At 36.2% G+C, this 72,089-nt stretch overlaps 1 protein-coding gene and 2 long non-coding RNA genes across 7 annotated transcripts; 1 reads left to right on the top strand and 2 right to left on the bottom strand.

Annotated features, from left to right (window-relative positions):
• Window positions 1-34,064: 34,064 nt before the first annotated feature.
• LOC104219661 (uncharacterized) lies at window positions 34,065-40,824 on the top strand. 5 transcript variants are annotated; one of them, XR_011403619.1, is made up of 5 exons: window positions 34,065-34,241; window positions 34,348-34,425; window positions 35,395-37,050; window positions 38,467-38,535; window positions 40,377-40,824. It is a non-coding gene; the product is annotated as an uncharacterized lncRNA (long non-coding RNA). The 5 variants fall into 5 exon arrangements; XR_709340.2 differs by lacking the exons at window positions 38,467-38,535; window positions 40,377-40,824 and adding an exon at window positions 37,515-37,801; XR_709341.2 differs by lacking the exons at window positions 38,467-38,535; window positions 40,377-40,824 and having other exon boundaries at window positions 34,066-34,241; window positions 35,395-36,633; window positions 36,930-37,801.
• Window positions 40,825-41,318: 494 nt separating this feature from the next.
• LOC138868186 (uncharacterized) lies at window positions 41,319-42,594 on the bottom strand. Its single transcript, XM_070161166.1, has 2 exons — window positions 42,537-42,594; window positions 41,319-42,419 (listed from the first exon to the last, which is right to left on the bottom strand). The coding sequence occupies exons 1-2, from the start codon at window positions 42,592-42,594 to the stop codon at window positions 41,476-41,478; spliced, it is 1,002 nt and encodes a 333-aa protein (XP_070017267.1). The 3' UTR covers window positions 41,319-41,475.
• Window positions 42,595-42,774: 180 nt separating this feature from the next.
• On the bottom strand, window positions 42,775-50,008 carry LOC104219662 (uncharacterized). Its single transcript, XR_011403910.1, has 3 exons — window positions 49,451-50,008; window positions 43,008-43,083; window positions 42,775-42,863 (listed from the first exon to the last, which is right to left on the bottom strand). It is a non-coding gene; the product is annotated as an uncharacterized lncRNA (long non-coding RNA).
• Between the last annotated feature and the right edge of the window lie 22,081 nt (window positions 50,009-72,089).

Genomic DNA, 72,089 nt, shown 5'->3' with positions numbered 1-72,089 from the left:
GGTGGTGGGTCGACGAGGAAAGCAACAACAGCTGTTGCTTGATAGCAGCTGAGGCGTGGGGTCGGTTACGGGTTCAGCTAGTGAGGAAGGGGCGGCTACGGAGGGTTTTAACAGTAGGGTTGCGGGTGGTTGACGGAGGTGGAAGGGTCACGATGGTCGCTGGATTCTGCTGGTTCAGCAGGTGGTCGTGGGGGTGTGACTGGTTTCAGTTGACGACGGAGGCGAAGTAACAGTGCTCGTCGGATTTAATGGAGGAAGAAAGTGATGGTTGTTCGGACGTAAGGGGGGCGCGGCTTGTTTTGGGTAGGTGTTTGGACGTGGTGTTTGGGTGGTGGAGTTTGGACAAGATGGTGATGGAGTTGGGCTGGTAGGTTTTTTACAGTAGGGTTTTGGTCTTCTTCCAAAAGAGGAAGAAGATGAACAGTGATTGTTCAAAAAATTTCCAAGTCCCGTTCGTTGGTTGTTTGGTCGTCGACTGGACAGTGATGACGAGGGGGGGAGCTGGTGGTTGACGGTGGTCGTGAGGGTGTGGGACTGGTTGGTTTGGGTCGGGTTCCGACTGGTTTTGGGTGAGGGTTCGTTAGGTTTTTTTGTTCTTCTCCTTTTGGAGAAGATGAATCAACAGTGGTGCCCTTCAAAAAATTTCAAAAAGTCTGTCCATTTTCCCTCTTTCGAAAAGTCCTCCTTTCCAAATGTTTTTGCCTGTGCATTTGTAAACTTCTGCCAAGAAAAATGAGCCCCACGCGTGGTGGGGTTCGAGACTTGTGTCCCCCACGTGTGGTGGGGTTCCCCGTGTATCGTGTTTCGTCCGTGTTCCCCACGTGTGTCCCCTCACGTGTGGTGGACTCGGATTATTATGGGCTAGGTCCGAAATTAGGCCTAAAACCGGGTAGTTTGAACCCGAATATTATTCTTTTGCCCGAACCCGAGAAATAGGAACACGACGTTGCTCAACTGATTATGTAAGCAAAATAGCTACTAAAATAAGACTAATTATTTAAAACAAAACTATATTATTATTTTCTTAATATTTTTTCGAGATTAAAATAGCTACAAAAATATTAACAAAACTATTTTTTGTAATTTTCGTTTTTTTAATATAAAGATAAAATATGAAGTAATATTTTTTGTATTTTTCAAAATTAAAATGACTATAAAACATTAATAGAACTATATTTTTTGGTAATTTTCGAAATTATATAAAGTACAAAATAAAGTACAATTTTTGTATTTTTTCAAGTTTATGAGAAATACATAAACTAAAATTTTTATATATTGTTTTTTGTAATTTTTTTCTTTCGCGACGAAATAAAGTAAAAATGGTTAAAATGGCTATATTAGCCCCAATTATTCACGCTAAAAATGTGAAAATTCTCGGGGAGGGTCAAAAATCAGGTGTCTACAGCTGCCCCTCTTTGACTGGAAACACGAAGAGTTTTCCGACAAAGAACGACTAGACATGTTTTTGACCCGACCATTACTTGGACGGACTACACTAAGGAAAGGAAGGGAATGTGACCGAGCCCTGGTATCTGAGCTGCCTACATATCCTTGGTTATACAGGAATCAGGCCACGTGTAGTTCGGAAATGAGAGAGATGGTAAAGTGTACCGAGGTGAAGAGCCGATCGAGGTGCCGTTCCGTTGAGGTTCCGGTCCGTGGTCCTGTCATTACAACAAAATGAAAACTGCAAAAGACTAACTAAGCCTATCAGCTACTAGTTACAAGGATTCCTAATCTTTAAGTCTTCTGAAACTTGATCTTGAGTCTTGAATGGTGCTTCATACAGACTTTGGATTTGAACCTTGATACTTGCGAGTTGTAGGTGCTAGTTCTTGAGCAGACCACATATGTTCTCCACTTCCGCACTTTGGGTTATTTTTCTCTTTTTTTCTTTTTTCTTTTTTTTTTGTTTTTGTTTTTTTTTTTTTGTTTTTGTGACTAGCTTTTGTTGACTATCTCAGACTGTTGACTCGCATTCTTGAGGCGAGCTTCTTGTTGTTTCTAACTTGGATTGAATGCTGGGGATTTTTGTTGTAGCCTTCTGCCTCCCAATGGGTTACGGCTTGACCTTGAACGATGTACCTCTGTTCTACAGGCGGACCCCTAACTTCTTCAATCTTTGACATATAACAACCTCCGCTCTACAGGCAGGCTCCTGAAAACCAAAATAAACAACACAAGTGATATTTCCTAACCCAGTTTGCACTGGGAAGGTTTGTGAGTCGTTAGCAAAATCGTAACCCACCGACACTACTGATGCAATGCTGAGAGTGAACTAAAGACTAGACTAGGATGTGCATCTCCTACGAGTAGAATCTCAATTTAGGAAGTGAGTCTCCTAAAATAATATATAACCTGAAAAAGCCAAGCTAGGAAACGCGCCTCCTATTGGTAAAACATGGAACGTATTCCCTTGTTATACAGGTGGGCGCCTGGCTTCAACACTTGAAATGAAAAGACTGAAATGTATGCCTCTGTTATATGGGCGGGCTCCCAACTTCAACACTTGAAATAAAAAGACTGAAATGTATTCCACTCGTTATGTAGGTGGGCGCCTGACAAGAAATTTAAAGGCTGAAAGTATTCCTCCCGTTATACAGGTGGGCGCCTAGTTTTAGGAAAACTAAACATTGATAATTTTAAGAAAACTAAAAATGACTCTTTTTTTCCCTTTTTTCAAATGTTTTTTTTTTTCAAATTCAGACGTTGTTTTCTTGTTTTTTTTTTTGGTATCTTAGGTGAAAGATTCATCAGACTAAGATTTTGATCCTAGGAGAAGGTTCATCAGACTAGGTCTCTATCTTAGGAGAAAAATTCGTCAGACTAAGATTTTGATCCTAGGAGAAGGTTCATCAGACTAGGTCTTTTCTTTTTGGTATCTTAGGAGAAAGATTCATCAGACTAAGATTTTGATCCTAGGAGAAGGTTCATCAGACTAGGTCTCTATCTTAGGAGAAAAATTCGTCAGACTAAGATTTGGATCCTAGGAGAAGGTTCATCAGACTAGGTCTTTTTTTTTGGTATCTTAGGAGAAAGATTCATCAGACTAAGATTTTGATCCTAGGAGAAGGTTCATCAGACTAGGTCTCTATCTTAGGAGAAAAATTCATCAGACTAAGATTTTGATCCTAGGAGAAGGTTCATCAGACTAGGTCTTTTCTTTTTTGGTATCTTAGGAGAAAGATTCATCAGACTAAGATTTTGATCCTAGGAGAAGGTTCATCAGACTAGGTCTCTATCTTAGGAGAAAAATTCGTCAGACTAAGATTTGGATTCTAGGAGAAGGTTCATCAGACTAGGTCTTTTTTTTGGTATCTTAGGAGAAAGATTCATCAGACTAAGATTTTGATCCTAGGAGAAGGTTCATCAGACTAGGTCTCTATCTTAGGAGAAAAATTCATCAGACTAAGATTTTGATCCTAGGAGAAGGTTCATCAGACTAGGTCATTTTCTTTTTTGGTATCTTAGGAGAAAGATTCATCAGACTAAGATTTTGATCCTAGGAGAAGGTTCGTCAGACTAGGTCTCTATCTTAGGAGAAAAATTCGTCAGACTAAGATTTTGATCCTAGGAGAAGGTTCATCGGACTAGGTCTTTTCTTTTTTGGTATCTTAGGAGAAAGATTCATCAGACTAATATTTGGATCCTAGGAGAAGGTTCGTCAGACTAGGTCTCTATCTTAGGAGAAAAATTCATCGGACTAAGATTTTGATCCTAGGAGAGGGTTCATCAGACTAGGTCTTGTTTTTTTTGGGTATCTTAGGAGAAAGATTCATCAGACTAAGATTTTGATCCTAGGAGAAGGTTCGTCAGGATAGGTCTCTATCTTAGGAGAAAAATTCATCAGACTAAGATTTTGATCCTGGAAGAAGGTTCATCAGACTAGGTCTTTTTGTTTTTTTTTTAACAACTTAGGAGGAAATGCATCTCCTATGGGTAAAATAAACTTAGGAGGAAAGGCATCTCCTTTGGGTGAAACTAAAACCAACTTAGGAGGAAATGCATCTCCTATGGGTAAAAACAAACTTAGGAGGAAATGCATCTCCTATGGGTAAAACTAAACTTAGGAGGAAATGCATCTCCTATGGGTGAAACTAAAACAAACTTAGGAGGAAATGCATCTCCTATGGGTAAAAACTAAACTTAGGAGGAAATGCATCTCCTATGGGTAAAAACTAAACTTAGGAGGAAATGCATCTCCTATGGGTAAAAACTCTAATGATTTCAAACTAGGAAGTGCGTCTCCTTTTAATGAAATCTTTGCTTAGGAAGTGTGTCTCCTATGCGTGAACTATTTCCTTCTTCCTGAATTATTTACTTACCTGTGTTGTCTTCCCTCGAAACTGTTGGGGGATTATTTTGAAGGGGATGACTTTCCTTTTCTTTTCTTTTTTCATTATTATCTTTTTATTCTTTTTTTATTATTATTATTTTTCTTTTTGTTTTGTTTTTGCATAACTTCTTCCTTCGAAGACTACCTCCCTTGAGAGTCGTTTTGCCTTTCCCCGAAAGGAACCGCTGAGGATACCGGTTTTCCAACCTTGTGTTGGACTCCTCGAAACTGCTAGGGATAACACTGTTGGGGAATTATTTACTTACCTGTTGGGGGGTAAAATGTTATCAACTGGGGATAACGCTGTTGAGGATAACACTGCCGGGGGATTTTGATTCCTTCAGAACTAGTGCTTCACTCCTCGGAAGGCTGTTTGGAATGATGTTGGCCTCTTGCTTTTTCTGAGCTCAAGTTTCATCCCTTTGCTGGGGAACAACTTCCTCCATTGAGACTTATTATGTTGGGGGCAACACTGGTTCTGAGACCACTTCCCTTGAGACTGGCGTTATCTTTATTCTTCCCCGAATGGGTACCTGACTTCCAGAAAATTTTCTAAATGAAAGGAAAATTTTCTGCCCCAGTTTGATAATATCCCTTGTGGCATGCCATTTCCTTTACCTGTTTCAAATCAAACAAAATTCGTTAGTTTAAAACGCGGTGGTTGGTTCTGATGGAGTTCCCTTTCTCCTTCCTTGCTCTGTGCTCCACAACTTGTTGGGGATGATATTATTTGATGGGGATAATCCCTTTCTGCTGGGGATATCCCTCTTCTTTTGTGGCATAGCTCAGAAACTAGCATTTCCCCGACCTTCTAGTCTAGTATGGATTTCGCCAAATCATGCTCACTGCTTTCCTTGCTTTGTTTACGGGCCTTGGCCTTGAGGTTTATAACCTTGGCAAGGATATCCCTCTTGACACTCGTCAATCCTTTTGTCAATTCCCTTTTGCTGGGGATATCTTTTTGACACTGGCCTCGCGCTTGTTCCTTGCTGACTATACCACTTGGATGTACTAGTCAGATCTCATCTTGCATAATTGGAAAGCTGATGGCATATTTTGAAGTCAAAAAAAATGACTCTTTAACAAAAGAAACTATAAATAAAAACCTATCAAATGTAGATACCGACTCTAATGGTCATGACATGCACATGTGACCTATCCTCTACCGCCAATCATCTTTCAAGATCTTCAATTGGCAATTCCCCATCTGATTCTCAATCTTATTCGACTTGCAGTGCCCAAAGGGTTTTCACTATCAAGTCTCTCTCATTTTGGCTTGTCTCTCAGCTTTCATCGCCTTATGGTGCCTGTGAAGGTTTTCACCGATAAGACTCTCTCATTTGTATCACTTTCCAGCTGGGGATTTGGAGTGTTGCCGGTATGACTCTTTCTGCTGGAGATTAGAGTCCTTTCTGCTGTGGAACAGAATGTTAGGTTCGCCGGTAAGACTCTCATTTGTCTGACTTGGCATCTTTTGAAGACTGATCAGAAGGCCTTTCTTTGGACTGTAATGTGGGTTTTGGATAGGGCTAGAAAGAAAGGGTATTAAAGGCTCAAAAGTGCATCGATTTTGGGTTATTAATTACAACCTTCGGAACCAGATTTATTTACAACGAACGCAACCTCTGCCCCAGTTTCTTGCTTGGGGATATCTTAATTGATTGATTTTTTTTTCATTTTCCAAAACTATGACCGAGCCGTGAAGCGCCTACGTATCCTCTTTAAGGAATCAGGTCAAACGTAGTTCCCAATTCCTCTTTTTCATTCTAATTTTCTTTTGTTTTTTTTTTTCTTTTTCTCTTTTTTTTCCTTCGTTTTGCTGTTTTCTTTTTTTTTTTCTTTTCTTTCTTTTCTTTCTTTTTTTTCTTTTTGTTTACCTGTCATGTTTGCGTTTTCTAGTCGTTTCTAATGATTCCGAAAGAGGGGTATGAAAGAAAAAAACAATAAGGCTCAAAAGGGGTTAACGAAGGATAAAGTGTTTAGGTAGCAGAACAAAATGCCGTCATTCCAGTCTTCAAAACATGCCAAGTGCAAACAACACAATTGAACATAGATTTATAGTCTCTTCCGATGGTGCTGGTCTTGACAATTATGTTAAACATTTTATTTTCCCTTGTCATTTCAAAAGCACCGTTGGATGACACTCTCACCCTCATTATCTTGAACGGCTCTCATGTCAATTTGGCGAATCTTGCTTTTAACGGTTTTTCTTTGTGTTTCACTTGCCCCAGTTCCACATGACTCGGACTCTGAATAATCTCAAACCGTTCTTATTTCTTTAAATGGTCTGATCACCTTTTCGGGGTTTTATGATTAACTTTAAATGCTAGGCCCAAACTGTACGCGCATGTCATGTCACTAGAATCGGCATTGAACCAAAATGATAAAAGGGCTAAACAAAAAAGATGACTGGAAATAACAAAAGACCGGCTTTGTATTAGACTACTGGCGAAATGGTTTGAATAATAAAATAAACAAAACAACCAGAATAAAATCCTAACACAACCTCGACAAAACTTAAACAAACTGATGTGACAAAATGGAAAGATAGGAAGGTTTGACACAAGAAAATATTCGGATTACAACCCTAAGAATAATCCGGACAATAGAAATGACAACAAAATAAGCCACCACCAGCTTCTCTTTTGCTAACCAAGGAACGGAGCGTCCTCCCATTTTATCAAACTTGGCATCGTAGCCACTGAGCTTCACATCAGTATTTCCTAGACCATTACCAACTTCAATATCATCAATCTTAGTTAACAAGTTCCCAATAAGATTCAAGTGCTTCTGCTATCAGGCCTGATCCCCCCAAAGTGTGCATCATGATGTGCGAGTAAAGGATTCTGCGCGATGTTTTGGGTGTCATTGTCCGGCTTACCACAAACCAACCACCTTCTTTCTTTGTGATTCAAAACAAAACAGGTTAGAATGGACTCAGTCGGTCCTCATTATTGACAACATCTTTTTTTCTTTTTTCTTTTTTTTTCGATTTTTTCATTTTTCCCTTTTTCATTTCTTTCTATTTTCTTTTTCATTCTCTCTTTTTCATTCTCTTTTTTTTTTTTTTTGCTTTTTTTTGTTGTGGTCGAATCTTATGGAGATTGCCTACGTATCATGACCCCGCATGAATCAGACCTTGCGTAGTTCGGACCAATAAGAGATAAACAATAACAAACAATTTTTTCAATTTTCATATTAAAACAAACTGGGTTTCAAAGGTTTGAAGATGACCTACAAACTCGAAAATCAAATAACCCATATATTTTAATCAAGAGATTTATAAACTCAAAAACAAAAGGCTAACTCCCTTTCTCTGTTCGACAAATGCAACCAAATGGTTATTTTTGCAAATGTGGCCCCTTCCGAATTTCACATGAATTTTGAGGCCGGGGAGGATTATTTTATGACACTTTTACAAACTTGTCCGTTCTTTTACGAAAATAACCTTTCGACAACTGACAGATACTCTAAGGCTATTTTGGCAAGAACGGTTTAAGACGCGGCCGAAGCTGGCTCGGCTTATTATGACAAAATTTGAACGGTATTCACCTGACCGCCGAATCTTTTTTTCAAATTACAATAAAAACTTGGTGTTGCAAACACGGCCCTTCAGCGCCTCGGGGACGAAGATTTATAGGGCTGTGTGGGTCAACTAGACCAAAAATCTTAAACATGACCCAAAAAGTGGCTGTTTATGCAAAGTCAGCCTTCCGGCGTCCCTTTCGGGAACATTCGGCTATTTATGACAAATCAGCATCACCTGACTTATTTATAACTCTTTTTATCGTTTTTCAAATTAGAAAAGTCAATATTGCAAACACGGCCTTTCAACGTCTCGGGGACGAAGATTTTTAAGGCTGTGTGGGTCAACTGGACCAAATCTTAAAAATGACCCGAAGGTGGCTGTTTATGCAAAGTCAGCATTCCGGCGTCCCTTTCGGGAACATTCGGCTATTTATGACAAAACAGCATCACCCGACTTCTTTATGACAAAATTAAAATTTGACATATTATTTGTTTTTTTGTTTTATTATTACTTATTTGTTTTTGGCTTTTTAGCAAAAGGTGGGGTTGGACCCGATGAGGGTTGCCTACGTATCTCACATCCGGTGAGAATCAAACCCGCGTAGTTCGGGTAAATAAACTATTTTTGAGAAGACCCTTAATCATTTTCTACATTTTGTTTTTTATTACAGCAAATAAACAAACTATCATTTTTCATTCATAACAAACAAACAAACTAACTAACATAAAACATTCCTTCTTTTCTTTTTTTTCAAAATTTCGGCAGAGTTTCGTCACTACTTGGACATTTGTTTTTTTTTTCTCTTCTAACAATAAGTAGTTATATCTCTACACTGTTATTTTCTCCTCTTTTTCACTATTTTCTAATTTGTGGAAAATGATGACAACATACAAAATCTTTTCTTTCTTTTTTCGAATTTTCAAATGCTTTTTTTTTCTTTTTTATATATATATATCTATATATATTTTTATTTTTTATATTTATTATTATTTTTCAAAAATGTGGCATGGGAAACATAAGTATTTCCAAGACACCTTGGATTCCGCAAATGTTCCCCATGCGCTTTTCCCAACATGTGAAGCATGGGGGACATAGGGAATTCCAAGACTTCTTGGATTCCACAAATGTTCCCCATGTGTTTTTCCCAAAAATGAAGCATGGGGGACATAGGGAATTCCAAGACTTCTTGGATTCCACAAATGTTCCCCTTGTGCTCTTCCCCAAAAATGAAGCATGGGGGACATGTGGAATACCACGGCTTCTTGAATTCCACAATGTTCCGCATGTGCTTAATTAACATAATAGCATGCTTATCTAAAAAATCGTGCAACTTTCTTATTTAACGTGATTAGCATGATAAGGAGTGTCATTTGTCCGCAACTATCATTGGTCCGCCAAATGACCCGTTCACCCTTGAATAAATACAACATGTAGCACATAGGATGCCAAAGATGGTCTATTATTTTCAGGTTGCTTGTCCTAGACGGACCCAACCCCTGTGTTGAGTCCCCTAAGTCAAATGCACATGATGCAAATAAACGTTCCTACTAGGGATCCGGCATGTGGCTTTGTTATACTAAGTTCATAACCTGGGTATTTGTTCTAGACCTGGCTTACCCGAGCGGACAACTCGAGCCAAGGATGGGAGCTGTGTACCGGTAACCAAAAGGCCATCCGATTTTGCAACTCCTCCGAATCCTCGTTCTATTTTGGCATATGACACTAACAGAAAGAAGCCACGACCAGCGTGCGCTCCTCAAGAGAGAAGAGAAGGGTTTCGGCACAGTTTATATGTACAGTTCAAACAATATCAAAGCAGTAAAAGCAGCATTTAGCACATTAGGCTCAAAACATGTAATAAAATCAGATAATAAATAAAGCCAAATAATAACAATTATTTCAAGCTCGAATTCTTAACCCTGAACCAGTGGTTCTGGATTAAAATTTCCCCAGAAGAGTCGCCAGAGCTGTCACACCTCCTTTTTACATACCCGAGAGGGTACAAGGGAGTTTTTTCCAATTAAAGGACAATCGAAACGGGATTTATTTATTTATTTCAGAGTCGCCACTTGGGAGATTTAGGGTGTCCCAAGTCACCAATTTTAATCCCGAATCGAGGAAAAGAATGACTCCATATTACAGTCTGCGTACCAGAAATCTAGATAAGGAATTCTGTTAACCCGGGAGAAGGTGTTAGGCATTCCCGAGTTCCGTGGTTCTAGCACGGTCGCTCAACTGTTATATTCGGCTTGATTATCTGATTTTATACAAATGTGAACTTATGTGCCAATTTTATCTTTTAACCGCTTTTATCATTCACTGTTATTTTTATAGGACTTGCAACGTCGTGAAAACATATCTCGAACCACGTTACATCAATGCACCCGTGGTTATTGACATATCTCGACTCGGTTGAGATTTGGATTTGGGTCACATAAATGTACACCCGAGTTAAGGAAAATCATTTATTAAAGACGTGCCTAACGCAACTAGCGTATTGTTATTTTGGGGAAGGCCGTATTCGCTAAACGGCCTATCCCGAATTCTAAGTGTTTTAATATATACATTTAGAGGGCCCCGCAGCTTGTGCATTTTGTTTGTCGAGGCTCGTCTCATTTTTTATTAAAAGGAATTTACAACGTCATGGAAATGCATCTCGAGCCACGCCACAATCAATGTGCCCGTGACTAGAGACATTTCGACTCCGTTGAGATTTGGATTTGGGTCACATAAATGTGCACCCGAGTTTAAGAAAATAACGTTATTAAATACACGCCTAAAGCAACTAGCGTATTATTATTTTTCGGTGAGGGCCGTAAAATTCGCTAAACGGACCGTCCCGGAATCTAAATATTCATTATGATATATATATATCTATGAGGGCCTCGCAATTTGTCTCTTTTATTTGGCGAGGCTTGTCTCATTTTTATTTATTTATTTATTTGTTTTTTTTATAAAAAAAAGGACAAGGCTAAAATAACTACATTTTTGCTACTTTGCTAGGTCATGGGTTGTAGATTGAACTTATTTGATGAAACGAGTATTTTTTCGCGGAATTAAAATTACTACTATGATTTTAACATTACTACTGCATGTGTAAACAATTATTAAGACAAACTAAATAATTAACACCTTTCGGAATGTGTACAAACACTTATCGCAACAAATATTTGGATAACAATAATCTGAGCATGAGGAAACAAGATGCCGAACAACTACATAACATAACGAAACAAAGGGAAAGACATTCACGGCCAAATTTCAATGCCATACGGAGTTAATAAGCAAGAAATAGCAATTAGCAAACATCATATGTATATGTCTCGCTCAATTCGCGTATTATCCGCATGAACTAGGATGGTATTTCAAAACATCACATATACATATTACTAACAGCAAATATGAAGGACACGGACAGAGATGACCTACTTGAGATTAACGTCCGATGCGTTGGACCTGCGACGAAATCTCGGACAACAACCTTGACGTACCGGACCTCGATGAACCAAAGACGACCTCAACGGATTGCACGACGACAGTGAAGGAACAACGATAACATGGGCTGATTGGTTGTCGTGTTTGGACAGAACAACTGAAGCAGTGGTGGTGGGTCGATGAGGAAAGCAACAGCAGCTGCTGCTTGATAGAAGCTGAGGCGCGGGGTCGTTAACGGGTTCAGCTAGTGAGGAAGGAGCGGCTACGGAGGGTTTTAATAGTAGGGTTGCGGGTGGTTGACGGAGGTGGAAGGGTCACGATGGTCGCCGGATTCTGCTGGTTCAGCAGGTGGTCGTGGGGGTGTGACTGGTTTTAGTTGACGACGGAGGCGAAGTAATAGTGCTCGTCGGATTTAATGGAGGAAGAAAGCGATGGTCGTTCGGACGTGAGGGGGGCGTCGCGGCTGGTTTTGGGTAGGTGTTTGGACGTGGTGTTTGGGTGGTGGCGTTTGGACAAGATGGTGATGGAGTTGGGCTGGTAGGTTTTTTACAGTAGGGTTTTGGTCTTCTTCCAAAAGAGGAAGAAGATGAACAGTGATTGTTCAAAAATTTTCCAAGTCCCGTTCGTTGGTTGTTTGGTCGTCGACTGGACAGTGACGACGAGGGGGGGAGCTGGTGGTTGACGGTGGTCGTGAGGGTGTGGGACTGGTTGGTTTGGGTCGGGTTCCGACTGGTTTTGGGTGAGGGTTCGTTAGGTTTTTTGTTCTTCTCCTTTTGGAGAAGATGAATCAACAGTGGTGCCCTTCAAAAATTTTCAAAAAGTCTGTCCGTTTTCCCTCTTTCGAAAAGTCCTCCTTTCTAAATGTTTTTGCCCGTGCATTTGTAAACTTCTGCCAAGAAAAATGAGCCCCACGCGTGGTGGGGTACGAGACTTGTGTCCCCCACGCGTGGTGGGGTTTCCCGTGTATCGTGTTTCGTCCGTGTTCCCCACGCGTGTCCCCTCATGTGTGGTGGACTCGGATTATTATGGGCTAGGTCCGAAATTAGGCCTAAAACCGGGTAGTTTGAACCCGAATATTATTCTTTTGCCCGGACCCGAGAAATAGGAACACGACGTTGCTCAACTGATTATGTAAGCAAAATAGCTACTAAAATAAGACTAATTATTTAAAACAAAACTATATTATTATTTTCTTAATATTTTTTCGAGATTAAAATAGCTACAAAAATATTAACAAAACTATTTTTTGTAATTTTCGTTTTTTTAATATAAAGATAAAATATGAAGTAATATTTTTTGTATTTTTCAAAATTAAAATGACTATAAAACATTAATAGAACTATATTTTTTGGTAATTATCGAAATTATATAAAGTACAAAATAAAGTACAATTTTTGTATTTTTTCAAGTTTATGAGAAATACATAAACTAAAAATTTTATATATATTTTTTTGTAATTTTTTTCTTGCGCGACGAAATAAAGTTAAAATGGTTAAAATGGCTATATTAGCCCCAATTTCACATATTCACGCTAAAAATGTGAAAATTCTCGGGGAGGGTCAAAAATCAGGTGTCTACAATGGATAGTTTTGTCCTTCTCATTACGGGTTCCTACGGGGCATCGGCGCCCCCCATGATCATGTGGATGATGTGTTGTGGCTCGCTTGCATCATTTTTATTGGTTGCTTCCCTCTCTTGGAATTGGTTTTTGGCCCGATCGCTGAGAAATTCCCGGAGGTGCCCTTTGTTGAGCAGTCGCGCCACTTCCTCCCGTAGCTGATGGCAATCCTCGGTCCTGTGACCGTGCATGTTGTGGAACTCGCATTCTAAGTTCTAATTTCTCTGTAAAGGGTCTGACTGTATTTGTTTTGGCCACTTGGCATCTCTAATCTTACTGATAGCGAACACGATGTCTGAAATGTCGACGCAAAAGTTGTATTCAGATAAGTGGGTCGTGTTTGTTGGCGCTATGTTTTGATCAAACCTGGTTTTGTTGGTGAGCCCTCGAGGGTCCTGTCCTCGATCCATCCTTCGATCGTTGCGAGGTAGGTTGCGCCTTGGGGCGTTCCTTCTGTCTTCGAGGTAAGGTTGGTACCTTTCTTTGTTTGGTTTCGACTCTTTTACCAGGAGTCTGTTTGGGTACACTGAGCCCGAAGGGGATCCCAGTTGGTCGTCCTTGGCCCTGATCTTCGACTAGTACCGGTTGTGGACGTCTGACTAGGTCACGGCCGAATATTCGATCAGGTTCTACTTAAGTTGTTTCGAGGCCACCAAGCTTCGTTCGTTCAGGCCTTGGGTGAAGGCTTGTATCGCCCATTCGTCGGAGACTGGCGGCATCTCCATCCGTTCCATCTGGAAGCGAGACACAAATTCCCGCAGCATCTCATTCTCTCTCTACTTTATTTTGAAAACATCTGACTTCCTTGTTGCCACCTTGATGGCTCCATGTGCCTTTATGAAGGAGTCTGCCAACATGGCGAATGAATCTATGGAGTTGGGAGCCAAGTTGTGATACCACATCATGGCCCCCTTCGAAAGTGTTTCTCCGAATTTTTTCGGCAATACGGACTCGATCTCGTCATTTATTATATTGTTACCTTTTACTGTGCAGGTATAGGTAGTAACGTGTCCATTGGGGTCGGTGGTACCATTGTATTTAGGGAGTTCTAGCATTCTGAACTTTCTAGGAATGGGCTTCGGGGCCGCTTCCTCTAGGAACGGCCTCTGTATGAACTTTTTCGAATCCAAACCTTTCAGGACCGGGGGTTCTCCCGGGATTTTATCCACCCTAGAGTTGTAGGTCTCAACCTTTTATCATTGGCTACAATCATCTTCTCACCTGACTCGATCCTTTTGGTGAGGTCCTCGAGCATCTTCACTATGGCGGGGTCAGCTACTGACCCGTTATTGCTTGATCTTTCGGGTACTTGCTCGGCGGGGGGGAGCTATCCCCGGTGCTACTGTGCTGGGGGTTCTCGGATGGCTTTGAAACTGAGCAATGGCCAACTGCTATGCCTGCAACATTTCAAAAATAACATGAAGACTAAATTCCTGCTCTTTCCGGGCCGGGGTTTTTGAGCTTCCTGTCGGTCACTGTGCCGTATGCTCCTGTCAGTGTGAGAAGTTTTGTCGACTTGTTGTGCGTCTTGTGTGTCCGCGTCTGCTAGAATCGGTCCGAGCGCGTTATCTGGATTCTGTAGTAGTGCTCCGGCAGCCAGGTCAGCCACGCCATTTTCCCCGTGATTCTCGAGGTTGTCGTTCTCGACTTTGTTTACCGAGCCAGACATTTTGACCTGAAATCAAAGGATCTTGGACAAGAAAAAGTGTGATAGATAATGTGCGTTTGTGTAATGAAACTAGCAAGAAAATAATCACTATTATTTTTAGCCCCACGGTGGGCGCCAAACTGTTTACCATGAAAATGGTAACAACAATTAAATTTGTAAATGGGATTCAAAAAATACATGATATATTCCCGAGCTAGTTGTTAGAGCAGTTGATGCTAATAATATGGAATCTAATGATGAAAAGCAAGATAAAATGGTATAGTAATAGAACCGTAGGGCCCACTACCCGGGTATAGGTCTAATCGATGAAGGACCTCGGGGTTGATGTTGGGGTCGAGTTCGAGTATCGGGGATAGTCGGGGATGGGATAACTGTTGAAGATATAATTAAACAAGGCTCTTTATGGCCACTACTAAGGTATATGATGAAGAACCAGTAAGAAAGCGATAGATATCGAGGTGACTCTGGGTCAATACCACGTGACAAACAAAGAATAGACAAGAAGATAACAAATCTAAATAACTTCGAGCTAGTGAAGGCAAGCGAATTAGAGAGGAGAAAGAGAGAGAAGATATTATTGCACTTTTGTAGAATGGTTGGAGCTCTGCCTTTACAGGGTATTAGTGACTTCCCTTTTATAGAAAAGGGGAGAGTCCAATCTTAGTACAAGATACGTTGCGTGATGCAAGAAATAGGATGGGACAATCGTCTAACTCTGTGATGTGTGCGTGGGCCGATATCGAGCCACTTGAATAATCCTAATCTACCCCCGATACATTCCTTGAGAGATTCCTGCATTTGCTGAGGCTTTGGCTGACATTATTCTTGGCGGAGTGCCGCCCGATCTTGAGGGAAATGGCCGCCCTGAGATCACGGGCTTCCGGGATCACCCTTCGAGGTATTCAGTCGAGGAGAAATTGGTTTCCGAGATTTTACCGTGTACAAACTTCACTCACCAACCAAACAAATTAGGAAAATAAATATTTTCCTTGGTACCAAATACACCTAAGGTTAAAATGGAATGACCTCGCAGTGCATAAGAACTACTACTATATAGTGAGGTATCTCCTATTGCCACGTGTTAACATGTAAAAGGAAAAAAATCACTTTTTGAAAATTATTTCTTTCGGTCCACAATAAGTGATATTTTGATTCTTTTTTTGGTTCAAAATATTTAATTTATTCAGATTTTAAAAATGAATTAATTATTTTTTTCTACATTGATCTTGAAGTAAATAGTGTTGTAGCACGTGTTAGGAGTATTAATATGAAGAGATAATAAAGGTTAATATAATCAATTTTATTACTAATTATAATTAAAAGTTGAATTTCTTAATTTGTATAAAAACAACCAAAAAATCATTTATTGTGGACCAAAAAGAGTAATTACATGTAGATAAAGTTTCCACTATGTCCAACTCACAATGAAGGAAAATAAAGTGCAAACTATAGCTTTTTGTGAAGAGCTAATTCATACTTAAAGTAAGTTCCACGTGTTGTTGAGTGAATGTAAGATTTAGGAATGTAGTGGTAGTGATTCGTATTCTTAGAAAGCGAATAATAATAATTATACAAAGATTCATACTCTTTAACTAGGGTTATCTAAGTTTGAACTCCAGGAGTAAAGAATCTCTACAATCAAATTGATTCATTTTTGTCTATGAAAGTTTTTGTCTTTTCATCATGCAGAAGATAGAATGGTATCTAACTAGAAAAATAAATGTCTCAACTCTGTGAAGAAGCATCCTAGCTTATTCATCTGAACCAATGACCTATAATAAGCAAGTTTTATTCTTTGCAGAGCTTACATAGCCGAATTCGAAATAGTTAAATCAGTTAACTTCAAATATTGAATTTCTTTTAAAAAGAAGAGTCGTGTGTGAAAGACAAACCTAGTTAGATTTCAAAAAAAGAGCAAATTGTGAACCATTTTTATAACGGAAGAGGCAAAAGTTAGCCTAACTATTAACATACTACTTTTGTGATGGCGAGGACAAAAATTGTTCAACTATTAATGGAGGACAAACATGTTTCTAGGAGGATAGTACGAGAGTAATTTTTTCTTTTGTTTTGCCTCAACTTTCACTGCATCATTATAATATTTCACCTAACTAAAGACATCCTTCACATCGTAAAAATTGAGCAAACATCAACTTTGAACACCAAAAATTAAAAACCTCAAGGAATAAAGAACCTTTATGATCAAATGGAATCGTTTTCTTCTGATGAACTTTTACCTTGTTTTTAAATCACGTGGAGGTTAATATTAGTCTCAACAGGCAACGATCCAGTCTGTCATTTTGAGCATTTTAGCCTCGTTCTTTTATTTATTGCCTTCTCTATGTCATATTATGGTTATGTGACTTGTCGGGGGTACTTGGTTTTGGTTTCAGGTGAGTTTCGGAGTGAAATGGCACATTTAGTCCCTAAGTTAGAGGTTTAAGTTGAAAGAGTTGACCGTAGTTTGACTTTTGTATAGACGGCTCTAGAATGGAGCTTTGATTGTTCTAATAGCTCTGTATGGTGATTTTGGACTTTGGAGAATGTCCGGATATTGATTTGGAGGTCCATAAGTCATTTCGGCTTGAATAGCAAAAGTTAGAAAGTTGAAGGTTTGGAAGGTTGAGAAGATTGACTTTAATATCGGGGTCGTATTTTGATTTTGAAAGTTGCAATAGGCCAGTCATGTCATTTATGACTTGCGTGCAAAATTTGAGATCAATCGGAGTTGTTTTGGTATGATTCAGCATTAGTTTTGGAAGTCGGATATTCATAGTTACTATAGGCTTGAATTGGGTTAAGATCCGTAGAACCAATGTGGTTTGATGTGATTTTAGGCCTCGAGTAGGTCCGTTATGTATTTTGGAACTTATTGATATATTCGAATGGGACCCCGGGTGTGATTCGGATTGAATCCGGAACTATTTTGGACTTGGTTGATTGCTAAACCAGTGCTGAGTCTGGTGCAATCGCACCTGTGCACTTTGGGTCGCAGGTACGACACCGCAGAAGCGGCCCTCGAGCCGCAGAAGCGAAAATGGGTATGCCTAACTGGGACTGGAGATGCGGTCAGTGATGCGAAGAAGCAGACATGCAGGAGCAGCTGGTCTTCCGTAGAAGAACAAGCATATATGCTCTTAGGGGTCCGCGGGTGCAAAATTTTAGGGGCTTAGTGAGGGCCGCATCTATGGTGGAAATTTCGTAGGTCCGAAGCCGCAGATGCAGCCTAGGTCTCGCAGAACCGAGAATCGCTGGGCAGAAAAGGGAGTGTTCAGGGGTCTAATCCCATTTTTCATCTTTTGACCTAGAGAACTCGGTTTGTGGATACTTTTCGAGGGATTTTCAAGAAAATTACTGGGGTAAGTGATTACATAAATCCATCGTTATAGTGATTTGAGTTGAAAATTTTGGGAAAAATTATGAAACTTCTTAGACCACATTTTGGGGATTTGAAAGGCGATTTGAAGTCGGATTTGAGTAATTCTTGTATAGTTGGACTCGTTATCGAATGGGTATTCAGATTTTATAAGTTTGTTCCGGTTCCGAGATGCGGTCTCAGGGTTAACTTTTTGTTCTCTTTAAAGATTGCAACTTTATTGTTCGGAATAGCTTCCTATAGTTTGTATTTATGGTATGAAGTTATTTTGGTTAAATTCGAGCCGTTCGTAGTTAGATAATCATGGGAAAGGCTTACTAGTGGATTGAGTTAGCATGTTTTGAGGTAAGTGTCTTGCCTAACTTTGTGTGAGGTATATTACCCCTTAGGATTGGTGTTGTTTTGTGTTAATTGTGATACGTGGAAGCCGTGTACGCAAGGTGACGAGTATGTACACATGCGAAATATGGTAAATAACCGGTTTTAACTATGAAGATTCTTCCTATGCCTTTAATTTAGTTGCCATAACATATTATATTTATCACCATTAGTCTATGTTCACATGCATTGCTTGGCATCATTAATACTTGTCTTATTTCTTACTTGCTAATTGTCTTTACATGTTTAGTAGAAGTTATTGTTCTCTCAATTCCTTACTCATTATTTATCCGTTGAGTTCCTTTACTTGAAGTTGTTATTACTTGAAATATATTATTGTTGAATTTTAGTGTTGAATTTATAAAGGTTGTGATTACGTTGAGGCAAAGTTGTAAAGTTGTTGAAACACCATTTTGTTGAGTTATTCATTACCAATTGCTATTTTTGAGACTCTTGCACATATTGTGGTTGAGCCATGGGCTATTTATTAATAAAACACTGTTATTGTTGATTTTTTTTGGCAAGTTGTGGTATTGGGCACTTGATGTGCGATTTTGTGAAATGTTTTAATGTTGATACGCATGCAGTGGTATAAGGATTGGGGTTGAAATTCATGCGATGAGATAAGGTAGACTTGATATGTGTGTTTCTAGTAGGGAAACTACTTGAAGCCTGCGGTGTGATAAAGTGGGTAAAAAGCGAGTAGCTATTTCGGAAAATAATTTTTAAAAATAAATACAAGGCTCCCGATATGATATAAGGAAATATTGCGATTTGATTTGTGAAATGAGACTATGAGGCGATACCTTAGTTGTGATTCTTGTTGATACCTTTCAATTACATCACATGTGTTTTGTTTGCGTTGTTTACTTGGCATTTTATTCTTGTTTTCTTTCGTGATGTCTACAATAACTTAGTTCAGTGTATGTCCCCTGGTGGGTGATAAAAGTGGTTTTTTCTTGGTCCTCCTCCTCCATGAGGATCTGGTTGTAGCCCGAGTGGGCGTCCAATAAGCTTAGCAGCTCATGCCTGGCTGTTGCGTCGATGAGTTGGTCAATATGGGGCAGTTCCTGGCTTTGTTTTGATATGTGAAGTCTACGCACATCCACCACTTCCCATTCTTCTTTTTCACCATGACCACGTTGGTGACCCATTGACGGTACTTCAATTCTCTAATAGAACCATTTTCTAACAGTTTTCAACCTCCTCGTGGACCGCATCATTTATTGCGGAGTTGAATTTTAGTCTAACTTGCCTTACTAGGGGTAAAATGGGTGGACATTCAACTTGTGAGTCGCTACCTCCTTTGGAATACCTGGGATGTCTGCATGGGAAAAAGCAAATAGGTCTACGTTACTTTTTAAGAATTGACAGAATTTACCTGGATCTTGGAGCTTGTGGCTGATGAAAGCTTTTTGTTGTGATCATTATTATCGAGTTGGATGGGGTCAAGGTCTTCTACGGTAGATCTTGTAGCTTCTACGACTTCAGGATCTTTGATCACATCCTTCTTGTCCTTGCTCAACCTTGATCCTGTTGATTGCTATGCTTCTTTGACTTTACCATTTAACTGTTGAGCATGTGTGCAATCTTGGGCAATCTGATAGCATTCCCGGGTAGTGCGTTGTTCTCCTTGGATACTGAATACCCCCCAAGGGGTAGGAAATTTGACGACTTGATATAAGTTGGAGGGGATGGCTTTCTTAGCATGGATCCAAGGTCAACTTATGATGGCGTTGTATGCCGTATCCTGGTCCATGACATGGAACAAGGTCTCCAAAGTTACGCCACCGGCCAGGATGGGCAGCGTTATTTCTCTAGATGTCCGTTCAACTGCATTGTTAAACCCTGTCAGTGTGATGCAGCGTTGCACTATCCTATCCTCGAGCTTCATTTTTTCTGATAACTCAAGGGTGAATGATGCACGTGCCACTCTCATCATCAAACATAATACGTTTTACATCAGTGTCTAAGACGTGTAAAGTAATGACAAGAGTGACATAAAGAGGAAAAACCAAACCGTGGGTATCTGACTTGTCGAAGATGATACTCTCTTCGAGTTCGTCATATCGTTCATGAGTGATTAACCGTTTGAGTTTGTGGGTGGTGGTGAACTTTACGATGTTGATGGACATGTTGTTGCCTCCTCCAATGATCATTTGAATTTTTCAAGCCAGGGAAGGTTGTTTGGGCGGTCCCTGGTGCTGTTCACGTCCTTGGGCGAAGCTGGCCCTTCCCCGATCGCTCATCAGCTCTTTCAAGTGCCATTAGTGAAGCATGTTTACGACCTACTGTCTTAGGGTGATACTATCCTCAATTTTGTGACCCCGCTCTTGGTGAAACTCGCAGAGGGCATTTGACTTTCTGGTGCTTGGGGTGGATCTCATATTATGCGGACACTTCACTTTTGGGCCGAGCTTTTCCAGTGCATAGACTATTTCTTAGGGGGAAACATATGAATTGTGAGCGCATACTAAGAGGGGCATACCTATCTTACTTCGGTGAGTTCCTGTTCATGGCATAGATGGGCCTTCGTCGTGGCTAGGAGGCGGCATGAGCGTGCATCTGACGTAAGGCTGATGTCTCTTCTGATTAGGTCAGGGTCCTGCTAGATCCCTCATGTTTGCACTTCTTTTCTCTGTTACATCTCGCATTTTCGCATGTTAAAAGTTTGATCTTCAGTTAATTGACGTAGACTCGGGGGGTGAGATCATCTTGACATTAACGTACTTATGCTATTTATAACAAGCGATAAATAAGTATTATGAAGGATAAAGGGGTACACGGATTAAAGAAAATGAGTTTCGTTGAAAGTGGCCAAATTGGAATAAAATACGGGTCGAGCAATAATACTCAATAATTATGAGCTAGTACCATGAAAGGTACCACATGACCACGGTAATATAATATATAAAGTATATATGCAGTATTTTAAAAAAATAAATAGAATTTTAAGTAATTTGTGGTTATATTATGTGGGTAATTAATTAATTATCGAGTATCAGAACATTACCCGATTAACTAATAAGAGGATAAATAATTAATAATTAACCCCTCCCCCCACGTGGCAAAGAGCCACAAACCAAGAAGTGACTAAGTAGGCACTTATGCCTAGGTGGCAACCTACGCTTGAAGGGAACAAATGACTATCCAAAGTCTTGTTACATTTCCTTATGGAAATGAGAATAGTAACGTTGTAATTCAAACAAGCAAGAAAGCAATTCTTTCTTGATTTAGAAATTTCAAATAACAGAATGAACGAAATTTGCTCAATATCTCAACAAGCATGAAGCTTGACCTTTTGTTCAAGAAATTCGAAGAAGCAGAAGCTTAATCCGATTTGTGCGGATCTAACGAAGTATGTTGTAACCTTTTTCCAAGGATATCATACGGATTTTCCTTACTCCAGGTATGTTAAGGCTAATCCTTCTTTCTTTGAGCATGATCCAAGTAACGATACGTAAACGTAATGTTATTCTATAAATGGTTCTACTCTTAGCAGTTAAGGATTTATCTTTTCAAGTCGTTCTATCCTTCCAATAGATTTGTGGAAGTATAATTCTGTGTTTTAAACATCTTATGCTCCAGTTATCAAGAAGAGGTAATTAAGAAAATGAAGGAGATTTCCTTTTATAGGTTGCAGGTATTTAAGTATATGATTAGCATTTATGATCCATCACAAATGGAAGCTAAGAAATTTTTAAGTATAGGATATGGTTCTGGACAGTTTTGGCAAATTAAAACATGAATTATTAACAAACAAAGGAAGTGCAATATATTGATACTTGTTTTATCTTCGTAGAATGCCTTTATGCCACTTAGATAAATGGAGAAGTATGCAAAGATAATGTACGAATGTGTGTAGTATTGTCACTAAGGTAATAGGAAAAACAAATAGATCTTTGCACATAAACATCAAATAACCCTTTGTAAACTAAATTGTTCTGATTGACCTGTTATGTGTCCATATGTGTGTGTGTTTCGGGAAACATGACCACAACTTTATGACCCAGTGAATATTGAAATAATGTTTTTTGAATTATCAGAAGTAACTTGTATAGCTTTTAAGATAATGCAAATAAGCACGTTGGATTTCTGATATTCAAGCATGTCTAAGTATGTTCCTAAGTCTCGATCGAGGTATTTAATAAAGATGTTAATGTTCATAATATAGTAATACATGCATATGTATTTACCACCGAGCTATGGCCGGTGGGCAGTTACATATTTACCACTGTGCTACGCCTGGTTGGACAGACATGCATTTACCACTGGGCTATGGCCGGTCGGGCAGCTACCACCGGTTGGGCAGCTATGTATCATTATTTACCACCGGTTGGGTAGTTACATATTTACTTCCGAGCTACGGCTGGTCGGACGTCATATATTTACCACCGTGCTACGACCGATCGGACAGTTACCACTGATCAGTTGGGTAGTTAACGTCACGAAAGTGAGGTAACTAGAACTATTGTATTGTTGTTTTATTTATATATATGACATGGATTTTATTCTATATGTTATGGCCCTCAGCGGCAAGTCAGAAGTTATAAGTTGACTCTTATCTTTCCCCGAGATAATATCTTATTATCATTACGTTTTGTTGTTGCCTTACATACTCGGTACATTCTTCGTACTGACGCCCTTTTTTGGGGCGTTGTGTTTCATGCCACATAGGTGTAGATAGGCGAGGTGAGGATCATCCGTTGTAGGCTGCCTCCAGATATCAGCTTTTGGTTGGTGAGCTCCACATCATCCTGGAGTACCGAGTCACGTTCTATATATGTTACTTTGTTTTATAAGGATGTTAGGGACCCTGTCCCGACTTATATGTTATGGTCATATTTTCTTAGAGGTTTTGTAGACAGTGTCATGTGTATAGCTTTAGGTATGACATGTCAACGGCCTTGTCGGCCCCTATATATCTATATAAATGCTTTTGAATTAGTTACGTGAGTTAAGTTCTAATATTGTTAATTACATATATAGATGTGGCCTATCATGGCCCGTGACGAGATTTATAGAGAAAAAAAAGGAATAAGGTACGTGGCGCTTGGCTGAGTAGACATCGGGTGCCAGTCGTGGCCCTCTAATATGGGTCATGACAAAGTGGTATCAGAGCAGTTTTATCCTAGGGTTGTCTGCAAGTCGTGTCTAGTAGAGTCTTGTTTATAAATGTATTGTGCACCACATTATATAAGCAAGAAACTACGGGGCATTTAGGGACCGGTTACCCTTCCTTCTTGATATTAGATCGTGCAATAGAGCAGAGTCATAGGGAACAAAGCCCTTGACCATTGACTTGTTTTATATATACAGCAATGCCTATGACCAGGAATGCTACAACTAGTCAGAAGGGTAAGGTAGTGGCAGATGAGGGAATGAGTAAAGTACCAATGTCTAGTGAGGGCTAGAGTGAGACCCCGAGGGGAAATATGACACCCTCGCATAGTTCTCCGATTTCGTCGGCACCCGAGGAGATGACGAGGAACCCAGTACCTCCACCTATTGTTCAGGATGAGGATATGGATATACAGAGTGCAGTACAATTATTGACTAGGTTGGTAGCCGCTCAGGGTCAGCGCTAGGTAGGTACAAGTGTTGGTCACGTTAACAGGGTAATTAGTGCAAGAGTTCGAGACTTCATTAACCTGGACCCTCTAGTGTTTACCGGATCCAACAAGAATTAGGACCCGCAAAACTTTATTGATAGGATGCAGAGGACTTTGAGGGTAATGCATGCATCAGACACTGAGTCAGTAGAGTTGGCCTCATACCGATTGCGGGATGTTGCGGTTTAGTGGTATGAAACTTGGGAATTGTCTAGAGGTACAAATGCATCTCCAGCAGTATGGGAAGAGTTCCAAGGGCTTTCCTGCGTCATTACTTGCCGGTAGAGATTCGTCAAGCAAGGGTAGACAGGTTCTTGGCTCTTAAATAAGGGAATATGAGTGTGTGGGAGTATAGTCTCCAGTTTTATTCCTTGTCAAGATATGCCCCTTCGATTGTGGCTGAAATGAGTGACCAAATCGATTTGTGGTAGGACTTTGGCCGCACCTGATTAATGAATGCTCCACGGCCGCTCTGCTTGATGGTATGGATATTTCCTACATCCAAGCTTATGCTCAGAATTTAGAGGATCGGAAACGACAGCAATACGAGAATCGTGATGAGGGTCAACGTAAGAACGCCAGGTCTATTAGGCGACCTGAGGATTTTTCGGGCGATCCTATGTCACCATATCCTGTCGAAAGTATCCGACTGTTGCAGAAGTCGTATTATGAGGGATCTGTCTATTCTAAATCAGGTCAGGGCTCGAGAATTTTGGGTTTTCAGAATCTGAGGGATTCAGCAGACGAGGACGCCTCCTCCACGGTGCAGTCAATGCGGTAGAGCTCATTCTGGACAATGTCGTCAGGGATCTAATGTATGCTATACCTGTGAAGACCCTAGTCATTACATGAGGGATTGTCCTATGAATGACAGAAGTAGGATGGTTCATCCCACCAAATCTATAACAATTTCCTCCTCTTCAGTATGCCCTCAAGAGCGAGGCCCTCAGGGATCAGCTGGGAGAGGTAGAGGCAGAGGTGGAGCATCTAGCTTCGGCGGTAGTCAGAACCGCATATATGCTTTGGCAGGTTGTCAGGACCCAGAGGCTACACCGGATGATGTGTCAGGTATTGTGATTATTGGTAAAGTTCGATCTTATTAACGCAAATTGTCCAGTTAATATGATTAATATAAGAGTAAGTTGACATTACGCCTGAAGGGTTAAGGGATAACAAGGCTAGCTTGAAAGCAAAGCATGAATCCGTTTATTAAGATTACAACTAATAGGTGTCAACGCCTAGAAGATAGATTAACAGAATCTTAGGTAACGACTGGATTAGGAAGTAGTGTTAGGGACGGACGACGTCCTGACCCTGTGAGAGCCTGATATTTATTTCATTGGAGTTTAGCCCAGGAAGATATATACATTTATAATAGATGGATATGTATGTACATCTTCAAAGTTTAAACATTCGAGGACAAATGTTTCTAAGGGGGAAGGATGTTACATCTCACATTTTCGTACGTTAAAAGTTTCGTCTTCAGTTAATTGACATAGACTCGGGGGTGAGATCGTCTTGACATTAACGTACTTACGCTATTTATAACAAGCGATAAATAAGTATTATGAAGGATAAAGGGGTATACGGATTAAAGAAAATGAGTTTCGCTGAAAGTGGCCAAATTGGAATAAAATACTGGTCGAGCGATAATACTCGATAATTATGAACTAGTACCATGCAAGGTACCATATGACCACGGTAGTATAATATATAAAGTATATATGCAGTATTTTAAAATAATAAATAGAATCTTAAGTAATTTGTGATAATTTTTAATTATACGGGTATTAATTAATTATCGGGTAACAAAACATTACCCGATTAACTAATAAGTGGATAAATAATTAATAATTAACCCCTCCCCCCCCCCACGTGGCAAAGAGCCACAAACCAAGAAGTGACTAAGTAGTCACTTATGCCTAGGTGGCAACCTAGGCTTGAAGGGAACAAATGACTATCCAAAGTCTTGTTACATTTCCTTATGGAAATGAGAACAGTAACGTTGTAATTCAAACAAGCAAGAAAGCCATTCTTTCTTGATTTGGAAATTTCAAATAACAGAATGAACGAAATTTGCTCAGTATCTTAACAAGCATGAAGCTTGACGTTTTGTTCAAGAACTTCGAAAAAGCAGAAACTTAATCCGATTTTTGCGGTTCTAATGAAGTACGATATAACCTTTTTCCAAGGATATCATATGGATTTTCCCTACTCCGGGTATGTTAAGGCTAATTCTTCTTTCTTTTAGCATGATCCAAGTAACGATACGTAAACGTAATGTTATTCCATAAATGGTTCTACTCTTAGCAGTTAAGAATTTATCTTTTCAAGTCTTTCCATCCTTCCAATAGTTTTTTGGAAGTATAATTGTGTGTTGTAAACATATTATGCTCCAGTTATCAAGAAGAGGTAATTAAGAAAATGAAGGAGATTTTCTTTTATAGGTTGCAGGTATTAATGTATATGATTAGCATTTATGAGCCATCACAAATGGAAGCTAAGAAATTTTTAAGTATAGGATATGGTTCTGGACAATTTTGGCAATTTAAAACATGAATTATTAACAAACAAAGGAAGTGCAATATATTGATACTTGTTTTATCTTCGTAGAATGCCTTTATTCCTCTTAGATAAATGGAGAAGTATGTCAAGATAATGTACGAATGTGTGTAGTATTGTAACTAAGGTAATAGGAATAACAAATAGATCTTTGCACATAAACATCAAATAACCCTTTGTAAACTAAATTGTTTTGATTAACCTGTTAAGCTATTATGTCACATAGCAATTGTGTCTCTGTGTCCATATGTGTGTGTGTTTCGGGAAACATGACCACAACTTTATGACCCAGTGAATATTGAAATAATATTTTTTGAATTATCGGAAGTAATTTGTATAGCTTTTAAGATAATTCAGATAAGCACGTTGGATTTCTGATATTCAAGCATGTCTAAGTATGTTCCTAAGTCTCTATTAAGGTATTTAATAAAGATGGTAATGTTCATAATATAGTAATACATGCATATGCATTTACCACCGAGCTACGGCCGGTTGGGCAGTTACATATTTACTATCGTGCTACGGCCGGTCGGGCAGTTAACACCAGTTGGGCAGTTATGTATCATTATTTACCACCGGTTGGGCAATCACATATTTACTTTCGAGCTATGGCCGGTCGGGCAGTCATATATTTACTATCGTGCTACGGCCTGTCGGGCAGTTACCACTGATCAGTTGGGCAGTTAACATCACGAAAATGAGGTAACTAGAACTATTGTATTGTAGTTTTATTTATATCTATAATATGGATTTTATTCTATATGTTACGGCCCTCAGCGTCAAGTTAGAAGTTATAAGTTGACTCTTATCTTTCCCCGAGATAATATCTTATTATCATTACGTTTCGTTGTTACCTTACATACTCGGTACATTCTTCGTACTAACGCCCTTTTTTGGGGCGCTGTGTTTTATGCCACACAGGTGTAGATAGGCGAGGTGAGGATCATCTATTGTAGGCTGCCTCCAGATATCAGCTTTTGGTTGGTGAGCTCCACATCATCCTAGAGTATTGCCGAGTCACGTTCTATATATGTTACTTTGTTTTATAAGGATGTCAAGGACCCTGTCCCGACTTATATGTTATGGTCATGTTTTCTTAGAGGTTTTGAAGAAAGTGCCCTGTGTATAGCTTTAGGTATGACATGTCAACGGTCTCGTCGGCCCCTATGTATCTATATAAATCATTTTGAATTAGTTACGTGAGTTAAGTTCTAATATTGTTAATTACATATATAGATGTGGCCTATCATGGCCCACGACGAGATTTATAGAAAAAAGGGAATAAGGTACGTGGCGCTCGGCTAAGTAGACACCGGATGCCAGTCGTGGCCCTCTGATATGGGTCATGATATGGTCCTTCATGGACCCTATTTGGACTGAGGTCAACCGTTGAGTAGGTCCGTTGAGGTCGTCCTCGTCGGCTCTTACCTCATCACAGTAGGCATTGTGTATCTTGTCCCAAGTGGTCAGAGGTATTTCATGAGGCGGCTTAGCAACTTTTTGGTCGCCCTTGACCCACTTATTCTTAGCCCATTTTGGAAAGCGGCTACCGCCATCCTTTCATATACATTTGGAAGGGTCATTCTTATACGGTTGAATCTGGCAAGGAAGCCTTGGAGTCCCTCGCCAGGCGATTGCTTAATGGCAAATATGTCGTTCACCCTCGCCTGGGCTTTCTTAGCCCCGGCATGGGCAGTGACGAACTTGTCAGCCATCTCCTTGAATGTTTTTATGGAATGCGCATGTAGCTATGAGTACCAAGTCAGCGCTCCCCTAGTTAGGGTTTCGCTAAATTTCTTCAGCAATATGGACGACACTTGTTCTTTGGCGAGGTCATTGCCTTTCACTGCAGTGACATAGTGGGTCACATGATCCTCAGGGTCCATCGTGACGTCGCATATTTTCAGGTACAAATGCATTTTGAAGGTTTTGGGTATTGCGTGTGGTGGAACTTCGTTGTTGTATGGTTGCTCAACAAACCGACCGACGTCCCTTTTTGGAAGAAGTTTTGGGGCGCCTGGTATTTTGTCTACCCTTTCCTGATGCTCTTTCATTTGGTTACGGAGCATTTTATTCTCGTTCTACATCTCTTCCATTTTCCTGAGATTGGTTGTGAGGGTGTTGTTACCAGCACCAATAACATTGTGAGTAATACCTATTACGGAGGGGGCATGTTGCTCGTCAGCTGGTGGTGCAACGCAAACCCCTGCCTCTTCCCGGTTCGGCCATTAAGAGGGCTCGACAAGGAAACTGGTTAACGTGTTTGTCAACCACGCCTCGAGCAATTTTTTTACTGTCGCTGGTGCCTCTTCTGTTGTAGATGTAGAGGCCCATTTACCGTGCGAGGTCGTGATGCTACCATGAGGAGGAGGCGAGCTGTTTTGCCTGAGATAGGTGTTTGGTGTCACCTCCTTGCCCTCTGTTTCATTTGCTTTGTTGATGGTATGGAGGAGGTTGGTGGTGAGGTCAGCTATCGCCTCCCTTTTTTCCTCTCTGTTGCCTTTCATGTTAGATTTGTGCACAAAAGGAAGTATAGGGTTTTAGCATTGTTTTTTTTTCGATCTAGAAGAAACTAAAATTTTAACTAGAAAATGCCCACATACGGCACCAAATTATTTTACCAAAAAGTACGAAACATTTTCTTAAGTTAATTAAATAAGAGGATGATGGGTAAATCCTAGTTAAACATAATAAATCCTAGATTTGAAATATATTTATACAAATAACGTAGAATTGCATTTAAACTAATTTAATACAATGGGTATTAAATGATACTGCTACAAGTGAGTAGGAGAACAATGATAAGAAATAAATATATTAAATGGCAATAAATGTAAATTGAGAGAATGATTCACCCAAATATTGAATGAGGTGGATGATTCTTCTCTCTGACAATGATGCAAGACAAATTAACGTGGGAATATAGAGAGCTTTCTCGGATTTGATGCGAGAAAGTGTGGGATAAACAACAAATTGAATTTTTATGGAAAGGCAATTCTTGTAATTTACTTCAGAGTCAACTTTTCATGAGAGTTCTTATCATATAGAATAATACATATCCCTTTTTTTTCTACCCTTTTCTTTATATGGGATATATCCATTATCTAACATAAAGTACAAGTGCAGAGAATATTCAACTAAATATTCTCCTAAAATATCCTGCTACGAAACTAGCTGTTATGACCGACCAGATTATTCGACCTCGGTTACTTAGCTCGCCAATAAGTTCCTTCCATCTCGAGTACGACCTCGGTCTAATCGGCTCTTAGCAATCTACCTTTGAGCAAGATTCCCTTGGTTAGATTTTGATCCATACACTATTTTTGTTATATTTCTTCATTGTATCATTTTCATTATTTTTCATTTTCATAATGTCATATATATCTGTTCGGTTTTTTTTTTATTTCAGTAGGGTCTTGACCTGACCTCATAATTATTCTACCGAGGATAGGCTTGATACTTACTGGTTACTACTGTTGTTTACTCATGCTATGCCTTCTTCACATCTTTTTGTGCAGATCTAGGTATCTCTTACCAGCCTAGACACCAGTGAGTCGAGCTCGGATTTGGAGACTTCAAGGTATACTTGTCGGAGTCCGCAGAACTTGGAGTCATCCTCTATATAGATCTTTCTTCTTTTATTAGATATTGTTATATCTGGATGTTCAGTATACTCTTGTAGAGCTTGTGACTTGGTATCACCGAATTTTGGGAGTTTTGTATTGTTGAGTTGTGAAGTCCTTTTTATGATAGTTGGTGGTTAATTTGAAAATTTTATCATTATCTTAGTTAAATTCTGCATGCATGTTACGCATACCTAGTCTTAAAGACTAGGTGCCATCACGACATCCTACGGAGGAAAATTGAAATTGTTACATGAACATAATTAAAAAAAAATGTTTGAGCTTTAGTGAGAAGGCCATGCTTATTAGCTTGAAGTTTTAAAGACGATCTTTATATGAACTTATTAGATAAAGGGCACCCTTAATTAACGGTATCAGACAAAGCACAAATAGTACCCTTCTAACAAACTTATTTGGCGCGAATTCAAATTATTCAAATCAATAAAAAGGGGACTTTTACATGATTAACAGTGGAGTAAAAAATGACCCGTCTATAACATTTACGAAGTTCGCCCCTTACAAAATTAGACAATGCAATTGTGAATAGTTGTATATCACGAAGGAATATAACATGTGAATTGTGTTCAGAAGATATATAACATTGTTTGACTCAAAAGATATTAGACTCTTTTTGAACAAATCAATCGATGATGAAGGTGTAAATCGTAGCCGAAGATAATAAATTCTAGGATGATAATAGTAGAGAGATAATAATAATAGATAGAAGAGAATTGTAAATAATCTTTTTCATTCAAGGTTAGTGACTTTTACAAAGTGTGTCTGCCTCGTTTACAAGGCTTTCATCCCTCTTATATATTGAGGAGTTTTCTCCAATCGCAGGAACGACAGGTTAAGAAATATCTAAGGAATATTCCCTAGGTCTCCTAATGTGCTGATTCTACTGTCGACGTCGTAGTGCCTCTCCTTTTACCACAGGGTCGTATCCCTTTAGGCGTCGACTCATGGGTGTTCGGTCGTTTGTCGTGCTCGCTGTAGGTCGTGGTCGATCAAATTTGGACCCATACAAACATATATACCAATTCAGTATTTTGTAAATAGCTTTTTTTTAACAGATATGAGATATGCTAATATTTTTTAAAATAATATTTTCGGGTTTCTTTTTTTTTTTTGGCCGAGTGGGGACTTTCGTTAATTTTCCGGAAAAAAAAGGTCAGTGTGAAAGACGAGTGTAGTGATAAACTCATGAAAACCCAACGCAATCGCGTATAATCAGATTGAGATACGACAGATCAACTTCCATTTAAGACCATCCCGCTCCACATGCTGACAACCAGCCCATTGTGTTATTCATTACTGTTCAACTACCCCATCTTTATTATTCGGCCCATTAATTCCTCTATACATTAACTCCTATTCATACTAGGGGTGTTCATGGTTCGCTTTGGATCGGTTTTTCCTTAAAAAGAAACCAAACCAATTAAGTCGGTTTTTTCTCGATTCGATTTATGTCGGTTTTTCGATTTTTTTGGTTTTTTGTCGGTTTTTTGTCGGTTTTTTCTTAAATATAAGACATACACTACCAAACATACATTTCGGCGGCCACATTTTCAACGTAAAACTATCAAATCAATTGCCCTTTGAGAAATCTATTATTTACCAAGATATATTGATGATAATTGAATCAAATAGTGATGAACAATTTAAGGAGTCAATTAAAAATATATTATTTTTAACATGAAATAGATTCTTACACTTAACAAAAGAAAACTACCAATTAAACTAGAATGTAAAGATAAAGAACTATACTAAAAGTGCAAACGATTAATATTTACTATAAAATTTTTAAAACTTTGTATAAAAGTATACATATGAATAGGTGTAATAATAAATTTAAAATAGCTACTCCTATAATCGGTTTGGTTCGTTTTTTTTTAATTAAAACCAAAACCAAACCAAATTTGATCGGTTTTTAAATTTCAAAACCAAACCAAACCAAACCAAAAAAGTATAGGTTTTTTTGATCGGTTTGGTTTGGTTTTCGGTTTGGTTCGGATTATCGGATTTTTATGAACACCCCTAATTCATACAAAGACAAACACTCTCTCCATAAATATCAAGAAATAAACCTCTACATTTTGCTACAAAAAATCCTCCTCCTCCTCCACTTTTTCAAGTTGCCGAGAAAATGAAAAGTGCTTATAAATTTATCGGTTTAGCGATGTTAATGGTGTTTTCATGTGGGTTGGCTAATGGAGATGATGACAAAAGCCTTGGTCAAAAGTGTGGGGCAGAATTTCAAAAGGTAGCGGCGTGTTTAACTTTCGCGACGGGGAAAGCACCGGCGCCATGTGCTGCGATGCGGCAGAGGATATAAAAGATGAGGACCCGGTCTGCCTTTGTTACATAATAGAACAGATACATAAAGGATCAAGTCCAGAGTTAGAAGAGCATGGGCATACAAATCCAGAAATTGAGGATACGACGACATTTATTTAGTGACTATTGAAATAAATATCGGAAAAAATAAGAATTTTTTGACATTTATGACAAAATATCGTAAAAGCTATGACATTTGATATAAAATTTCGTAGAAACAATGACATTTGATACTAAATATCGTAAAAAATGACATTTGATACAAAATATCATAAAAGCAACGACATTTGATATGAAATAACATTTTTGAAGAAATGTCGTAAAAAGTACGACATTTGCTACAAAATATCGTGAAAACTAGACATTAGATATAAAATGTCGTAAAAAAATGACATTTGTTATACAAAATATCATAAAAACAACGACATTTGATATAAAATGTAGTAAAAATACAACACTTATATCAAATGTTGTAAAAACATTTTGATATAAATGACAAAAAAAAAATATGACCATAATTTAAATGTCATATTATATGTCGGTAATTACGAACATTTACATCTACTATTGAAAATTTCTCTAAGTTTTTGAATTTTAAATCATTCTTTGTCTAAAAAAAATCATCCTTTATATTTAATATTTAGTTAGTGATAATTACCTACAACATAGACGATTTCTCTTATTGTTGATTAATATTTTAAAAGGTTCGTCTAGGACTAGCTCCTGGGCTAAGCATTTGCAACGACTCCGTGTAGGGATTAATTTGTGAGGCTTATACCCCAAACATATGATTATACGCCCTAAACACGCCTATCGCTCAGCGTTCGAGGCTCGCTCAATAATTACTAGACAAGAAGGGTTGCTCTGATGGTAAGCAACCTCCACTTCCAATCAAGAGGTTGTGAGTTTGAGTCTCCCCAAGAGCAAGGTGAGAAGTTTTTGGAGGGAATGATGTCAAGGTCTATTTGAAAATAGTCTCTCTACCCCAGGGTAGGGGTAAGACCTGCATACACACTACCCTCCCCAGGCCCACTAAGTAGGATTATACTGAATTGTTGTTATTGTTGTTGTATGAAGGAGTAATATTTTAAATTATAATATTGATAAAGTTTATTGATTATTTACTTTCACGAAGTTAACTAAATTTGTAGTTTGATAATAATATATAACTTTTACCCTTACAGGGAAGTATTCAAATGTGTGTTTTGATAATAATTTTAACACTATTGCATTATTCATACTTGTAAAACGGTTAAATATTTTGGTCTTTTATGAGTTTGTTTAATCCTTTGATTTTTTTAAACGTTTAATATACTTTCTATCCTTTTATTTTCTTTTCGATTTCTTAAACTAAAAAATATAAAGATTCATGAAGCTTACCCCTCACCTGATATTAAATAAAATTCCCATGTCTATCATGTATGCCTCGCATTTTAAAATATCGTTCCTATTTAAAACTTTTTATTAAAACATCAATATTTAGTAAAAATATATATATTATTATTACTACTACTTACTAGATGTTGGATTTATTTAAAGATGAAATATTTAAAATAAAAATATTTATAGGACCAAGGAACCCACAATTGACCATAAGTTAAAACATAAGTGAAAACCGTACTCCAAGCCTTAGAAGTCCAACCTATCGAATCCAGTCTCAATCAAAAATCGGGTTAGGCTCAAATTTCAAATTGGGTTTGTCCAGATTTTCTACAAGGAGCTATGTATGGAGAGTATTGGAGATTTATAAGGAAAAGATTTTGGTGGTAAGAATTTTGCTTTCCTCCTCCCAATTCTTAAAAACACAGTTTCCTTTCTTAGTTAGAATTCTTCAAAAAACCTAATTTTTTACATTCGGCTGTGCTATAATAGATACTTGGAGAAGAAAAAAGTTTTATCACGAGGTTTTTGGTGCTGAGATTCACAAAGCTTATTTGCTACAAAGTCAAGGTACCAATTTAGTTAACAGATTTCTTTTTTTTTTTCTTAGTTGTTTTGATTTGGGTTAACAGACTTCTTTCGTTTTCTTAATTGTCGGATTTGGGTTAACAATTTTCTTTCTTTTTCTTAGTTGTTCAGTTTTTTTTTTTTTGAAGAATGTTAATCTTTCTAACCTGATAAAGGAAGAGAGTTCCGCAGGTTGTTTGACCAACATAGAAATAGTATATTGATTTAAATATAAAAGAACAGATAAATAATAACGAACACAATGGACCTAGATTTTTATAGGCAACTCTTAACTTATTTGGGATGTGACATAGTTTGACGAATTGATGGATGGTAGAAAGTTAGTTTTTTTGGGGGTAGTTCTTTAATTTGTTTTGCTTTATTTATATCTCTAATATGAAATTTTTTCGTTCTAATAATACTTAGTACTAGGTTTCTTCTTTCCTAATTGTTTAGGCTATTTAAGTTTGCTTGCAAAGTATGTTTGTAATACTTAAACTTTATGTATAGAAATAATGGTACTATTTGAAAAGGTTGGACTAGTACGATGTCATTTACTAGTTCAATATAAAATAGATCTAAATCAATTTCAATCAAACATCAATTTGATACTTGTTTTTTAAAAAGCTACCTCTGCTATAAGAATTGAGATGGAAGAAAAATTGTATGAAGCAAAAGAAGAAATAGAAGCGAAGGAGAAAAAGTTATTTGAAGCAAAAGAAGAAATAAAAGCGATGGGGAAAAAAATATTTGAAGCAACAAAGAATATGGAAACAAAATTAGACGATAAAATAAAGTTGGGTATAGGTGCATATCTAGAGTCTTTGGGTATTACTATTGGCTCAAATGGGAAATTATTTGGTAATGAGCAGGTAAAAAATATTGTTCTCTTTAGCAAACATTTATTGTTTTTAAGATAATCTTGTAATTTAGTTTTCTTTTAATTGTTGTAATCTTCCTCTTTTGTAATAGGTTTCCATAACTCAATGGACGATCACCAACAATCACTATCACCTTTTTCAGTTGTTCACACAAAGAAGGTGAGTTCGTAAACTCATTTTAACTATATCTTTTTAACTATAAATTACGAATTGATGTTACTATGGGTGTGGCCTTAGTTTATTGCTTTTACTTTCTGTTCGTGTCTAATTTCAACTTAAGAAAGTTATGTATATGTTTTTTGGGTATGTACCTCACATGGTTTCAGGGATAGTTGCATTCCCATTTTAAAGGATCCTGAATTTCTAGCTTGTGCTATTTTGGGAAAATGTTAATTATAATCTTTTACGTGTCTACATTATATTGGAGTTATTGCCTAAGGGTTTAATTATGCTGGTTGCACTTTAAACCAGATGGGCTCCGATAATTTCAAAAGAACAATGCTTTGTTTAAGCACACATAGTCGGTTTAAGTTATTGGTAAAAACTTTGCAGTGACCGAGTATTTCTCCTTTTCTTGCATATATGTGCATTTGATGCGACAATCAAATCTAAAAGGCGGTTTATGTTTGCCACATTTAGTTGCACAATTTGATTTATCTCTGCCATGGAAAAGAAAAATTACTTTACAAAGGGCTTAAGGATTAAGAAAATGTTGTATTGGATTATGTAGAAGCTATTTGCTTATATCTGTGGTTGTAGTGCGGTTGATTGGTCCTATAAAATAGGTCACACTATAAGTTTTTGCAAGTTTATTTTTGCTCATATATTTGATTCAGGTGTTCTTTATTCACATAGAAGGTTGGATTATTTTTTGACATCATATGATGTTTGATTTATAAGTTATTTGGTTTCTTCTCTTGCATATTTCTTATAAGGTTTAGAATTCTAATGTCTGCCTCTTTTCTTTTCTTTTTTGAATATGTGGCTATTATGTGCTGCTTGAGTGAAAAACAATTTGAAGGGTATATTCTGATCGATGTATGGTTCATTTCAGCTAGCTAAATTGATCTCTTACTTAAGAGATAATTAGTGGGTAGTTTTACTTGGCATAGAAATCAAATTTACTTTATCTTATTTAGCGACCTTATCTTCCAAATGCAATTAATAGAAGTATCTTGAGTGATTTTGGAGATGTCATTACTAATATGAAACATATTATAAAGGGATTTGGTTGAGAAGTTACCAGAGTAATCAATCTAATATTTCTTCTAAGGTTAACATAATCAAGGAGACTTGAGTTAGTGAAGTTGGCACAAAGAAAAAGAAGCAGGTAAGTTTGAAAAAAATTACAAGATTCTTGTTCTTCCTTTTCAAAGGGAGAAACCCTTCATGTTATAGTTTGCAAAACTTATATAACATTCGTTAGTTTTCAGCTCACTATACCATTTACGGAAACTAATATTTCAAAATTCAACTCTCCCCTCCCACATCCCCCCACAACCGAAAAAAAATAGTATATCTTTAACTGCATTATGATATTACAATATCTCAGTTGCTGGATTTGGACGGTTGCGTTCACTTTGTTGGATTTTTTGCTTTATGTTGTCTGTTTCTTTCTCTCTTCAGCTGCTAGCATTACATTCATTATCAAATCAGTAATGCTCGAGCGTTATTTCTTTGAAGATTCAACTAATTGTATCCTGTATGTGAATTACTGTTTAGAAGCAAAGATGCCAGTTGTTAGAGTGTAAGTGTTCTTAACTTCTTACATTTCATCATATGCATATGTGACTTTTAGTTTTATTAACACACTTTAATTTCTTAAAATTCCTAATCATTTTTAAAGCAAAAGAGGGGCATGAAATTGTAAAGCTGCCTATAGACCTGCTGGTAAATGGTGTTGGTAAAAAGAAAATGCAATGGAATTAGCCAAACTAAAACGTATTTTGGTATATAATCAGATGGATTTTGGTCTAAAGTTCTTTTAGTATAAATGTTGTCTGTCTATCTTAAACAAGTTATCCATTAAGTTGGCATCAGTAAAGTTGACACGCAAAAAGAGCACAATGAGATGTTTTATTTAAGAGCAACAATAAGAAAAAAGCCACCAATCCAATCAGTTATTATTTTCGGTATTCCAATTGTTTCAGAGGAGGAAAGAATTCACTTTATTATAAAGTTATATTTCTTTTTTTGTGACTTCTTGTGCAGCATTTTTGAAGGAAGTGATGCATGTCAATTGCTGGCAATGAAAAGCTTGACTTGTGGAGGGTTGGTTTTATAAGATTTAGTCTAGAAGTTAAGGAAATTAATTCAAATTAGGAGTGATCCTAACGCAATTACACGCTGAAGTTACTATCTTTTATGATTTAGTTAGATTTGAGTTTTATGTGAGAACAAATCATTTGATTTGGTATTATCTATCTTGTACTAAGTACATTTTATATTGCTACGTTGTTCTTTGGTTAGAGTATTAAAAGATATTTGCTTTACATTTATTTCATGTTAGTTATAAAAGTTGTCATTTGTGAATGTAAATGTGTTCATGATGAAACTAAATAGAGCATTATTATTTACATTCTAAATAAATATGATACCGACATTAATTTAAATGTCAAACATCTAATGCAACATTTTGCTATGTTGTAAAAGATGTCACTAATTTTTTTAATGACATTCACGTAAAGTGGATACGACATTTTGTATATGTTGTGAATTTTCTTATTGACATTTACCAACATGTCGGAAATTTCAATACGGCATTTTGTGAAAATCATATGTAAATGTCGTATTTTTTTAGTAACATTAATCTAAATGTTGAAAATTTTAAGTGACGTTTCCTAGATGTTGTAAACTAAATGTCGTAACATTCTTACAGATATTTACCTAAATATCTTAAATTAAATGTCATAAATTTCTTATAGACATTTACCTAAATATCGTAAAATAAGTGTCGTAAATTTTTTATCGACATTTACCTAAATGTCACAGCATAAGTGTCATAATTTCTTACTGACATTTACCTAAATGTCGGAAAATTACCGACATTGAAATTAACGACATTTGATGTAAATGTAAATTAAATATCGGTAAATGAATTTGTGACATTTAAACAGCTTAGTATGACATTTATTAAATATGTCGTATCTCCACTTTCTTGTAGTAGAAGACAAATTGCTTCAGCTTCCTTCTGCTTGCAAGCTCGCTAATGCCAGCATTTCTAACTGCCCTGGTAAGCTTTCTCTTCTATAACATGATAATTTCTTACTCAGTTTAACTTCTCCCTGTCAAATAATTAAAAAAAATAAAAGAGATGCTATTTTTATCATTCATTCTCTTTCAGGATTAGACGTGACTAATACTAACATAGAAGATAAAGGTGACTTACCTTCTAACAGCATACAACATACTCCCTCCGTTTTAGTCTGTTCCAAAACAAATGACACATTTTTTAATTTGAAAATAATTTAACTTTAAACTCTTTTATTTTACCTATTTACCCTTAATGAGAAGCTTTTATAGCCACACAAAATGTCATGACCCCACAAACTTTTTACCCCTTAAACTTTTAAGACCATAAGTTTCAATAGTCTTCTTCTTTTTTCTTAAACTCTGTGCCGAGTCAAACTACCTCATATAATATGAAACGGAGGAAGTATTAAAATATGATGATAGTGTAAAATATTTTTGTACACAAACAGTGTATATAAGTAAAATATCCTTACTTTAGTCAGTGACGGAACAAGGATTTGAAGTTTATGGGTTCAAGATTCTTAACCGTTTAAATTAGTGGGTTTTTAATTAGTAATTTTTACATATTCAATAGATCTCTTAGACAAATATAGGGTTTGAACAAAAGCTACTGGGTTCGGCAGAAACTGTATCTTGCCTTGACTGTATTAGTAATTTCTTTTATCTACCTATCTTTTTTCTAAGTGAATTCTTTCCCATGTAATTGTTTCTTCCTTTTGGTGATCTAGCACGCTGTTTGACTTACTGAGGTGTGCTGTGAATTTTTTTTAAGAGTTACTTCATCTTGTCGGCACAGGATTTATAAAGCAAAGAGAAAAAAATATATGAACCTTACAAGCTTGAAGAGTATATGTAAAAGCTTTTGTGGTACTCTCACTTTTTGTATGGTAATAAGAGCTTTTCATAAAAGACAATGGAGAAATTGAAAAGTTTAAAGTGAAATTGTTTTTAAATATAAATATGTTTCATTCTTTTTTAAACGGATTAATAAAGAAAGTGTGTCAACATAAATCGAAACAGAGGGATTGTAATTGAATGTATATCCCTGGAAAAAAAAAACTTGTTTGGAAAACGGTATGTTTCTAAATATTTTGTTTCATTGCTGCTACTTGCTACCTTAAACATGAAGCAACTGAAAATTGTTTATCGAAGTTGAACTAAGGCAATTCTTAAATCTAGGTTAACTAATTAAATGACATTTTACTAGGAAACAATCACTCATAGTTGACATTTTTCTGCCTTTCTTGTTCATTATTTTTAACCATGCATGGCCATTATCCATAGGGTATAGGATAGTCATTTTTAACACTGATCGAATTTAATGCACCTTTCTTGGTTATTCATTTTTTCTTGAAATTAATTGAATCTACCTTTCTAGTCAATATTTAGCCCGTCAGTTGTAATTAATAATATATGGACCATCTCATTGATTTTGAACTTTGAAAAAATGTTGGTTTGCAATAAAAGAATATGTCACTTGGAGCTAGCTCGAGGCCCTTTTTTGACCGGTAAAGGAAGTGTAGAAAAGAATGTGTAGCGGTGACATCTCACACGTTACCATTTTGACTCGTGCCAAGAATTAAAGTCTGGTATAAGTGAAAGGAGAGTAAAAATACCTTAGTGATTCTCAAAGATATGATGTATCAATCTCAAGCAAGTTAGAATCACTTAGATGAATGTTTCTAATGTCCATATGTTGCTTCATTTATGTTATTTGGAAGTAGATTTTTTTTTTTTTTTGACAATAACATTAATTCTTTGTAGATTTTGTTACTAGACTTTTTTACCATCAAATATTAATTTTCATGTTGATGAGCGCAGAGTTACTCAACATTCCTTCAACTTCTCCTGATTATGCCATCTTCACCAATGCATCTACTGCGTCCAAAACCCCGGTGGCCACACCTGCTGGGGCTTCTTCATCATCGTCGCCCGACACTACAAAGGATTCCTCCAACGGATTCAAGAACGGACCCCAGCTTTCAATCTTTGGAACAGCAATGGCTGCTGCAGTTGTAGCAGTCATTTTAAGTGTAATTCCTAGGGGAGCTACTAGTGTTTTGATGTAAACTAGATTACTTCTGTTAAAACGTTTCTGTGACCTCCGCTTCCACTTCACCAATTATTGGATGAGGTTTTATTTCCTTTGTAGTTTTTTTGGTTGTAAGTCTATTGTCTCTGTTTTAATGAATTGATGTATGTAGGTACGTCGGGAACTATGTTGTATGGATTTGCTTGGCTGGTACAAGACTTAATTTCGCTTCTTTTTCCTCTGGATTTGAGAAAGTAATATGTGCCGGTGTATCACGATTATTTAAGACCCAGATTGCACCATACTGGATCTTGTTTTAGCTCAAAGATCCAAATAACTGCAACCAATGATTTCGAAACTGTCGACCTAAACACAGATAATTCTGATATATATAATTCTGAACATTAAAACAAATTTATGATTCCGAAAGTAATCGGTTAGTACTTTCCAAGAAAAGGCATAATTATATTTGGAAGCAGAAATTGAAACATGCATGAGCAACAGTGCAGGTTGTAATAATATATATAGACTTCCATTATATTGTAATTCTTGTTGGATCATGAAAATACCATTTTAGGGAAGGACATATTATAATATGTTCTACCTTGTGGAGCTTTATGTGAAAAAACCATTCTCAACATTTCCTTTTTTAGGCTCAGTTTTCTAATCAAGAAATCATAACCAAAATTTTCCTATATGAAGTAAACTACCAACACACAAAGACTATCACATGTTAAATCTCAGGATATGCATAATCAAATTCAAAGCAGCAAAAGGTCAAAACAAATAAAAACGGCCAGTACACAGAAACTGTTTATCTCTTTAGAAGAGAAGTATACAGAGAGAATTATCCATTGTCTCTCTGTCGCTTCAACTTAATTTCTTCAGTTAATTAGCTGAAGAAGCTGCTGTTTCAAAGGATTGTTTCCTTACAAGAAGGCATGTGATTCTCGAGGGCTGAGCATGTGTATTATCAACTGTACACAACACGAAATCCGGTCGATGTAATGCTAAAGCCAACCTCCTTTCTTTTCCTGCATCCAAACCAGAAGCATCTAACAGAACATGCCATGAATTTCTATGAGCTTCTGATATCCAATGCATCGAGTAACGTGTTTCTTCGATGTAAGCAGGATATGCAAAAAGCCCTTTTGGACTATGCTTACATTTCCTCCTAAAATATTGGCTAAGTTGTGATCCTTTAATCCTCAAATCCAGCCATGTTTCTGGTGCTGCAATCACTTTTGAATCTTTAAAACTAACAAATTCCCTTATACAATCATAATCTTCACCAAGTATTGTCATGTAGTAATTTCCCCTGAAGAAAGGGTAACATTCTCCAATCATCATCATTGCTTTTTTTAGTGTAACTGTAAAAACAACTAAGTACTCCTCGTCACTTAGTCCACATTGTTGCAAAGCTCGATTTCGGACTTGAATTTCTGGAATTGAAATGAAATTCCCTTGGTAAGAAGTTTTCTTGGTGAGAATATCAAGCAATCTTGATGGTTCCAATAGGATTTTTCCCAACTCTGAATTACTACTGCCAAAAGAAAGCGACGACGACTCTCTCCTTGGAGATTTTCCCTTCTCACTAGCGGATGATTCATCAGTCAGACAAAGCGTATAAAGATCAATTTTGTCTCCTTCTTCCACAAGTCCATTGCAATATTCAGGGTACTTGGCCAAAACATACTGTTGAACATATTGCATTTCACTTGGTGTTATTGGCCCTGACCATCTTAAATCAAGGCCATCTAGTGTTGATATAGCTTCTGCCACCAAATGGGCTGGAATTACAGTATTTGCTTTCTGTTCTTTTGTCAACAAAGCTTAATCAAAACATACTCTTTTAAGCTCATAACATGAAATAACTCATGACAGAAATTATTTTTCAAAAAAATTAAGTTAATATTATGGTGTTTTGTTGTCACAAAATATTTTTCCACCAAAAGGGGGGAAAATGATGACCTCCCTCACTCTTGGGCGCCAGTCATTTTCCTTCATAATTATTTAAACTTTTAACTTCATATTATTGCTTTAACCAAATTCTAGACATTATTATCAATCATCAATACTCAACAATTTTATCAAAACACCGTCTATTTTGCTAATTAATTTCAATTTCATCAATCATACCTGCAACCCAATTATCATAAAAATAACATATATAGATAGAGAGAAATTGAACTTGCCTTAATCACCATGCTATTTGGTCTGCTATTAATTGGTGATCTTGGTATAGGGGATAACAAAGATTCTATAACTTCACCATCCTAAACATGAAGAGTTAAGAGGAAAAAAGCAAAATCAATCAATGAAGTTGAAGCTTTATTAATTGAAACTCATTAGACTAAATCTTGGATTAATTAGTACAAAATCTTCATCACTCAGAAGATATAGAAGAGGTCATGTCATACCTTGGAATCTTCGTTTAGGCTTAGTTGTTCTTCAGCATCTTTTCCCATGTTATTTAATTTCTGCAATTTGATTAAGCTGAACAAGCAACTGTTTTAAGGTTAAGAACTGAAATCTGGAGATTTTGACAAAAATAAATGTGCAGAAGAAGCTAATTGAATTGCACAAAAATGATATGGTAAATAATTAAACGTTAAATATATATTTAAAATTAAAAGGGGACACAAAGACGCCGACAATAATAAAAGTCGACTACTGATTCACTCTCTTTTTAGGTAACTAAGGTAATCTCACTCCCAAGGAGGTATCTTTACAATAATAAAGTAGTAAAGCAAAATATTCGAAACTTGTGATTTTACAAATGATATTTCAATAAGAAGTTTATAATCGCATTATTTTAGTTATGTAAAAATATACTATATTAATTTTTAGAATATATTAATAAAAATAATATCATATAAAATAAAACAAAAAATAGGATAATAAGTGATTAGTAGGTTACAATTGGAATCTTGGTGTTATGAATCTTAGTGATTTTTAATCCAGTTGACATTTTCTACTCTCTTTTAATCCATGGGAAATTAAATGAGTATTTTCTTTTGTTTCTTTTTATCAAATAAAAGAATGCTCAAGGACAAACTTATCAAGATGTTCACATGATCTTTTAGTAAGGTATTTGATATTTGGCTTAAAATATGTATATTTATATGCATATTGCCTTGTATTTTACTCATGTTTCGTAGATTTCGGATGTGTAATATAATGATTTGTGCTAATTCGTAAATTTCAGATGTGTAATATAATGATTTGTGCTAATTCGTGATATTTTTATATATAGGAATCATCCGGAGGCAATGTAGAACGAAGGTGCGTGAGTTGAAGCAAAAAAGGGAACGAAATGGGGAAAATGCCACAAGTAGCGCCCAGGCTAGCGTGGGGCGCTACCTGTGGTGCAGAAGGCAGATCTTAAAATTTCCCAGCGCCAGGGCTAGCGCCCCACACTATCCTAGGCGTTGGTGACGGGAATTTCTCCTACCTCGACCGGGACAAGTTTATTTCGACCCAAGATACCCATAACTCCTTTAAAAGCAAGCCTAAACATATTTTGTGAGGGGAGACGTCACTTTGTGAGAAAAATAAATGCGCGGAACACTCGGAAGCAAAGATTCTCAGTTTTTCTTCATCATTCTTAGTATTCTCAATTATTCAACACTTGTGAAATTATTTTGATTTTATTATGAGTGGCTAAAACTCATAGTTCTGGGGTTGTGATTTAGCCATAAATATTGTTGTTTGATATTGACTTGACCTTGATTATTATTTGCTAATATATGGTTGTTTCTTCAATTCTATAATTAATTGCTTAATTGTCTGGCCACCAGTTAGGTTCTATTTACTATCTATGCTATGCTTGGGAATGCTACGTCTAGATTAGAGAAGAGTTGAAGAGGGCATGATCTTAACTCTGAGTGGAGGACGAATTTGTGGTTAGGATAGGAATATACCTAGTCAACATGCTCAATTCAATATCGTAATATTAATGCATTCTTAATATATTGATTCCATAGGAATATATGCATTAATCTATTTTGAATAGGCGAGTAGTAATTCGAGAGAATACTACGAGAGCAATTAGCAACCATGAGCGAATTGTATGAAAGTGAGAGTTAATTAGAACACAATAGGATTAGTGAATCAATCACAACCTTGGAATATTTATCTCTACTGAATACACAACAATTATTTTGTTGCTCGATTAATTAGTTACTTGTTAGAATCATTGCTTAGTATAATCACACTTTTGAATTCTGATTGACTCGACTGAATAATAATTTTGGTGAAACTAGTAGCTAGGCAGTTAACACAAGTCTTTATGGGTTTGATACTTGATTTATCACTTTATTACTTGTACGACTACGTATACTTGTGTGTGCCTTTGGGAGCAACAGTATTTAATTTGCATATAGTGACAATATAAAATTTTAATTAATATGGTATGTATTTAAGCATGTTATAAAATTTTATCCTCATATATTTTGGATTATTAATTTTACTTATTATAGATAATTATTTGTAATTATCTTTAGGTTGTCTGATAGTGATTTTTTTTTCACTAGTAATATATAGAAAATTAAACTCAAAAACATATTTTCTAATAAATTTCAGTTTTCACAGCGTTTAACAATGAGTGATACACTTACTAATAATGCTTCAACAAATAAACTGCGATGAATTATAATAATTAATCAAATTTGAAAACGGTCACAGAATGTGATGTTTTTGGTTTCTTATAAGTATCAATCAAGCGGACACATAAACAGATAAACTAATCACAAGTTGATTATAAGCAACACGGAATGCAACAACTCAATAAATTAACTTGTTACTAATTAATAAAACATATATAGAGGAATCAATTGAAAAAAGTTATTGTTAGAGATAGAGACCGTTTAAGCATTTAAGAACGTCGGCTAGGTTTGAGGATTGTTTGGTCCTATTATATGAGATCAGCTTGAATAGTTCATAACTAATTCACCAACAAATATTAAATAAACAATGGGAATATCATATTGGTCTCATCTCAAAAGTAAAGAAAATTAATTTTTGGCTGCATACTATCTAGAACTTTCATATTTGACCCAAAACTCAACAGGACGAGGCATCTTTTATATGCTCCTATGGGTATTTTCATCGCAGAAAAATCCAATCGGCCAAGTATTCGAAAAATAAAATATCCAGATGAGGATATTTTGAACTCTTTTCTTGTTTTCTTTTTAATCCTCCTGAAAGTATCCAGAACTTAAAACCAATGAACACACACACATATATAGGTTGCTAGGTCAATATATTGGGTAAAATCAGTTCACACTAAATACTCGAATGATAGGGTGACACGTGGAATCAGGAACAGACAGAAGTCGAAACGAGTGGAAATCCAAACGAAGGACAACAACTTCGGTTGGCATCGGGTAGACCCCGAAGGGAACATTGTTAACGGGGGCAAACGAATATTTGCCATCAGATGATATTTAATGAAGAATATTCCTCAGTATGGAATACAGGTCTGTTACAGAGAATTTTGGCATTCATTATTTGTCATTACATATTCATCAATGACCCCCATTATTATCATTTAAGAGGGCTTGATCCCAGGACCTTGTTCCTTAGGTATAACTATAATAGTGACTTCAACAACCATTGTAACACACGAAATTTCTGACAAACTTAGGCGACACATTATTCCAAGATAAATAATACTTTTTTTTCTATCTAACGATATTCTTATTGTTGCCTTCGGAAGCCTTGCTCCCGGAATCAAGCTGTCTGCTATTTTATTTCGATTTCAACGCTAAGTCTTGCATTTTATTTGATTTATTTATCATTTTGGGATCGAATCAGTTCGCTTGTTTATAAACCATGCCATAAATTCAACTGTAATATTTTACGGGTAAACAGTTTGGCGCACCCACTATGGGGCTTAGACATTTGCGTAATTAAGTTGATCCTTGCATCCATTATTAATCTATTTGATTTTTTTGTTTTTAGCAAAATTCGTATAAAATGGCAGTTAACGATGTCAACATTGCACACAACGTTGAGGCACAAAAGAACCTACCTCAATACGAGGACTCAATCAGTGACACTTGCAACGAGGAGGACGTAGCAACACTGGTTCATGCCAGGCGATATCCCTGGCACGTACAGGAGCCGACTCCTAATGATGCGGAGGATGAGCACGTTGCAGAAACGGTGAGGATCCTGAGAAAATAACAAAAAGCTATCATGGCCATCTCTCACGGCAAGACCAGGCAATGACGAAATTGAGACAAGTATTGTCGGGTACTTCCAACAACGCGAATGGAAGAGGCCTAGTTCCTCCTGATGCTCCCGTAAATCAAACAGCACAAAGGTTTGATAACAACACCCGAGGGGTGAGGTCGACTACGACGGGGCCGGGGGGATCGACAGCGAATCTAGTAACAACAACAGTAATGATCCCTTCAAAACTGAGCTCATGCAGTTTATGAAGGGGAATAAACTCCCGAATGGACCAAATACCGGATGTACGACTAGTTTTGAAGGGACCAGACTCACAGAAATACATCAAGTTGTCGTTAAAACCGAGCGTGGTACAAAAGTTGATTCCAAAGCGGTTCAAAATGCCATATGTACCAAAATATGATGGGACTTCGGACCCTCAAGAGCACATCACCACCTATACAACAACGGTGAAGGAAAATGATTTGGCTCCACATGAAATTGAGCCAGTCCTACTGAAGAAGTTCAGAGAAACCCTCACGAAGGAGCCCTGATATGGTACTCACTCTTACACGAACACTCAATAGATTCCTTTGAGATGCTCGCAGACTCTTTCATCAAGGCCCATGCCGAGGACAGGAAGGTGCAAGCCCGGAAATCGCGATCATGCCGCATCAGCTCTTTCAATCACTACTACCTGTGTCGCACCTACAGTGGCAGAGAGTTTGATAAGACTCTCGGATAAGAAAGATCAATCCTGAATAAGCTTCAGTTGATTCTCATTATAAATCTTTTTATAAGCAAGGAGCTATCTATAGGAAGATACTTCTTTGTCAGGTCAGTCTGGTCGGAAAGAAGCTTGCTTACACTAAGGCGGGCATATTCAGAAATGCGCAAGGAGAGTCCGAATTGCTGCAGGAATTCGTGACCAGGTTTTAGAAAGAAAGGATGTTGCTGTAGCCCGTGCCAGATGAATGAGCGATTGAAGCATTTACTAAGGGGCTGAACCCAAGAGGCTCTGACGCCTACCGGATGTTGATATCCAATTTTTCCTCAAACTATTTTTAAATTTGCATAAATACCTTCAAAATCACTTTTTATAATAATTGATATTTTTCCATAATTTTCCATATTATTATCAATTTATTTTCTAATTTATTCAGTATTTTATATCTAATAATTATTCATGTCACGCCTCATTTTTCCTACACCGGAAGGGTATAAGGGAGTTTTTTCCAACTTAAAGTGACAATTGAAACGGGATTATTTTTTAAGTTCAGAGTCGCCACTTGGGATAATTTATGGTGTACCAAGTCACCGGTTTAAATCCCAAATCGAGGAAATATTGACTCTGTTTTACAGTCCACGAACACAGAAATCCGGGTAAGGAATTCTGTTAACCCAGGAGAAGGTGTTAGGCATTCCCGAGTTTCGTGGTTCTAGCACGATCGCTCAACTGTTATAATTGGCCTATTATCTGATTTTAATACATGTTTTAGCCTATGGTATATTTTAGCTTATTAGCCGCTTTTAATTAACTTTAGGAAGATTCAACGTTATCTAAAACACGTCTTGAACCACGCCACATGAAATACACCCGCAGTCCACGATACATTTTATTTAACGTTGTTGAGATTTGGATTGGGTCACATGAAATGCACACCCGAGTTTAAGGAAATTAATTTAAATTGCGCGCCTAAAGCAACTACGCATTTTCAAGTTTGCGAGGGCCATGAAAAATTCACTAAATGGCACACCTCGATTTCTAAAAGATTAAAGTTAATTAAGTGAGGGCCATGGGTTTTGAGATTTTGTTTGGCATGGCACGCCTCAAATTATTCTATCAAAAGGGTTTCTAAATTTAGTTTTGAGGGCCATAAATTGTTGGCTTGGCTAATATGGGACACCTCAAGCCAATTTTAAGAGTCTAATTAATTAAGGAAGGCTTAAAGGAATTTTAATTATTTTAGGCTAATGTTCAAACTAACTTAATAACTATTGGGCTTGTGTTAAATTGAAGCTAAGCGTTCAGCTGAAATGGCATTAGGCTGGCAGCTGGCCCAAATGAGTTGCAAGGCTGCACATTCCTTATTTCAGAATGGCCTTATGGCTTAAACATTTATCAAAACGGCTCATTAACCGAATAATTCAGAACCAAAATCAGCACAACCAAACAAATATTATATGACATCATTCAAAATCTCAAGTTCGTTCGCCCCTGTTTTCGTCACTTGAATTAGACATAAGCTTTTGTAACAATAATCAACTAGTATTCAAGCATAAAGAGATGGGTTGTTGTATTTCATTTTTTAGTGGATTTTGTTGCCTGGCCTCCTGGAAAGAACATGGTATAGGAATAGAAACAATAGAGTGTACCCTTTGTCAATTAGGGTAAACAATAAGTCACAAACAAACTTCAATCAGTTACCAAGGTGGAGTCATAACAGGAATCAAACTTCCAACTAATCATGAAGGCCAACAAAACCTTATAACAATTGAGTTCTACCTTAAGATCACCAACAAACAGATATGCTAACCAATGGTTGAATATGTTCTAATGCCAACAATCACAAAATCAGCTTTTAAGTAAGCTCACTCCTAAAATACCAGCGCAGCAGTTACAACCACAAACACTAGCTCAAATCATGTTCAGATTCAAAATGAAATAAAAGAGATTAGAAGTAACCTGAAATTAGCTTTCCGATTAATTGAAATGCAGCAATTACACGGATTGAAACGAAGCGACAATTACAGTCGGAAGTCGACACAGCTTCGAACGAAATCAGTAAAAGTCGAACCGGAAAACCAACGGACAGTACCTCGACGGAAACTCGAACGAACCCAACTTGAACAGCACCTCAACTCAATCGTCCTACATATTTGAATCCATTTCGAATAAAGTCCAGAGAAAATAAACGGAACTTCCTTTTTCTTTCTTTCTTTTTTTTGAATTTTTCTGATCAATCTTCCCTTCTCTCTCTCGCTATCTCTGTGTGTGTGCGTGTTTCTCGTTTCTAGCGGTGAGGACGATGGGTGAGAGGGATGTGCTCGATCTGGACAGAAGGAGTGTCGCAGCTGTTTTATGTGGAAGAGATGGGTCGTGTGTGAGGTGGTTTGAAGTCCGGCGACTTGGGGTGGGTGTATGAGGGAGACGAAGTCAGGGGGTGGGTCGTTTGGAGAAGAAATCGGGGAGGGGGGGGGGGGTTCTTGTGTATTTTCTGAGAAACGGCGCTAGTGTCCTCTCTGTATATTTGTATTTTTGCTCGTTTTATAAAGTGTAGGAATTTCTAGGTTATATCTTGTATTTTTTTGCTAATTAGTTAGGTCTTTTGTGTATTAGGTCCCTAGATTTTTAAGAAGGGGAAATTTTCATAAATACCGATGAAATCAAAAAATATTTCACAATCTACAACTATTAATTAAATATCATATTCTACAACATAAATATGATAAATGTATCAAAATTATACCCTCAAATCTCCAACTAAAAACAAACACCCAAAAATAAGGAATTTGTTATAAAATAAAAGCAATTTAGTAAAACATGAACAAGAAATAAAAATAGAGAGAAGGAAGAGATTTTCTTCTTCAATTGTGTGTATTTTACTATCTATTACAAGGCCTTTATATAGGCATAAAAGGTGAAGAAAATATATCATGGAATATGTTATTGAACATATAAAATATGTCATTGAATATATCATTAAGCATTTGAGATCAAGATCATGGAAGAAGAGTAGACATCCACCATAATGTGATATTTATCATAACACTTCCCCTTGGATGTCCATAGATAATGTGCCTCGTTAAAACTTTACTAGGAAAAAACCCTATGGGAAAAAATTCTAGTGAAGGAAAAAGAGTACACATGTTTAGAAATAACCTTTTGGTTGCCTCGTTAAAAACCTTGCAAGGAAAACCCCACTGGGACAAAACCTTGTAAGGGAAAAAGAGTACAACGCGTATTAACTCCCCCTGATGAGAGCATCAATTCACATCCTTGATCATTCACATCCCAATCTTGTACACTAGTTTCTTGAAGGTTGACGTCGGTAGAGATTTGGTGAACAAATCAACCATATTATCACTTGAACGAATCTGTTGCACATTGATATCACCATTCTTTTGAAGATCATGTGTGAAAAATAACTTTGGTGAAATGTTATAGACCTCAACCAAATACATTCTCGACTTGTTTCATGAATAGCAATTATTTCAGCATGATTAGAAGAAGTAGCCATGATTGATTGCTTAGTCGATCGCCAAGATATGACAGTGCTTCCACATGTAAACACATAGCATGTTTGAGATCAAGCCTTGTGTGTGTGCTAGATAAATACCCCATATCGGCATAACCAACAAGATCGGTATTGCAATCATTGCCATAAAATAAGCCCATATCGGTAATCCCTCTTAGATAACGCAATATGTGCTTGATTTCATTCCAATGTTTCCTTGAGCGGAGCTATATCTTGTTAAGACATTAACTAAAAAAGTTATGACAGGCCTTGTAGTGTTAGCAAGATATATTAGCGCACCAATTGCATTAAGACCAAGAAGCTCTTCATTATTTTCATGAGGTCGAAGTGGATCTTTATTTATATCGAGTAATCTTACAACCATCAGGGTACTTAATGGATGTGCTTTATCCACATAAAAGCTCTTTAAAATCTTTTTAGTGTATGCTGATTGATTAATAAAAATTTTATCTTTCATATACTCAATTTGTAGACCAAGACAAAAAGTCTTTCCAAGATCTTTTATTTCAAATTCTTTCTTTAAACAGTCTACTGCTTTAGGAAGTTATCTGGGAGTTGTAATGATATTTGAATCATCAACATACACAGAGATTATAACAAATTCAAATCCAGATCTTTTTATAAAGATACAAGGACAAATTGAATCATTCTTGTACCATTCTTTCAATAGGTACTCACACAGGCATTTATACCACATGCGCCCTGATTGTTTCAATCCGTATAAGGATTTTTGAAGTTTTATTTAATAAATTTCTTGGAAACATTAATATACTTCAGAACAATTTTAATCCTTCAATGATTTCCATTATATGCATATCAAGTTTTTATGTATTGCCAAATTAAAACCTGAAATGATTATATCCACCATAAGAGACACATGTCTCCATATAATCAATGTGAGAATATTTACTAATTTTCTTGTGTCACAAGTCGTCTTTATGTCTATCGACTTGAACTTTTTGCACAAGAACACATTTATACCTCCATTGGCTTTATACTTTTAGGTGTTGGGACTATCCGCCCAACTTCACATTTTTCAAGTGAAGTCAATTTCATTGCGTATTTTTCATTTGGCCAATCATTTATCGGTCCAAATTTCATGACAGATTTGAGCTCAAGATCATCGTCAATATTAATAATATTGAGCGCTACATTATGTTAACAATATCATCGATGATCACTCTACGTCGGTTCCATTATTACCTAATAAAGACATAACTTAGTGAGATCTCTTTATCTCATTATTTTTAGGTACCTGAGCCTCTCACATGAGGTCTTACGAAGTGTTATGTCGTGGTGCTCTTCTAGAGCACTTGCCTCCTTATTATGACCATCTTGAACATTTGCCTCTCTCTTTCTTCAAGGAGTTTTATCTTTGGAACCGATTGGTCTGTTACGCTTCATGTGTGCCATAGACTCTGTCCCTCATGGACTTTATTCTATTTAGAGCATTAGCAGTTGAAATATGACATTTAGCTTTGGGTCAGCAAATGCATCTGGCAATAATTTGTAAATGAATTATCACTTGAACTTCAAGTTCATATTTTCTTGTATGAGGATTTATATGTATTCATAATAATTCATTTCACGTATCACTTTCTCAGCTGCCCATTTTCTCCTCCTAATGTTGGGATCACCAACACATTTCTCAACCTTCTTTGGGAACCCATCTCTTTGCATTATGGTGGCATAAGCACATCCATATTTCTATATAGAAATTATTTGGTTCCTGACCCTGAACCGATTGTGATAGGGAGAATTTTTCATAACTTGGCTAGATGTGTACAAGTGCTACTGTATATTAAATAATACATCTCATACCAAAATTCATTTTTTTAGAGTTTTGTTCTCATAACCAATGATTTAGCTATAATTGGAGGCATACAATTTCTGCTAAACCAACTTGGATTTAAACCAGTATCATCAAGATAAATCATCATAATTTATATTCTGGAACTGTGCTCTAATAATTTGAGCAAGCAATCTTGCAAAAGCCAAACTGCAAGTTGATAACAAATGCACATGTAACCATAGAATAGATGCATCTATTAAAAATCATATATTAGTAAACGGTCCACATGGCAGGTGATTGGGCCCATATATTTATCACATTTTATTCGTTCCAGAAATCAAGGGATTCAATCCCAACCTTAACTGGTATATTATGAGAATAAGCAGCACAAGAGAATTCTTGAAGAATCTTCTATTCTTCAATATATGTCAATATAATTCTTAATTAATTTTTCGCATCATAATTGAACCGGGGTGGTCAACCGGTCATGCCAACTAGTATTTATTTTAGTAAACCTCTAGTTTACTTGTGGCATATGATTCCAGCATCATGCTTATATTTGTGTAGTACAAATAGAAAGAAAACCGGGTAATCTTTCATATTTACCTGGTATGATTATAGAAATATGAAGATATTCAATCTTCCTTTCATTTATAGTCTCAATATGTCAATCACTTTGACTTATACATTTGAAATTCAAAAAGTTTCTTTTGAGACTTTATAATATCAATGTCATGAATAATTTTATTCATCCGGATAGTAACAAATTAGTTTTTCCGGAGCTCTTAACAACTTTTGTACTATAAGATCTTTTATCATACCATTCATATGGTAAATATCTCCTTCACGGAGAAACTTATATCATAATAAAGTGTTATGGTCAGAATTATCATAAGCAAAATCATTATTTGCTTTAATTTTGCCTTTAATAACTTTTATAAGGCATGACAAAATAATATTTGGCGTATCACATGTACGCGACCAATGACATATTCATGTAACCATACAATAATATTTATTCTCTTTATTTCACTCAAACCTCTCTTAGAGGTGAGTTGTGTGGTATTCATATAATCATGAATTGCATGTCTGTATTCATTGCTTTTATCACATATTGTCACATTCAACTTTAGGAATGAGTTTGCATTCTCAATGCTTATCACAAATCAAATTCTTTTCAAGGAATGGATCATAATCAGGAACGTGCTTTATTATTTTCAGACCAATTTGATGGTAAACATTGCCTTCACATTTTGAAGGACTATTTTGAGAACCCTTATTGTTCTCCTTTTATAATCATAGTGATGGTTATTATTATTTTGATCTTTGGAATGCTCACGTTCGTTGTTCAACCATTTGTCTTCATTTAAACTTATTATGCACTGCTACCACATTCACTTCAAGAATGGAGCAAATCAAGTGGGACAATCTTCATGCCTTTAATGAAAAATATATTATTTTTCTTTAGTCATCATTATATCATTAATATGGTATAGTGGGACTCAAACCCAATGTCTTACCAATATAAAGACATGTTAGGCCATAATAAATTGGGACTAGAACCCAATTTTTATCATTATGGAGCATCCCGATGTCTTACCCTCAATCAGTGCCATAATAGGCTAAACAATATTGAGATTCATTCTCAAGCCTTAATTTCAAACACATGCCAAGAAAGTTATACACAACTAATTTGCAACTTAGCAAATTAAATTTGCTTTCTTAAATAAGTGTACAAATCTCAAATCATCGTAAAGCTTTATTAATTATTTATAGCATCTATATGAAATACAACCTTTTGTAGTCAGAATATTTCTTCTAAATTCTATTAGAGTTTAAATGGATTATAAAATTATTGTCATAATATTTATTGACTCTCTCTTAAAAATGTTGTTGTTTTCGGGGTATACCCTACCTATTGGATTTGATTTAACGCCATGACTTTCCTTCACTCAATTCAACCAAGTAATTAGTGAATAAATTTATCAAAAGTATATCATATAGGTAACAACACATATATATTACTAATACATAAATTCAGCATTTATATTACCTGAAAAGTGATATTATAGGTAACAACTTACCCGTTGTAGCTTGTGCATCATTCATATAAAATACTTGAAAATGGTAAGTCAGTAGCAAGCATCAAGCAGGTCATGGATACTCGAAAATACCTCTTCTAGTAGTCATACTAATCACTGTTTGCTTTCAAATGATACAACCATAAATTATGAAGTATACTTTCTCAGTAGCTGATTTGTTTTCCAAATTTCAAAGAAGTGATTAATCAACCTAGATAAAGATGTGAAGTACTTCTTGTTTTCTTCAAGATGATTTATTCTTCTAATCAATATGACAATTTTTTTATTCACCCTTTTTTTTACTATATGCAAATGCAAAAATTCAAAAGGAAAAAATATTCATCCAACTAAAAGAAAATGTTAAAAGCGGTAGGACAGATTTAAGATAGTTAACACACAAATATGCATAAGACAACTTATATAACGTATCCTTGGTTACCATGACATGCCTCATATCAACAATTAATTGCTACTATAATTTTCACATATAGAACTTCGAAAATTTTATTCCATTCATGTGATATGAATGATGTAATATTAATATGTGCTTATGCAATACATGTATGGTACGAAGTTGTGTGCATATCTATATTATATTAAAAGCACAAAGGCCCTTAGCGAAATGTCGTTCGCCTTTTGTACCCTTAAAAATTTAATTTTACACTGGACAAAATAGTAATTTAATTATTTTTTTTAATATTTAGGAATAGTTTTAATTCATTCCCTAATATTTAGGACTCCAAAATCAATTAAAGATTGTGTACCAAATCCTTCCTTATTTGAGCTATATAATATAACATATATGTAAAAAAAAAAAATAATAGCTTCGGAAAAACACAATATTTTGTACGCTTCGTCTGCATGTAAAAACCTTTGATGGAACACTTTCAATTCCTAAAGTTATATTAGGAAAAGTAGGAGCACTTTGGAATCCTTTTAGCAATAGGAGTCTTTTTTTTAAACATTAACCAATTAAATTTTCTATAAATATTTTAGGCAAAAATTTCGTTAAGTATTCATATATATTTTAGGTTATACAGTCAGACCTCTTTCTAACATCATCCTTATATAATAGTCATTCACTATAAAAGCTGAGTTATTCTTAGAACCAAATATTATATTATGTTATAATATATGTCCTCTATAACGGCACTTCATTATAGCAGCCAAAAAAAATCGGAACAAATAAGGCTGTTATAGAGAGGTTTGACTGTAATCCATTACATTCAATCCTTTTACTTAGGAGTTTTTTTTAATATACGTTTGGCTAAAAGAAAGGGAGGACGAGGGTGTGAATCGGAAAAAGAAAAGAACCATGTACCAAATTATTTCTCTTAGATAATATATATATATAATTTATTTCTATTATATTGCACGACCAGAAAATAGTAAATGTCGTTCATCTTTTACCCTTAAAAAATAACTTTTACAATGGACAAATTTGTAACTTTGGTAAGTTTCCTAATGTTTATGATTTTGAAATCAACTAAAATTTTTGATATTAAATCTTTCCCTATTAAAATAGGTAGGAAGTACTAATATATAGAAATTTAAAATTAATAAATATTTTACCTTATGTAAATTGTACTAATAGACAATACATCCTTTGTGCAATACATATAAAATCAAGATGAGAACGATGGCAACTTCAATTAATTACTAATTAAAAATTAAAAAATGGAGACATAAAATCACTTACATTAAATTAAAATTATTTAATACAGTAACTTCTAAGTAAAATTATTTCAATGTAGAATAATTAATTATGTATTTTAAGTATTCTTATTTAATCATATAAAGTAATTAATTCATGTTCAATTAAGCACCCAAAATAATTATTCAATATCATATTTAAGAAAAAATTATACAAGCCTAAATTCATCTATATCTATACTATAAAGTCCCTATCGAAATATCGTTCGCCTTTTTTATCCTTTAAAAATTAATTTCACACAAGACAAAATAGTCATTTAATTATTTTCGAATATTTAGGACTTCAAAATCAACTAAAATTTTATTTAAGAAAATCCTAATATTTAGGTCTTCAAATTCAATTAAAATTTACTTTATTATTTTTTTCCTTATTTGACCAGTTTTTATAAATATCCTTTTGGAGTTTAGTACGTGATCATTAAAGTTTTTTTAATTCTTAGCCTCTAAGGTATATAATAGTATTTGTTTTTCTCCAAATTGCCAATAATTGATTGCCAATAATTGATTGCCTAAAATATGGAACATCCATCAGCAATGTATGTTCGCTTTTTCCTGTTAAATTTTTAAGAGTTTTGATTTAATCTTAACTTTAAATTTCTAGAAGTTTGAACTAATATGGTGTTAATTTAGAAATAAATACTATGTGAATGTGCAACTATAGATAATATTTTAAACCTAAGTTAAACTAATGTATTTGGAACTCTTGAAATAACTATAAATTTGTCATCCCCCACCCCCTCAGCCTCTGATAATTTTGAAAAATTGACCTCAACATTGTGAACTCTTGAAATTTCAAAATTGTTATTAGCAGAGTACATCCGGAGTGAGTTCAGGATGACATTGACTATTATTTGGTATTGGATGAACATGCAAAGAAGTAAATTTAGACTTAAATTAATAAGAATTCAGGCAACTTTTTTTTTACACAAGAAGAGGTTCATTTGGCTATAATTTTGATTAACTTTGAATGAAGAACTATTTTTTTGTATAATGACATTATGGACGTAAAGTTTACAAAGAGATGTTGGATGAGATATAATAACATAGCATATTTTTATCTAATATAATAAATATTTATAGCTATAAATACTATAGAATTAATTACACTAACTTCACTCGGAAAATGTTGAATTCAGCTATATATTATATCAATGTAGTAATATTTTTTCATCATTTAAACATATATTGCGTTTAGTTTTACCTCCATTACTATTTTTTAATAATTTGTATATGTATTATATTGATTAACGTGATGCACACGTGCAACGCACGTACACTAAAACTAGTGAGATGTTAAAGGATGACAAGTATAACATAATTATACCTTCTTACGTTCCATTACTTGCCATATGTAGTTTCTCTTTACATCTAACCATGAGATGATATGTATGACTTCTAATTGCAATCTTTCCGGATGTAGGAAATATTTTGAAGATATATATATAATTGGTTAGAGACTCGTTCTGATAACGTGTTATAAAATAAAAGTAATTTAGTAAAACATGAACAAGTGTGTGTATTTTACTATCTATTACAAGACCTTTATATAGACATAAAAAGTGAAGAAAATATGTCATGGAATATGTCATTGAACATACAAAATATGTCATTGAATATATCATTAAGCATTTGAGATCAAGATCATGGAAGAAGAGTAGACATCCACCATAATGTGATATTTATCATAATAGAATTATCTTTATTTTGGATAACAGAAAGGAAATTAATACAACTTGCAATCAATTATTTCCCAGAAAACCTCCTTTTTCCTTCGTTACCTTTTCAAGCAATAAATCCACTTATATACAATTCACCACCAATATATATATATATATATATATATATATATATATATATCATTCTCCTTCGATTGATAGGGTATGTTTTTTTTTTTTAATTCTTAAAAGTGCAACTTTCAATCATTTAATACATAAGTGTGATGTCAATGGCATATTGGCTTTGACCAAACTTCCTTTTTCAACAAAAAAAACTTGTCTGATTTTTTTCTTTGTAAGTACCTTAGCTATGAGTCAATATTACCTCAAATATATACACACACAAACACAACATTTATATACCTTTTTATATTTGGAATGATATTTAACTCATATTATTTATATTATATACATATAGTATACTTAATATATGTGATCACTTTATATTTTACATTTGAAGTAATATATCATATAATCTATTTACATATGTGTAGTATACATAATATATATCATTTATATTAGCATTAATATATATTAACATTTATTCTTTATATTCGTATGTTCATATACCAAATATATATTATTAGTATACTATAGTTATAGTATATATTTATTATTGTCGGTATACTATATCTATATATATATAAATATGTACAATATATTATGCATAAAGATGGTGGTAAAGTAAAATCATTCATTGAAAGATAATTCGATGTTATAAAGAAAAGGAGATGGAGAGTTGAAGAATAAATTTATATGCATTCCTCCGCCAATGAACATAAATGAATGTAACCTAGGAAAATTAAGTCCTAAAACTTTTATTCCATGGCTGGAAAAGACCATGAAAATAGTTGAAACCAGTCAACCACCATTATATGAAGAAAATGGAAAATTAAGTTTAAATCTACAAGTTTGGATTGGGTCTGATAATGCTCACACGAATGAAGGCCCCATCGGCAACCTAAAAGAACCTTGTCGGCAACACCACCATGTCGATGTTAATTGCATTCTAGTATGAGGAGATATTGAAGATGAGACAGAAAATGATAAATTTAAAGTAAAAGAAATCCCTAATTCCTTATTAAGTGGAGATACTTTTAGGAAAAGCATAGATAATTATGCATTTTAGATTCTCATAACTGTAATCACAATCCCTATTTTCACGTTTTAAAATGAGATATTTAAGGAATATAAAAATGATATAATCTAATTAAGAGGTTAAAAGATTGTATTAGTTGTATATAATGCAATTATTTTAAAATAGTTGTAACTTTTATAAATAACTCTTTAAACCCTTGTATTCCGGGTAAATTTCTCTTTAAGAAAGGTGTTAAGGGTATTGGGCAGTAAAGGATATGTAGGCAACTCAGATACCAGAGCTCGGTCACATTCCCCTTTTCTCTTAGTTTTAGTCTCTCCAAATAAGGGTCGGGTCAAAAAATCTGTCTAGTCGTTCTTTGTCTGAAAACTCTTCGCGTTTCCAGTCAAAGAGGGGTAGCTATAGACATGTGATTTTTGACCCTCCCCAAGACTTTTCATATTTTAGCACGTAAATATTTAATTTAGGCCTAATATAGCTATTTCGACTCATTTTTACTCTTTTGCTTTATTTTATTACAAGAAAACAAAAATTACAAAAAAATAATTTCATTAATGTTTTGTAGCCATTTTTAATCTTGAAAAATACCAAAAATAGTTTTGTTTTAACGGTCAGCCTTATTTTAATAGTTATTTTACTTAAGTAAGATTAATTAATAAATGAGATCGTATTTTTAATCTCGTTCGCGGGGAAAGAATAAAACTTAGGCTCAAGCAACCCATTTTTAGGCCTAATTTTCGGACCTAGTTCGTGGTCCTATTATTACATCAAAAATCAAAACATGAAAAAGACTAGCTAAGTTTGTCAACTACGAGTTACAAGATTCCTATCTATAAGTCTTCTGAAGCTTGATCTTGAGTCTTGAGTGATTCTTCATGCAGACTTTAAATTTGAACCTTGATGCTTGCTAGCTGCATGTGCTAGTTCATCCTTCTTCAGCTTTTCGGATCAAGACCAGGCATGCAGTGCTTGTGACCTCGGCCATGTCTTGAGCAGCCCACATCTTTCATCAACTTCTGCATTTGGATTAACTTCTTGCCTTTTTCTTTTTCTTTTCTTTATTGTGACTAACTTCTGTTGATCACCTCGGACTGTTGACTCGCATTCTTGCCGCAAGCTTCTTTTGTTGCTGACTTGAATTGCATTCTGGAGTGAATTCTCTTATTCTCCAGGTAGGCGCCTGATTGCCAATACTCGACCTGTATTCCTTCGAAACTTGATGCTTTTCCTTTGTTCTCCAGGTGAGCTTTTGATTGATGTCTTCCTTTGAACATTGCTGCTTTCCTTTTGTTCTCCAGGTGGGATCCTGATTACCAACACTTGCGCTACTTTTCCTCGAAACTTGAACTGCTTCCCTTTGTTCTTCAGGTGGGCTCCTGATTGCTGAACTCCTTTGAACCTTGGTGCTTTTCCTTTGTTCTCCAGGTGGGCTCCTGATTGCTGAATACTTGCACTACTTTTCCTTGAAACTTGAATTGCTTTCCTTTGTTCTCCAGGTGGGCTCCTGATTGTTGAACTCCCTTGAACCTTGCTGCCTCCCCTTTGTTCTCCAGGTGGGCGCCTGATTGCTAAAACTTTCTGTGTTCCCTTGTTTTTCATGTGGGTGCCCGCAATCAAGACAAACAAAATAAACAAAATTTTCTGCCCCAGTTTGCACTAGGAAGATTTGTGAGTTGTTAGCAAAATTGTAAACCACTTATAATATTGATGCAATGATGAAAGTAAACTAAAGACTAGACTAGGATGTGCCTCTTCTATGAGTAAAACCAAAAAACTTTGACTAGCAAATGCGTTGCTAAAAATAAAACCTAAATGAACCAAACTGGGAAGTGCGTCTCCTAAGGGTGAAACTTGAATGAACCAAACTAGGAAGTGTGTCTCCTATGAATGAACTCTCAATTTAGGAAGTGCATCTCCTAAAAGAATAACTTGAAAGACCTTGATTAGGAAATGCGTCTCCTACAAGTAAACTTTCAATGAACCAGACTAGGAAGTGCGTCTCCTGGGGCCGAACTTAAATGACTCAAACTAGGAGGTGCGTCTCTTAGGGGTGAAATCTCAATTTAGGAAGTGCGTCTCCTACAGGTGTACCCTGAAAGACCCAGATTAAGAAGTGCGTTTCCTAAGGGTGAAATCTCAATTTAGGAAGTGCGTCTCTTAAAACAAAATATAACTTGAAAGACCCAGACTAGGAAGTGCATCTCCTAGGGGTGAAACATCAATGACTCAAACTAGGAAGTGCATCTCCTAAGGCTGAAACTTGAATGAACCAAACTAGAAAGTGCGTCTCCTATAGGTAAAACTTCAATGAACCAAACTAGGAAGTGCTTCTCCTAGGGGTGAAATCTCAATTTAGGAGGTGGGTCTACTAAAACAAAATATAATTTGAAAGACCCAGACTAGGAAGTGCGTCTTCTAGGGGTGAAACTTCAATGATTCAAACTAGGAAGTGTGTCTCCTATGAATGAACTCTCAATTTAGGAAGTGCGTCTCCTAAAGGTGTAACTTTAATGACTCAAACTAGGAAGTGCGTCTCCTATGAATGAACTCTCAATTTAGGAAGTGCATCTCCTATGGGTGAAACTTCAATGACTCAAACTAGGAAGTGCGTCTCCTATGAATGAACTCTCAATTTAGGAAGTGCGTCTCCTAAAGGTGTATCCTGAAAGACCCAGACTAAGAAGTGCGTCTCCTAGGGGTGAAACTTCAATGACTCAAAACTCAAACTAGGAAGTACGTCTCCTATGAATGAACTCTCAATTTAGGAAGTGCATCTCCTACAACAAAATATAACTTGAAAACCCAGACTAGGTAGTGTTTCTCCTAGGGGTGATGTGTGATCTTCTCAATAGCCTTTGCGTAAGCAGAATTGGGGCATTACACCCGAAAATTTCAAGCTTCCAAGCTTTGATATGAACATAGCTTCCGTCCTTGTTTCAGACAAAGAAAACTTGTGAGTTTAAACATGGTGGTTGGTTTGTGGCCTTGACTTTGCGGCGATTGCTCCTTCACTTGCCATTATAACCTTGATTTCACCTTGAAAGATATTGCTTTCTTATTGACTAACCAATTTCTCTATCACCTTTATCACAGAAAATACCTCTTCTCCGTTCAGACCCAATACCCTCTATCTGTTGCATTGCTCATGAACTGACATTTACCAAACCTTTGTATTTCACATGAATCCCAGAACGTGTTGATTGTTACCAACTTAGTGCGCATACTGTTCTTTCCTGACTTATGTTGCTTTGATGTGCTAGCCAGACTCCGCTTTATGCAATTGGAAAGCTAGTGGCAGATTTTGAAGTCATTTCACACTTGTTTTGACCAAACAGACTCAAGAAGAGGAAGTAAACAAGACAAAATGAACAGAGTGAAGGACAATGGAAAGAGATGATTCCTAACAAGAAAACTACAAAGTAGAAACTTATCAGATGTGGATACCAACTCTAATGACCATGACATGCACCTTTGGATTAAGTGGCCTAATCTGTCAAGTAAATCTAATGCTTAACTCTTGTTGTACCTCTTTGCCATGAAACTGGGCTTCAGTGCTCCGATTTTCCAATCCGATTCATGATCCTTATTCGACTTGTTGTGCCCGAAGGGTTTTCACCATCAAGCCTCTCTCATTTTGTTCTTTCTCTCAATTTACCGTCGCCTTATAGTGTCTGTGAAGGTTTTCACCGATAAGACTCTCTCATTTTTATTTTCCTTGTTCAGAACGGAGTGTTGCCCCTGATATGAATCACCTCTACTTGCTCGACTTGACATCTCTCGAAGACTGGTCGGAAGGTCTTTCTTTGGACCGTAAAATGGGCTTTTGGATAGGATTAGAAAGAAAGGGTATCACGAAGGCTCAAAACAACTTGAATGAGTTCAAACTTACAACTTTTGGAATAAGATATTTCACATAACCACAACTTCTACCTCAGTTTCTTTGCTTGGGGTGATGGGACCGAACCGTGAGGCTGCCTACGTATCCTTAAAAGGAATCAGGTCGAACGTAGTTCATGGCATATGAATTGCTTTATTTTTTTGTGCTTTTTTCTTTTTTTCTTTTTCTCTTTTTTTCTTTTCTTTTCTTTTCTTTACTCTTTTCCCATTTTTTCTTTCTCTCTTTCTCTTCTCTTTCCTCTTTTCTCTTTTTTTATTCTGTATCTGTATTTCTAACTCTGCTTCTGATTCCAAAATAGGGATATGAAAGAAAATAAATAAGGCTCAAAGGGGCAACAAAGGATAAAGTGTTTAGATAGAAAAATAAAATGCCTTCGTCATTCCGATTTTCAAAGCATGCTAGATACAAATAATATAATTAAACAAACCAAAGAAATCACACATAATATCTTTTGACTGCATCAGAATTGATAGCCATATCCACACATTTGCCTTCTACATTTGTTAAATACAAAGCACCATTGGACAACACTCTCATTACCACGAACGACCCATGCCAATTAGGGGCAAACTTGCCTTTAGCTTCAACCTGATTCGATAGGATGAGTTTCAATAATACTTCTTTATGTTCTATCTACCCCAGTTTCACACAATTCGGGCTTGAAGTGATCTCAAAACGTCTTTACTTATTTCCCTCAAATGTCCCTATCATCTTCAAAATTGTTTCACTGCTTCATGACTAAACTAACTTTTAAGACCAGACCGAGAATTACGCATGCATGTTATGTCACTAGAGTCAGCAAGAAAAGAACTATAAAAGGAGGAGAGAACTAAACAAAAAAATGACTAGAAATAACAGAAGACAAGAAATTGCATTAGACAGATGGTGAAACGGTTCGAACAACAAGACAAGCAAACTACAACGGGGTTACAACCTTGGAACAAACCTAGACAACACTAAACAAGTTACTACGACTAAACGAACTAGGCAAAATAAAAGGATAGAAGGGTTTGAGTCGCAAGACAATATCCGGATTACAACCCTGAAAATAACCCAGATAATAGAAATGACAACAAAATAAGCTACCAAGACTCCTCCCCAGCTAGCCAAGAGAGGACCGTCTTCCCAATTACCAAGCTCTGCATCTTAGCCACTGAGTTCAACATCAACATTGCTAGAACCTTCACAAGTCTTCATCGCATTGTCCATAGCAAATTGCTTTTTGGTACCTTTGGCCGGCTCGTTCTTATGATCAACTTCCGGAACCAAGAGTGATAGCGCTGAAAGCTTTGCGGCAAGTGGCCCTCCGAGGATCTCAAAATAGTTCTCATATTCCTTTTCCATACAAATCATGTCCTCCATATGTGTCTAATTATGAACAGACAATGGACTTTGGCTAGTATCTGTTGCAATTGGATTTTGCACGGTAATGTCACCTGCATCAATAAGCTTCTGGACTGCTCCTTTCAGATGCCAACACTTTTCTATGTCATGCCCCGGGGCATCTGAGCACCTTTGGAAGAGGGTCTCATAGACGTGGAGAAAAATCAAACTTCTTTGGAAGAGGGTTTGGCATTTTTATCTGAATCAGCTTCAACATGTCCAATTGCCTCAGCCTCTGGAACAGACTGGCATATGATTCTCTAATAGGGGTGAAAGCCTTTTCTTTTTTCAGTAGTCTTTTATTTTATACTCTGTCCTCGGTTGGAACCTTTTGCGGGCAGTGGTTGATATGCCTGAGGGGGCGGGTAAGACATTTGTGGAAGTGATGCGGGCCATCGCGGGCCTCATAGACGTGGAGCATATGGTGGTGCATTGTGGACGGGGTATCGGGAAAGTGATGTATGATTTTGGGGGTTATGGGGAGAGAAGTAGCAATGGGGAGGATTACAAGGATATCTGCGGGGTCGATATTGAGGCTGAAAGCGTTTAGCAAGAATGCCCATTGGATCCTGTCATTGGTGGGGCTCAGCAACATCTTTTCTATCAATGGGAGGACTGTCCCGAGCAACTTGTTCGTTCCATCTGAGCCAAAAGTCCCTAAAACTTTCCTTGGGTTTCTTTTCCATCTGAGATAGGGAGGAGCGATCTAGGATAATGTCTATATTGTACTGAAAGTGTCGCACAAAATCTTGAGCTATGTCGCTCAATGTATGCCACTTACAGACATCTTGACGATTATGCCATTCCAAAGCTACCCCAGTCAAGCTCTCACTGAAATACGCCATCAACAAATCATCTTTCTCGCCAACACTTCTCATTTCACTGCAATAACCCCTTATATTGGCTATCGTATCTCCATACCCATCATACAAGTTAAACTTTGGTACTTTAAATCCCGCAGGCAGGCGAACATTAGGGAACATACACAATTCTTTGTAAGACGTGTTAACCTGGTCTCCTATCTCTTGCATGTTCTTTAAGGACTGTTCTATGCTTTTCAGCTTCCTGGATATCTCATCTCACCCTTTTTTTCCTGTGACCTTTTCATTTTCAGCATGAATCTCATCCCGAGGGCTCTGCTTGTATGAGTCAGGAACCTTGTGGGCAACCTCTGCGGGGTAGTATTGGGCATCATGAGCTTTGAGTGGGTATTCATCGTTGGGGATAGTGGATATGACAGGAGGGCAATTTTGGGGAGGGGTAATTGGAGGATGAGTGATGAAGCTACTAGGATGGTTGGGAAAGCTATGATAAACGGGCGGATCTGGAGAGTATGGGGGATCATCCAGCACTATGACTGGAGTTTGGGTAAGGGTAGCATCTAAGAAGCTAGGTGGTGGTGGGGGTGGTGCCTTCCCAGTCATCCAGGCCTGATACATGCCCATCATGTGCTGTCTTAACATCCTATTCAACCAACTGCTTTCGGGCACCGGTATCAACCAACCCAATTCTGTTGTTGTCTGCCATTGCCTTTTGACTTTATGTTGTAGAGAGGATTTACTACTTCGAGAACCACAAACTAGCCACCCTTCTGCTATGAAGATAACAAAATGAAGTCATCACATTAGCATTAGGGCATTTAACATAATATAATCTCACATTATGTGCAATGCACCTAGTCACAATTATTGGTTCTAAAATGACTTCGAGGGTATGAAGGTCATTTGGCATCATCCCAATTTGTCCATTTGAATCTTCTCTTTTCTCTCACTTTTTAGCTCGCTCATTTTCCTTCCTTTTTTTTTGATTATCGCTCTGTTCTTCCCTCTCATTTCTCACGTCCCATGATTTCATCTCTCTTTTGTTCTTATCTTTTTGTTTTTTTGTTTTTTTTTTTGATTTTTTTATTATCTAATAATAATAAAAATGATTCGATCGAACCCTATGTAGGTTGCCTACGTATTATGACGCCGTATGAATAAGGTCTTTGCGTAGTTCTGGAAGATCGGAAATAAAACAAACAAACTAATATATTTTTTTCTTTCCTTTTTACCTTAAAGACTATTCTTATAAGAAAAGAGAAATAAAAGAAGAAAAACTCTTTTTTTTTCTAGACTTAATTTTCTATAACCTATTCTAAACTCAAGCTTAACGATTATATATTTTTGTTCTTTTTCTTTTCTTTTTGAAACAAATACTCTATGGATAATTATAAGGAAAACCCCTAGAAGAGAAAAATATTTTTTTGATTTTTTTTAGGAAGGAAATCTAAAGAATAACCCAAAAAAATATTTTGAATTTTCATTTGATATTCCTGAAGAAAGATTTCAAAATGAGAAATGAAAAAGATAAAAATATTTTTGGATTTCAGTTTTTGATTACCTAAGGAAGAAACTTTAAAGATAAAAAAAGATAAAGTATATTTCCTTTTTCTTCTATGTACAATATCCTAAAGTTCTAGTGAAAATAAAGAATATTTTTTTTTCATTTTTCATTAATTTCCCGAAGAAGAACCTCAAAAGAAAATCTTTTTGGATTTTTGAAATGAATACCTTAAAGAAAACCTTTTTTTAAAAAAAAGGTACTAAAGAAAATTCTTTTTTTTGAATTTTTAGTCCTAATATAATAAAGGAAATATAAAAATAAATTTTTATTTTAAGTTCTAGATATTAATTGCCTAAAGGAAAAACTACCTCAAATGATTTTTCTCAATTTCTAGGAGTAGTATTTCTAAAGAAAATTCTAACGGAAATATAAAACGCGAAACCTCTTTTTTTTTGGATTTTTGAGTTATAATACACTTTTTCAAATACAAAATAGAAAATACAATAACGAAAAACTCGACATTACTGTACAAAACAAAAAGGTAAAAGACGACATAAAAAACAGACTCAAAACATAAAAAATTAAATTAAAAAAATATTCTTAAGCAACTCCCGAATGAGCGATCTTGATTGGATGGTCCTAAGGCGTCTGTCGGGACCAAACTCCGGTAAGTAGATCTCCACCTGTATGAGAAAATTAGGACAAAATAAAGTTAAAGACCTAGAATGCTAGGTGAGACAATAACCCTTCATGTTGGACGCATGCAAGATATGATTGAGGCTATTTTTGCAAAATGACTTATGTGACCAAAAGGTGGCTAAAAGTGCAAAATTTGGCTAAGACCCCGCAAATCCAAGAACCTAAGATTTACTAGGAAGACCGGAGCCTATGTGGGTTGCCTACGTATCCCGCCCCGAGAGACGAGAATCAGGTTCGCGTAGTTCGGGCAGATTGGATACGGGCGAGTAATAAAAATAACAACTAATTCAGAGAAAAAACATTTTTTATCTTTTGAAAAATGATGAAACATTTAAATTTTTTTTGAATTTTCTTCTTTTTCATTTTTTTTGATTTTCTAATTTTTGGAAAATGATGAAAAAGTGCAAAATCTTTTTTTTTTTTGAAATTTCAAGCTCTTTTTTCTTTTCTTAACAACAATGTGACAGAAAACATAATTGGGCCCTCCTTGCTTTATCCTCACACTTACCTCTCTTTTTTCTTTTTTCTTTTTTTTTTCTTTTTCATTTGCCCTCAATTATCATTGGTACGCCAAATGACCCTTTTACCCTTGAAGAAATGCAACATGTAGCACATAGGATGCATCAAGATGGTCTGTTATTTTGGGTACACCTGTCCTAGACGGACCCAACCCCTGTGTTGAGTCCCCAAAATCAAATGCACGTGATGGAACAAAAGTTCCTACTAGGGATCCGGCATGAGGCTATGTTATTCTAGGTTTAAAAACCTGGGTTTATTTGTTCTAGACCTGGCTTACCCGAGCGGACAGCTCGATCCAAGGGGGGCAGCGTACCGAGAATACAGAAGCTTCACTGGCTTTGCAACTTGTCCGAACCTCGTTCTAAAATTGGGATATGACTCTAATAGAAGAGAAGTCACACGAAGTGCACACTTCCCAGATGATTTAGAAAACTCAGAGAGAGAAGGGTTTCGTAACAATTTATATACAGTCCAAACAATATTAAAGCAGTAAAAAGCAGCAATTAGCACATTAGGCTCAAACATACAAAAATCATTTAATAAATAAAGCCAACTATACAAATATTCTAAGCTCGAATTCCCCAGCAGTGTCGCCAGAGCTGTCACACCTCCTTTTTCCTACCCTCCGGAAGGGTATAAGGGTGTTTTTTCCAACTTAAAGTAACAATCGAAACAAGATTATTTTTATGTTCAGAGTCGCCACTTGGGATAATTTATGGTGTCCCAAGTCACCGGTTTAAATCCCGAATCGAGGAAATATTGACTCTGTTTTACAGTCCGCGAACACAGAAATCCGGGTAAGGAATTCTGTTAACCCGGGAGAAGGTGTTAGGCATTCTCGAGTTCCGTGGTTCTAGCACAGTCGCTCAACTGTTATAATTGGCCTATTATCTGATTTTAATACATGTTTTAGCCTATGGTATATTTTAGCTTATTAACCATTTTTAATTAATTTTAGGAAGATTCAACGTTATCTAAAACACGTCTTGAACCACGCCACATGAAATGAACCCGCATTCCACGACACATTTTATTTAACGTTATTGAGATTTGGATTGGGTCACGTGAAATGCACACCCGAGTTTAAGGAAATTAATTTAAATTGCACGCCTAAAGCAACTACGCATTTTCAAGTTTGCGAGGGCCATGAAAAATTCACTAAATGGCACACCTCGATTTCTAAATGATTAAAGTTAATTAAGTGAGGGCCATGGGTTTTGAGATTTTGTTTGGCATGGCACGCCTCGAATTATTCTATCAAAAGGGTTTCTAAATTTAGTTTTGAGGGTCATAAATTGTTGGCTTGGCTAATATGGCACACCTCAAGCCAATTTTAAGAGTCTAATTAATTAAGGAAGGCTTAAAGGAATTCTAATTATTTTAGGCTAATGTTTAAACTAACTTAATAACTATTGGGCTTGTGTTAAATTGAAGCTAAGCATTCAGCTGAAATGGCATTGGACTGGCAGCTGGCCCAAATGAGTTGCAAGGCTGTACATTCCTTATTTCAGAATGGCCTTATGGCTTAAACATTTATCAAAACGGCTCATTAACAGAATAATTCAGAACCAAAATCAGCACAACCAAACAAATATTATATGACATCATTCAAAATCTCAAGTTCGTTCACCCATGTTTTCGTCGCTTGAATTAGACATAAGCTTTTGTAACAATAATCAACTAGTATTCAAGCATAAAGATATGGGTTGTTGTATTTCATTTTTTAGTGAATTTTGTTTCCTGGACTCCTGGAAAGAACATGGTATAGGAATAGAAACAATAGAGTGTACCTTTGTCAATTAGCAGTAAGCAATAAGTCACAAACAAGCTTCAATCAGTTACCAAGGTGGAGTCATAACAGGAATCAAACTTCCAACTAATCATGAAGGCCAACAAAACCTTATAAAAATTGAGTTCTACCTTAAGATTACCAACAAACATATATGCTAACCAATGGTTGAATATGTTCTAATGCCAACAATTACAAAATCAGCTTTTAAGTAAGCTCACTCCTAAAATACCAGTGCAGCTGTTACAACCACAAACACTAGCTCAAATCATATTCAGATCCAAAATGAAATAAAAGAGATTAGAAGTAACCTGAAACTAGCTTTCCGATTAATTGAAATGCAGCAATTACATGGATTGAAACGAATCGACAATTATAGTCGGAAGTCGACACAGCTTCAAACGAAATCAGTAAACATCGAACCGGAAAACCAACGGACAGTACCTCGACGGAAACTCGAACGAACCCAACTTGAACAACACCTCAACTCAATCGTCCCACATATTTGAATCCATTTCGAATAAAGTCCAGAGAAAATAAACGGAACTTCCTTTTTCTTTATTTTTTTTTTGAATTTTTCTGATCAATCTTCCCCTCTCTCTCACACTATCTTTGTGTGTGTGCGTGTTTCTCGTTTCTAGCGGTGAGGACGATGTGTGAGAGGGATGTGCTCGATCTGGACAGAAAGAGTATCGCAACTGTTTTATGTGGAAGAGATGGGTCGTGTGTGAGGTAGTTTGAAGTCCGGCGACTTGGGGTCGTGTGTGTGAGGGAGACGAAGCCAGAGGGTGGGTCGTTTGGAGAAGACGAAGTCAGGGGGTGGGACGTCGCGCAAAGGGGTGGGTCTCTTGTGTATTTTCTGAGAAACGGCGCTAGTGTCCTCTCTATATATGTATTTTTACTCATTTTATAAAGTGTAGGGATTTCTAGGTTATATCTTGTATTTTTGCTAATTAGTCCCTAGGTCTTTTGTGTATTAGGTCCCTGGGTTTTTAAGAAAGGTGTTAAGGGCATTGGGCTTGAAAAATGGGCTTGAGAATTATGGTTTAGGTCCGAAAATTAGGCCTAAAAATGAGTTGCTTGAGCCCAAGTTTTATTAAGACTGACCATTAAAACAAAACTATTTTTGATATTTTTCAAGATTAAAAATGCTTACAAAACATTAATGAAATTATTTTTTTGTACTTTTCTTTTTCTTGTAATAAAATAAAGTAAAAGAGTAAAAATGAGTCGAAATAGCTATATTAGGCCTAAATTAAATATTTACGTGCTAAAATATGAAAAATCTTGGCGAGGGTCAAAAGTCACATGTTTACTATTCATAAATTACATTACAAGTAATTTCAAAGTATTTCTTAGCTCAATATATTATTTTTAATCTTATTAGGATTTAATTATTTCACAAATTAGCCAATTTGGCATTGTTTGGCTATAATTACAATGATTTTGCAATTATAGCCTAATTGTACACTTTATGCTATTTTAATTCAGTAGTTAGTCATTTTATATTTTTAATATTAGTTAATTACTTTAATTTCACCTATTTAGCTTTAATTTCATTTTATCTAATTATAGCTATTTTTATTGATTATTTATCTAATTTTAAGTGGGTATTTAGCAACTAGCCACCCTTATTTAAATTATAACCAGCCCCAAACCCAATTAAACCAACCCAAACCCCAGGCACAATCCGTCAAAATCCCCCGACCCAATCACTAAGTCCACCCAGCCCAGACCTGAGTTAATTTTGAGGAATGCCTTAATTATCTTATATATAGTAACTTATCGACGTCAACCCCATTCCTACTCCAGCTAATGGAAAAATGCCTTTGAATGGTCGTAATCGTCGACAACCCAACCGACGTCCACCATAGGCTCGGCGAGCTGTCCTCCTAAATTTCCCGAAGGTAATGCCAGAGCCTTTTCGGTACTGACGACTTTTGATGCCAAGAAGGAGACCAACTAGACGAGACAAACCATTGTTCATAGGTTGGTTATAAGCCCGGAGATCGAATCAGATTCATCCCCTTTGAGAGGGATTCTCGTGCCAACC

The sequence above is a fragment of the Nicotiana sylvestris genome, chromosome 11 (assembly GCF_000393655.2).
Source record: "Nicotiana sylvestris chromosome 11, ASM39365v2, whole genome shotgun sequence".
Lineage (NCBI taxonomy): Eukaryota > Viridiplantae > Streptophyta > Magnoliopsida > Solanales > Solanaceae > Nicotiana > Nicotiana sylvestris.
Note: the sequence above shows the minus strand (reverse complement) of the source record. Positions and strands in the feature narration are given on the sequence as shown.

What these genes read in the sequence shown, in the direction of transcription:
- LOC138868186 (XM_070161166.1), bottom strand. Translation starts at nt 42,594, where the DNA reads ATGAAGGAAAATGACTGGCGCCCAAGAGTGAGGGAGGTCATCATTTTC. An exon ending in CATCATTTTCCCCCCTTTTG is followed by an intron (nt 42,420 to 42,536) that starts GTGGAAAAATAT and finishes GTTTTGATTAAG; the next exon opens with CTTTGTTGACAAAAGAACAG.